Source organism: Gasterosteus aculeatus, chromosome 1 (assembly GCF_964276395.1).
Source record: "Gasterosteus aculeatus chromosome 1, fGasAcu3.hap1.1, whole genome shotgun sequence".
NCBI lineage: Eukaryota > Metazoa > Chordata > Actinopteri > Perciformes > Gasterosteidae > Gasterosteus > Gasterosteus aculeatus.
Window position 1 is genome coordinate 4,000,943 of NC_135688.1, and position 72,089 is coordinate 4,073,031.

At 45.1% G+C, this 72,089-nt stretch overlaps 1 protein-coding gene and 1 long non-coding RNA gene across 7 annotated transcripts in view; both read left to right on the top strand.

The window, feature by feature from the left end:
- The first annotated feature begins 4,488 nt into the window (after positions 1-4,488).
- LOC144411445 (uncharacterized) lies at positions 4,489-23,335 on the top strand. The gene is made up of 3 exons (XR_013468607.1): positions 4,489-4,879; positions 15,666-15,829; positions 22,730-23,335. It is a non-coding gene; the product is annotated as an uncharacterized LOC144411445 (long non-coding RNA).
- A 21,199-nt stretch (positions 23,336-44,534) lies between these two features.
- The window catches only part of LOC120815825 (galactosylgalactosylxylosylprotein 3-beta-glucuronosyltransferase 1), a 55,264-nt gene continuing 27,709 nt past the window's right edge, over positions 44,535-72,089 (top strand). For 2 of the 6 annotated variants that reach the window (XM_040170837.2, XM_040170872.2), the window contains exons 1-2: positions 44,565-45,257; positions 70,468-70,740. The gene's annotated coding sequence lies outside the window, so the exon portion shown is untranslated. Of the gene's footprint in view, positions 45,258-70,467; positions 70,741-72,089 lie in introns of all 6 variants that reach the window. The other 4 variants (XM_078108276.1, XM_040170847.2, XM_078108279.1 and 1 more) reach the window with 4 other exon arrangements.

Consider the following 72,089-nt stretch of genomic DNA (forward strand, 5'->3'; position numbering starts at 1 on the left):
GGCTTTCACTGCAAACACACACACACACACACACACACACAGCCATCTGGATGTTCCTCGAAAGGTGTGGATGACTTGTCTCTTTGCAAATTTCACCACGTGTACGTAATCAGTCATCAACATGTCATTCATGCGTGTTGCCACCTCTGTGAGGCACTTTAAAAAGTACACTTCAAAGACATTTCTGACACATCCGCAACTATTTACAGGCGAACGACTTTAAAAGCATGTTCAGCCATCAAACAAAAATGATTAATTCTGTTTGTCACGTGAGGCTGAGCATTCACAGCAATGTGTGCATCGTGCCAACAACGGTGAAGGTGATGGCCAGTCGTTATAAATACTTGCTCGATGGCGTCTTTGTTCGTTGTGTGCGATGGTTCTTTCGGGGAGACCGATTGTGGAGGTAAAAAGGGCCTTGCACACTTTGAGACTCGTTCCGTCTCGGAGCTTCTGTCGGTGGGACAATGATGAATTGCTTCTCTGATGACTTGGAGGAGCGGCGAGCCGCTGACATAACTTTGAGTCGCAGAGCGGATCCACAGCCTTTGCACTTATTTCTCTGCCACGCGTTCCTTTGAGTGTCTCCTCGGGTCTGTTTTGCTCAGCAGGAGGGTTTCAGGTGTGGTCAGTTCCATCCGGAAGAGTTGGAGCTGCTTCACCTCTTCACCGACGGTCTCATGTGTAACTGAATAAAATAACTAGTTTATATTGTAAATCACTTATCAATAGGGGATGAGCCCTGAATCATGGGAATAATAATAATATGGGAATAATAATAATAATAATAATTATTATTATTAATTATTATTATTATTAGTCAGAAAGTCACATTTTCTTTTGACTGCGACTCACTCTTGATATTTTATATCAGCATGTGGACAAAAAAACAGAGATGGCCAGCATCACCAGGACATGATTTAAGCAACAATATGTAAACAAAGAAAAATACATTTAGCTTGCATCAATTTCTTTAGATTATATGGAAATGCAACAATTACATTAAATCAATCTGTATAAAGAATAGTTATTTAATTCTTAACTTTTTTTGAATGTTCTTTTCTTCTGCCATATGTGTTAAGGGTTATTGGTTTTATATGAAGCACTTTGAATTGCCTTGTTGTTGAAATGTGTTTAACTGAAGTCCTGTCTCTCACACATCTGTGGACATTAATTGCTTAAAACCCGAGTTGGTGAAACTTTAAATCTCCTCAGCCTCTTTGTGTTTTTAAAATATTCTCTGGAATGTATTATTGCTTCGACTTGTGCGATTAGAAACACGCAACCTCTCCTCGACCACAGCGTTTTTGCCAAAATCGACTCAACTCCGAGATTTATTTATTACGCCACACAAATAAGAAGTATGATGAAATCATTTTGAAATACAAGTTTTTAATAAATCTGACCGGGACAAATCTCCCGGGAGCATTTGCGTTTCCCGCCGCCGTCATCGGAAGAAATGGACCTAAAACAGCATCACCGACGGACACGTGTCAGGCGAGATTATTGTGTGAGGCGCAGTTTGTCTTATAGCTTTGTGAGTACTCTGACTCCCCACAGAGGTGAAGAACAAAGACGTCTCGGCTCAGAATGCGAGCGACTGTGTATCGATTCAGTTCGGCCGAACTGTGAGTGACTAACGACGCTGCGCCGCACCGGCATGATTTGAATATTTAAACACAAACTATTACCGCGACAAAACACGAGCCCCTTGTTACCAGCGTGCATTTGTTCCCATTTCTGTCGTATTGTCTGCTGCTGCTGCAGGCGGAGACCGAGGGTCGTCTGCAGCCCTTTTATTAGCCGCGTTATCTCTTGTAAGCAGCAGCGATCGTGAGCTCTGACAGCGACATTTTAAAGTTCGCCAACCTCAACTTGTAGCTTTCATGCAGCCGGTGGCAGAAACATCACTTCTGCTCACGTTAAATCCATCCCATTGTTTGCCGACGGATGTTTTTTGTCTATCACAGATAGAACCATCACGTTGATGAGCTTTAAACTAATTGCCGACGATGACACATGTAGGGCGTTTGTAATATCCCCCCCGACAGTCTCATTTTGTAAATCAAGATTGTATTTTAGAATTTGACAGTTTGACGTAAGCGGTCGGTTGTGCGATGTTGAAAACCGTAATTACATCGTGCAGAGGCAATGGCACAATGCTCCTTCAATTACTAATAAATAATTAAAGTCAAAGGAGCGATTTGCTCGTCCATCATGCGATCACAAAGACTTTCTTAAGAAAATGAATTACTGTGAATTAAAAAAAAACAGAAACAAAACCAGCAACTAGTAAACATTTCTGATAAGCTTTAATTGTTGTGGACGTATATTTGTAATAATTTACCCGTTATTCCTGGAAGCTGGTCATTCTTTACTTTGTGTCGTTTAACATTGGCGGGAAAAGCAAATTCATGTGCAATTGGCGGGAAATCTTCTTTGAGGTTTGCGCCAAACATGATACAACTAGTGCCTGCTTTCCGTTAACAGAACGAAGCATCAAAATGTTAGATTTGCGATGAAAAAATGAAGAATGTCAACCAGAGAAAATAATAAATTAAGAAAAAAAAAGCTTCAGCTGGAGCGCGTTGAGGCCCAGAGAGGCGAGCAAGCTCTGCTCCTTTCGCTGTAATAACCAGCTGTTGTTGATTAAACCGCGGCGCCCGGAGGAGCGGGCGGGCAGATGCTCCGGCGGCACCGAGAGTGATGAACCAGCATCTGCATCCACGCAAATGGATGCGCTGACAGGCGTCCTCACGCGCGCACACTCGGCGCCCTCAGCCGGGGGCAGCGATTGTCCACCAGATCAAACGAAGGGGGACAATCAGCGCGGAGGCTGATCAAGAGGACGTTTGTAGTCCGAGTGATCTCGAGGGGCTTGTTTTTTATTGCGAGCTGCTCAACGGGCCTGAGTGGAACATATGCATTTTGGAGTATTTAAATTTAGCTTCTAAACACGACCGTAAAACCGAAAGCTGAAATTAGCCGAGTAAAAAATGTTGATCCGTGAAATCTTGAATCAGGGTTTGAATGACAACAACATTCGTCACATTCTGAATGTAAGACTTCCTGCATTGGCAGATTAGCACAGGCTTTTCAGTACAATTGCACCAAAACATTCAAACTTGCTTGAATAACATCTATTAATGTTTTTGTCTGGGCCAGCAGTTATTGGTTTGGACTTTGGGTTTGCTCGCTGACTCTGTGCAATGACCCTGTAAATAGTCCCTTTGATAAAATATGATCTTTTTGCACTCAGCATACAGATTGCACGATTGCAGCCACAAATAAAACCAGCGGGTAACTTCAGAGTCGGCAAAGTAAGACCCCCTGTGCAACAATGATGTAACAGCGCAACGGTCTTATTGAAGCATTCAGTTGTGTAGCAGTCAATCACCACCAGCGACGTGCGGTGATGTGAGTAAGAGGGTATAGGCCCTGAGTAATGGAAGCCAGAAGGGAGGCGAGAAAGGGAATATTTGTGGAGGCACACGGAGGGCGGCGAAGCCCCGAGTTGAGTCGGGGTGAAGCGTTTGGCTCCTTTTCAAGGTTGCACCATGTCTGTCTGAGGGGAACGGGACACGGGGACAATCAGTGGGATGTGAGGACCATCATTATTTAGCGGAGGACTGGAAATAAAGTCAAGGTCAGACATTTCATTCGTCAAATGTTTTTTTTTGCAATGTAATGCTTTCCCTTGATTTGCATTTTGAAGGAAGGGCACGACTTCCATTCATTCATGTTGGCTTGCATGCCTTATGATTTCTTCCTGCATGTCATTTCAAATTGGCCTGCTGTGGTTCTGGATTTCACCGAAATTGTCCACAAAAGGCCGAGCCTGCCTTTGTGCCCTTGGTCTGAACCCTTTATCCTTTCACTCTGACAGGAGTATCAGATGCTGCCATCTAAGCGTCTTTAAGCCCTCCCAGGGAACATCCCCAAATTACTTTTCACCTTTCATCTATTTATTCACACACACTTACCCTGGCAGTATTTTGACACTGGCTGGATGAGTATAAAGAATCTGTCTCCTCTGCAGTAACTATGGAAACTTGCATCCTATAGTTAGTCTTTATTTGCAAAGTAGGTGTATTTTCTTAACCTCTCACATCAAATCTTTTGGAAAATGTTTGATATATCTCCCAAAGCTAAATCAAATAAAGGCCATCCGATATCGGATTGGAGATGTTATTGCTTTCACCGTCATCATCCCACCCCATTTGGTGGTCATTTTCAGGGAGGGCACATTCCGTCCGTTAAAAAATACCTCTGCCAAATTCGGGACAGTTTCACCTGGACGAGCAGCCACGGCAGAAAGTTGAGCCGTCGGTGCTTCTGTGGGTACGAAGCAGCAGATTCTATTCGCGGCCTTGGCACAGGAGCCGCGGCTTAATGGGGGGGGGGCGGTGAGGAGGAAACACGGAGCTGGCTGAAAGGTGGAACAGCTTGGTTTCACACTTGGCCGTTATCCATTGACTCCGTTTACCTAATCAGCGCGCCGGTTAATGAGCACAGACGACATTGTGGTCCCTCAACACAACATTAATTCAAATCCTCTTTCGCTCGGCTTTAATGGGGAAACCGTAACAGGACGTGTCAGCAAACCGAGGGATTGAGCGAGGAGGCGACCTGGGAGGAGGAGGAGGAGGCGAATCGGTCCAAAGGGTGACAGAGCAGTCTGAGAAAAGGACGCGACAGCAAGAGCAAGACGGTCAAAGGAGTGGCAGAATGCCGGGGAGGAGAGGACTGGGACGGGATCGGACGGGACGGCGGAGGACAGGAGTCATCGTTATGGTAACGGCGCTGACTCACTGTGATGCGCTTTCAGTGAGACATGGAATGTCACGGTGCACCCCGGGGAGAGGGTCGTCACTCCAAGGTTAGAAAACACACACACACACACACACACACACACACACACACACACACACACACACACACACACACACACACACACACACACACAGAGTTTGTCATTCGTCTGCTAAAACTTAAGGTTAAGCTTCGGGTCGTCACCCGCGCGGGAGGCGCTCGTGTTCCTTTTCTGTGGTGTTTAACTTTCAGTCATTTGAGGAGAACTTCTTAGTTACTATTTAAAAAAATAAATTATTTTAAGAATGGTTGATTGATTTTACAGAGAGGGGAAGGCCTCATTCCTTGCAGGTTGTGTTAGCTGTAGCTACCTGTGCAATCCAGTTGAGTTTCTATGATGCTTGTTTTCATGCGTTTTGGCCTTTTTTAAATGGGAAATGTAACTTTTACTTAGATTTTTACTTCAATTGTGTTTTTGCATTCTCATCTTGACAAACATTATACTTAGATAAGATAAATATATATAAATATATAGATAAAGGACGCACACACGGGGCCTAAATATGTTACTACACAGCGGTTTATCACAAAGAGCCACGACCCCCTATGAAATTCTCCTTGTTCTTTAACGTAAGTAACGTTGAGACAATCTTTTAAATATGATTTCCATTTCCATTCAATTTCCTTTTTCTATTTTGTAGAATGATTATTTTTTTTACCTTGACTTCCAAACCCATCGGTGTGCTGTATAGACGATGTTTCCAACATCTCAGTTGAACCATCACCGCTCTCCTAATGAGCTGCTAATGCATGTGAGTGTGGAGTGCCAGCTGTCGAGCCCCTTTAGCCTAATAAATCATAATTATAGCTCATACTGTAAATTACTGCATCATATAAACTGATGATAAGTATCAATAGAAGGCCTTAGGGACTTTTATACCCAACTTTTTCAATTTACATACCGGATTCCCCCTTTTCTCTTTTGTGAATGCACTGAATGCTAGAGAACTGAAATACAGCCTCCATCCTTTGTCCGCGAGATATCAAGTAAGACCAGGTGGCTATTTTAATGCACATGACCTCTTCAAATAGAAGTTTCTGTTAATCACGTTTCAAGAATCTATTAGGCCGTGTTCTGCATGGCAGTAATTGCCTGAAGAAGTCCCAGAGGAAAGGTGGGGGCCACATCAGCACAACCCCCATGCATTAGACACCGTTGCTATAGACACCAGCGCTGTGGTTTCACTCGAAGAAACGAGAAACATGACAAAAACATAAATGAGGCGGCAGCCGGCTCGATGGAGGAGGCCAGCGAGCTGAATGTGTCCTTTTCCTGTTGCATGTTGTCCGTTAGGAGCTGTTGATATGATGTTAGTATTTAGTTATTTTATTAAAAAGCAACCATTATTTTAGACGTTTGCTTCTTCAAGTACGATTGTTTCCGTTTTAGTTAACTTTTATTATTACACCGTGTTAGTGTGTTTGCTTATTATTTGGGTAACCCTGAACAAGAAATACAAGGGACGCCTTTCAGAGTGAACCAGAGAGGGCAGTGAAACACCTCTTTTCAGCCCGGTTCTGTCCCGCGCGTTTGATCCCTGCTCTGCAAATAGATAAAAACAAGCACGAGGGATCGCCTGCACTTCCGGTGCGGCCGCCGCATTGATGGTCATTACAGCTGTCTGGCGGGTCTGGTGCCTGTCAACCTTTTCAGAAATAAACTCCCATTAAACCCTTCTGTTCGAGCCATTTCGGGATATTTAGAGGGGTTTAGCTCTGCTGGGGCTGTCATTCGCAAACGGAGCCCTCTGAGAGCGCTAAGCCGCCGGGGAGGGGGAGCATCTGCATGGACGCGGGGGCCAAACGGGGGGTGGCGGCTGCTTTTTTGGCGTAAGTGTTGCAGGTATTTAATAGGGGGTCGCGTCCTCGCCTTATTGTTTCCGACCCCGAGGGCCCATCTAGAGTCCGTGGTGGTGCGGGATCACCGAGGGGGTGTCACATTGATGCTAACACCGGCGGGGAGGCTGCCTCTTTGGGTTTTCATTCACTGTCGGTATCTCTTTGCGGCAGGGCCGAGCGCATTTGTCTTTGGAGACATGAAATGCGGGCGCCCGGTTGGCCGTTTAAGGAGACGTGAGCGGCTGCGGCCGAGCCCCTGCAAACCTCTGATAAACCTTTAATGGCCTCTGCGTTGCCGTGTCGGCAATCGGCGGGGAGCTGGCATTCGCATTAAGGGTCATTTTGTGTGTTCACTGTGGCCGATAACCCCTCGCGCTGCCTGAGCGGTGGACGCCTTTCAGACAAAATCCTCCCCCGCCTGCTTTTTCTCTCCCGCTGTCAGCTCGCCTCTTTCACCTCTGACTACGATTAACACTTCAAGGCTATAAATGACACAACGTAATAACCAGGGGAAGAGATAGAGATCAAAGGTCGGGAGACAAATGGGGTCGCAAACAAAGACGACGGGAAAAACAGAAAGGCCACGTCTGGGCTTTTGGAGTCAAGCATCGGTTCCATAATGGTACAATAATAATGCAAGTTGTGCTACAGTTAATATTACACATTAAATGAAAAGAATAGTGTTTATTGACAATATTGACACTGTACGAGACACGTTATGCTTCTTTATGAAAGTCATTTGATTCAGGCACCTTTTGTCCTCGGGCGGCCTGATGGGAAGATATTCAAATCAGAAATAGAGAAATCGATCTCAGTCCGATGTAAACAGCTGCTGAGAAAAAAACACAAATCTGAAAAAACAGAAAAGAACAACAAATCCGTGAATAATTCATAATAACGAAGGGATTATTTTCATTATCTGGTTATTATTGGAAAATGAACCCCAACCGGGTGAGCGAGCCGCCGAAGTGAAGGATCAAAAAATAGATACATAGATAAATAAATAAAAGCGATGAATTGTCATAGTGATTTGGACGTTGTTTGCCATGGCAACGGTCGCGGCTCCGGAGCTTTCGGGTCAGCCATAACACAATTAACACTTCAGCTAATCTAATTAAAGCTTCTGTGCTTTTCTGGCTGAACTGCGACAATGGCCCGATTCCAATCTCCCCCCTGAACCCTCGACCCTCGAACCCTGAACCCTCAGTGACTGAACCGACGTTGCCTGGCAAACCCGAGCGAGAGAGTATGCGAGGGCGCTACACGGTGTCGATATGATTGGGCAGCACTTTGCTGCCACATGTCACGTCACCATGGCAACGACAAAAATATGATGAACAATTGAAGGTATTTATTTCGTACTTTTTACTCGGCAGCGCACCGCAGTCCCTGAGTCCGTAAGGGAGCGGATGTGGATTGGGATCAGGACTGGGATCAAGACTGGGATTGGGGGATCAGGATTGGGACTCGGATTGGGACAATGTTGTCCTGAGAGACACCATCTTGCCAAAGTATTTGTTTTTTCCTGCTGTTCTTCAAAATAAAAGTTCTCCACAGAAATGACACCATTTGTAATTTTGTGAGTCACGGCATAATCAAGTCATGTGTGATGGTTGTTTTGGGAATTGCATCCTCATATCGCACACGAAATGACGGTGCTGCATACCAATCAAATGCACTTCGGTGAGTGGGTTAAGGTGAGCGTTCCCCAGTAAGCCGATTCCTTAAATGTAATCGGGGCAGAAACCACATTTCCCGTCTTGATCTCTCCAGGAGAAAGACAGTTTTATTGGCAATAATTCCGTTAAATCGGGTTTTTTATTGGCCCGCCACTTGTGAGGGGACACATGGGAAATCAAAGGGCTCAATAGAGAAATTGTAACACTCACCATCGTATTTAAAAAGTATTAACTGGTTTTATCAAATTGGATCACTTAGCAAGCATTTATGTAGGTTCAATAACATTTATTGGATTGTAATTATAACTGCAACGGCACGTCAAACTGCAAAACAGCAGGTGTGGCAGGAAGGGCCTCAAATGGAAGAGAAGATCCTACATGTAATATAAAGCTAAAGTCCCTCCTTCATCGTCTGTGTTTGTCTTCAATGACGCCAAAGCTAAATGCCCCCAAACTCTTCATTTGTGCTTCTGACAAACACATCCTTGATGTGTCCTCCTCGCTCGATCCTCCTCTAAAAGCCAAATGAAAAATAAAGCAAAAACAGCTCGTCAGCGGGACACCATCTAAATTGCCCTCCGATCCAATCTCTTTCGTTATTTTTGCGGCAATTTCCCGGCGATCCTTCCCACGCAGAGTAATAGAATCTGTGCTGTCAGTCAGGCCATGTGACACTCGAGGGAGCGCCGCAGCACCGGTGATTGACTCTGAACAAACGGCGCCCTGACAAACGGCGCATGCTTTCAGGTGGAGCTGGAGACGCAGACACAGACCTAATCTCATCATCAACCGGTCCCTCGGCTTGTCCCTGATAAAATTAGTGCGGAGACTTCGGATGTAATGTGTTGATGGGCTGATTTGTCACTTTAATGAGGTCGGACGCAGGAAAATTGTGCACAGCTTTTTGTTGCAGACGAGCTCCCTCGTCAACACTTTGGCCTGTTTCTCGTTGTGTCTCTTTTAAAATAATAATGAATGCATGAGACTGACAGGTGTTGATGTTTAAATAAGATGCACCGATATCAATATTATACTGACTTACTTAGCTCATTTTTTTACGAATTTGAAGGTGTAGGATTCATTATTATCATTTTTTTTTACAATAAATAACAATTCAGTCACGATCACTTACTAATTTGATTTATATCAGGTAAAGACCTCTTTTTGTCTGCCTTTTAAACACCTGTGACTGATACTCACAGAAGCAACAAACCCTTCCATCTCCCAACAACACCATCCCGTAATGGACTTTTAATGGAAGTAAAGGTTTTACGGAGTAATTCATTTACTCTAAGAGTTGCTTTAGATTGCAAGAAAACAAACTAGTTCAACTTGGACCCGATCAGAGTCGGGTTCCTACAAAACCTGTTGTCTGGATATTGAGTTAAGTATCTGCAGAAATATCAACAAGTATAGTAAACAAGTCTTCAACTCTAATCTATGATAGAAACTAGAAAATATAATGAGGTAAATATCTTCCTTTTGCGTCAATCTGAACTGATCTTTTAAATAAGAATAATAGTTAGAAATGATCTCATTTTCATCATAGAAATCAGGCACACTTCAGATACTGTAATGAAACTAAATTAGATTTTGCTTTCAACAAGTACAGGGAACACAGTATTAGGCACATGTGCGTGAGGGTACACAAACACGCGCACACACGCACACACACACACACACACACACACACACACACACACACACACATGTTGTTAGATTAATAAGCAGAAGATCAAGCTGTGTAACTTGTGATCATTTTTCTAATTGTTTTGGATCTTAACAATTCACAGCAATGTGAGCTGTTAAACAAACTAATCATAGCGTGTCACCCTCGGTTAATTCCAACATTTTACAACACAACTAATGTTACAAAATTGAAAGACACATTTTGTGATTTTTACTCGATCCAAATTCACTTTCCAGTGTTTGCAGGCCTGCGATGATGGCTGGTCCTCATTAGAGCGATGCTGGTGTCCACCCTGACTGTTAATCCATGTGGCGAGGCGGATGCTGCAGAGATGATTACGCTCCCAGGTGGCAACGTAACACAGAGAGTTGAGCCTAAATGGGTTGAAGTGGTCACCTGCTTTAGCTTCAGTAGCCACATTTGGCCACATGATCATTTCAACAGAGATTAAACCCGTGTGATGCGCTCGACTGTTGTATCCATTAGAATGCAGATGTGTTGCATCACTAGAAAGAAGTTGTTTAGAGAGGGCAGATTTTTTTATTTGTGCAAATTAAGCAAAAAGTAGAGAAAGGGAATATACTTCCACTGATCAGAGCATTAACTAAATCCGCCGCGTGAAGAGACTGCACTGCTGTTTGATAAATGTGAAGGAGCGGGAAGGGAAGGGGGGGCAGTGTGCTCAGAAACCCAGCTGAACATTCTAGGGGTTTAATTCAGGGCTGTGCACCCATCTGGTTAATAGGGAAAAAGGGTTTTATTTTCGAGCGGGCTGCTTCGTTTTCACCAAACACAAAAATGGAAACAAGACGCCTCATCGGAGGTTCTGTTTTATGGAGGAGATCTACCCTCCGCGTGTATGTGTACATATATACAAAATATCCGTGTACAAAATATGGTATACTAAGGTTAGCATAACACCTGTGGGACCTGGCCTTCAGAAGTATCCACCAGCCGTTACATATGCAAATGTATTCATACCTTTTTGTTGAAAGAATAATCAATGGTTGTTACTGAGTGCCTCCGGCTGAATATGTTCGAAAAACAATATTCTGATGGCAAAATTGGAGGTTGCATCAATATTATAAAAATATATAAGAACTAATTGCATACGGCAGAATCTGTAGCTCCTGCAGGTGAATCATCCGTCAAGGTACTAATTTACCTGTTCAACATTCTGTATTCATGAAACACAGCAGCAGGGGCTCACTATTGGGAAAGAGGGCGGACTTTTGGAAAAGTGAATGATGATGAAATATCATCTTTAAGTTTGAACTGAAATAATATTAAAACCGAAAAGTAATTAACACATTTGTAGGTAGATTAAATAACAAATTCTGTTCCCAGTGAGACGTCCTGTATGAACATTTTGAATATTCATACCCAAAAGTCATCAATACAGGAGATAATATTTTACATTTAATTCTCATCAAATGCAGCCGCCTGCATGACCCAAAAAGCTCATTATTCCATTGACACTTTTAATTTGCAGCTGGAGATCAAACCGATTACCATCAATTTATTTCCTGTCAGCTCTAACACTGAACCTCAAAAATGTCTCAGAGTGAAGTGTAAGCTAATAACAAATCCTTTAATGAAGAGCAGAACCATGAATTATTTTATTTGCTAGGCGACTGATTCATATGTTACAAAAGGAAAAAGCATGTTTTGTTAATACTTTCGTTAAGAATAAATACTCCCAGTAGCAGAGCTTTCCTATTAGAATAAGTTGGGGTTAAACGCTAAGAACGAACGACGATGTCAGCTTTCTTGTTCTTTTTTCACTTTATTTAGCGCGTTAGCTACGAGGAGCTGGCTCAGCGGTCGCCATGTTGAGACCCGTTAAGAGGCAATAAATACAATTTTCATTTATTAAATCATTAATAATAAGAGCTTCTTTACCATTGATGTTTCCTAGAGATGCAGTGAGAACATTTAATATACTGATAATGCCTCTTATAAGAAATAAAAAAAATCCTATTAGCAACACTACACCTACAACACATGCAAAAAACTTTGATCGCTTAACCAGGAGAAATGTTTTTCTCTATGAGCCAATGCTAATCTAAACAAATCTATTTTTCGCTCTGCGCCTTCATACAAGCAGAACATTTCATACAACAGCGTCGCAGCACGGCAACACTCTAATTTAAAACTAATTTCCGTGCCTTCGCTGAAGGTGAGTGTTGCTTAAGGACCGGAGAGTATTCCTCCTCTAACATTATTAATACAAGTTTACCAGCAGGCAGCTTCTTTTTTAAAGGAAATTGCTGCTTTGAAGTAGAGCTCGTTGATATTGATTAGATTGGATATTGACTGGCTCTCAAAATTTCCCGCGGCCCTTGGTATGAAAACTCGATTACCACACGGGCCCTCATCATCTGCTCTGATTAGATGTGCTCCTTCCACTCGCTCGGCCTCTCGCTCGCTCTCTTCGTGTCCGGCCCTCCTCTCTGTCAGGCCAATTGATTTCTTTGTCTCCACATCCTGCGGACCCCTCCGTGTCCCGCCGAGCGGAAAGCAATGTATTAAGTGCTTGTTTGGATCAATCGAATGTGCAGTGATAGCAGATTTACAAACTGCTGACTGGCCGGCAAAACTCATTAATTGTAAATACACTGTTTTCCGTCCCGGGGCGTCATCATGTTCATGTCACATGTGAAGGTGTATTCACACGAAAACGACTGTTTTGTGAGCAAATTTCTTGCTTCGCAAACAAAAATCAAGTTTATAAGTAAAAAAATATAAATATAATGTTAACATTAGATCATCTAGACTCTACTTTGCTGATCTGTTCTTTTAATTGACTGAAGGATTACGTGCTCTGTATAAAGGTCAGTGACCAACCTGTAAACGCTGTATTTTATGCTGAATATTCAGGGTTTTATTATTTGTCATTTTTTGTTCAAAGAAAAAACGTTTTCCTCGTAAAGTGACCTTTCCACGGAGATTTGCTCCTGATGACATCAGGGAAGCTCCAACATAAATCATTTCAGATTGTGCTTTAGAGCTTCAGCCCGCTGTGGTAGCATATATATATATATATATATATATATATATATATATATATATATATATATGTAAATAATGAAAATATGTAAATAGTGCAAAAAAAGACAAATCTATTAAGTTCCCGAAACTGTTTTTTAAACAACACATGCAGAAAATCTGCAGCGCTTGATATTGCAGGACTTTTTTATTATGATTTCCAAAATACACCCTGAATATAGACTTTGAACAGATGTGGCAGTCCATCAGCTGGAAGCCCGTTACTTGTATTATATATTTAGACTAACTCACGGTGGCCTTTGAGTGTCTGCTCTGCGTTTTCAGTCAGCAAGTTTGGCTTAAGCTCAATTAAAAGCTCAGCTCAGACGCACAAGGAAATTGCACATTTTCTTTACCATGGCAACCGAGGTGCTGCTACCCGGTAGACCGTCCATTGTGTAGCTTGTCCTGTATAAATAACATATAAGAATAAAAAGCAGCACCATATGGGACACGTGGGCCGACGCAGTTGTCATCCTCTCTTGGCGTCATCCCGCCTGAAACGGACATCGTGCCTAGTTATCTCTTCAAAATAAATCACCCAGTAACGTTAAGCTGAAGGTTTTGGGAAGTTCTATTGTTCACAGCTTATTTATTGCTGCCACGCCTTTGAAGCGCTCCCACATGTCGTTTTATACAATAATGGGGAAAGATTTACCACTCACATTTTCTTTTGTGATTTCTTAAACAAAGGAGATTATTTAAGACAAAAGCAGGCTCCTCTTTGTTAAGCTGCGGTCGTCAATTTTTGTCAGATTTTGTTAATTGTTGCTGACATTTTAAGATGACTTTGTCCATCGTACTCTGAATGGCACCATGCTGAATGGACATCATGCTGTATTGAAGAAGAGTTTAAACCGAGACCTTGAACTCAAGTCAACAATGTTTACTGAGAAGTAGGATCATAGACTTCCATGCAAACTGAAAAATGGGAATTAATAATGCAATTTTACCAATTCAACAATAGTTTTGTTTGTTTTGAAAACTATTCTGCAAGTCACTGGAGAGTAAAACCTACTTTCCCTGTCGGAAAAATATAATCCTACAAGGTGACCAAACCCACCAAAAATGTAAATGTTTCTTCAAATATTTGCAACTTGCCTGCTGCTCCTGTTGCATCAATGGTGAAGAGAAGCAGCAGCAGATACATGGAGGTGAGATTTTATTGGAACTAAATTAACTAACGCCACATTAATACCACTAATCAACACCGACACCAATTTACGTGAACTGTCTCTTCCTTTCCACGTTTGGCTATACATATTTTTAGTAGCCTATTACATCTAAAAATGACACTAAATGAGGTTAATGTTTTATGTGTCACGATGGATTTTTATGCCCTTGAGGCAGTTTTAATGTTGACCATCAGTTCTGATTTTTCTAAAGGAAAATACAGATGACGTGTCGGTCGAGGCTGAAAACAAAATAAGGCTTTTGTGTTGAAATGTTGAATGCAGGAAAAGGGTCAAATAGTTGTTATGTATTATTTATATGGTTTGTTTTTTAGTGTATTTGATGGCAATCTCTTTACAATCTAATGCAATAAATAGCCTTTCCGCCCCCGGGAAGCTTCTATTGTTTGCTCTAAATGTTTTTGTCCTAAGTTATCAGACCATGGTTGCGTTACTGTTGTGTTGGACACCATGAAGAGCTCATACTCTCAATATTTAGTGTCTGGATGCAGCTAAACTGACTCATCTGCTGCTCGAGACGCACACAGGATTTGTTGCAAAATACCAAACCAGCTCACCGCTACCGAAACTATTCCAGCAGCTATAAAAGCCAGAAAATGATCAACAGAGGAGGTATGTGTCACGTCAGGCCTGTGCAGAGCGACTCCATCGATATGACATTTGCAGCCATTCTCATCTTGTCCACAACATGCAGCGACTTTAGGAGGTCACTGAAGCGATGTGGCCTCTCTTATCACCGCCGATACTGGCTGACCGTTACTCTCTGATGCTCTCTGGGAAAACAGTCTGCAGCCTTCCTCCGAACGGAGCGGAAAAAATTACAGGCGAAGCAAGTCGGAGAGAGTATAAATTGAATGGAAGTGCGCTCTGATTGAATGTGCCCGTCCCAATTATGTCGTACCTCTCAGGCATTCGTGTTCTCATTATATCACCTTCCCATCACAGCGTGTTTTTTTTTTCATCAAGGCAAGCGAGTCGAGTGCTGCGGTGAACCCTTGAATTTCATTATGGGGGCTCACCAAGTTTCCAGCCTGTTGTGTAATTTGCAAATGGAAATGTGGAAGTCAGGTACAGGAGAGTTTCTGCTCTTTAACAAGCGTTTTGTGTTACACTGCACAGCAGGGGCCACTAGTTCTCTCAGGCATTGTTTCTGCCTATAGACAACCGAAATACTCACGTCCTACATTATCTAACATGGTGGGATCTCCTTAGCAACATGGTTTACAAAAATCATCACTAACCAGAGGTTATTAAATATAATTTAATTCTCTCTTTGCTTTGTTTTCGTATATTTTTTCGCCTTTTTAAGCCATGATTTTGACACTTTGCCGGTATCTTGCTCAGGGACACTGCGACATGGGACACCTTCTCTACTCCATGCGCCACCGTCGCCATCTGAGGCAGGACAGGACGACGAGGCGGTCCATTGTCATTGGAAGTGTCCAAACACATTCGATGACACCTGCCTTTTATTTTGAAAATACCTTCTGCAGATCCTGAAATGAAAGGTGAGGCTGTGAGTTTTAGCTTAAAGACAATCAAAGAAACTCCCTCCTTTGTTTTTGCACTGAAAAGTGTTTTTAATTGATGTCATTATGTAACAGGGTCATTTATTTAATGCTGAATAATTTGCAGTCGTCACGTTGCCATGACGGCTGGTTGACCACAGTCTCAACCTGTCAGCACTGCTGTTGTTATTTGTGGGATTTATTTTACAGTCGCAGTATTTCAAAGGAAAAGCCTTAAATATTTGAATTCCTTGAACATCTCATGCATTATGATTTTAAGTTTTATTATGAATTGCATATTTTGCTGGCTCGAAAACTTGTTCTTTTCCCCAACACAATTTTTTTCATTTTTTCTTCCAGTGGGAGCATCATCAGCATTTATTTAGAGTCGGGTTACTCTCCGACGTTCACTCTCCTTTTTGTTCTGTTCCTCTTTGAATTGTTGGGGAAAGAATCTCTTCTTCTCTCCCCAGCTGGTCGCTAACTTGCTTCCTGTTGTCTGTGGACAGACTTTGTCACAATGATGGCTTCACTGTTTCCGATGCAGAGACATCCTTTAGTTTCCCTGCGTGAGTGTTTGTCAGCGATAGCTCCTCGAAATGTGTTTATCTAAGACAATTTTGCAACAACATCTGTGCTTTAACATGTAGTTAAAGTATCTGGCTTCTGGCTAAATGATCACTAGGACTTTTATAAATGTTTGTTTACAATGCAAAACACAATTAGACTGAATGTAGTTTCTAGGGATTCATCACTGAAACGACCAAAATATCAGGCTGAAAAAATCCTTTCAATTAGTATTTATGAAACAAATACAAATTATTACCATTGTTACGAATTCCAACGCTGTGACGTTTCGCTCCGCTGTCAAAAAAAGGCCACAGAAGACCAGCCGGCTTCACACGTAAAGCAGATCACAATGATCCTTCTGATTGTGTCTTGCGATTGCAAATGCGTGAAATGACCATAACGGGGATTGAATTAGACTTGGCGTTTTGGGACATTTTGGGGTTCCAATGGAACGGAAAACTGTCGGAAAACCGAACGGCGGCCCTCGAAAACTTTGCATTAAATCTGATTGGACACCGGAAATTGTTGGATGAAGATAAAAGACAAAGAAATTATATAATAAAAGATGAGATTCTGGTGATATTTATAGAATGTATATGGAAGGCGTTGGACGGGAATAAATGGGTCAACAAAACATTTTGTCTGTGTTCCCTTTATCTAACAGAAAAGGTAATGCTGGTTTCTTTTAACGGAATATTATAACCACAGAGGAACTAAAAAAAAGCTCTTGTTTCAACCCCAAACCTTCCCGATAGCTTTTTGATGTTAGCAAAATCAACTATTTTTTAACAGTGATGTAAAACTGTTCGGGAACTAGTGATGTTGCTCCCTGAATCCACTTCAGTCTAAAAGGGAAAAGCCATTTATTTTGTTAATTTTGAGGAGTTGTTCCATGAGAATACCTTTTTAAAAGGGCTCCAGGTATCCGGATTGATATTCACAGAAGCACTTCGAATAACAGGACTCAACCTTACAGTCCAATGTCCAAGGGAACCTTTGTCCACATTAGATATACAATTGTTGTCAATAAAAACAACCTCAGGGTTTCTGGGATGTTCTTACAGTGACAACATTTAAGGCCAGAAAGAAAAATATCTGTAATAAATCACTTGTATTTTTTCATTTACCAGCAATTTGAAGAATGTCACCTCGTAACCCTCTGAACAGAAATTGCGTTTGTTTTTTGACAAAAAATGACAAAAAGGAAAGAGCAATAATGTGTAATGGCTGGAACGTTTGTTTGGGTTTCAATTTATTTTCAATTTCTTTGTTTCATGTTTATAGTCAAACCAAATCAGCATCCTTTTTGTTATCTGGGCTTAAACACCCCACTGATTGTAATCGTGCTTTAGGTAGAGCTCAAATGACTGACATTTTCATTTCCTAGACACACTTGATGAGATTTGTTTAGCGTCTGTTAATAAAGTCACAGTTATATATTAATTCAATTAAAGATATAACTGGCAGTTGTTATGGAATAAAAAAAAGGCAGTTTGTCCTTTTTGGTTCAGGTTTATATCCTGCTACATTAAAATAAATGCATGGTGACGAAGTGAGCTGCTGCAATTGTCCAAAACAAAGCCTGCAGGGCTGCGCGTGAGCCGTCGTTCCCTCGCAGTGGTTCTGCTGCATCTTTTACCAAGCGAGGACGCCAACGGAGCCTTATCTCAAATTGCTTATTGACTCACGTTGCATCAGTTCTAACCATTTCAGGCGAAGCTCACCGATCTGAAGGGACGACGTCTCATTTAGCTCAAATAGTAGCTTTCCTCCCACAAGAGGACATTAGTGTGGATGTTAAGTCTCTCATAGCCAAACAAGTGTGGGGGGAAGGGAATGTTAATTAATGGAGTGAGTAAGCCACCTCGGTCCCCCGTTAATTCCAATAAGACAAAGCAGTCAAGGGAGAAGAGTAACACAGCTGGTGTCACGGACGCGTCGAGGAGGGAGTTTCAGCCTCGCGCCCTGAGGGACGCCGCTGTTTACCCAACACAGCGAGGGGTTACATGCAATCACCTCGCAGTGGCATTTTTATCTGTGATATGACACTCAATGTCAGTAAGTACGTAATAAATCCTTGTTGTTTTCATACCTGTAACGGTATTTTAAACTCGCTGATTTCATAGAAGTCAATCTGGGTTTTTGTCAACGTGTCCCAGATGACAATGCGTACACAAGTTGTGTTATTGCTGTGCGAGCACGACTTCCCCCTTAACGGAAATACCAGCATGAACCACCAGATTACATACGTTATTTCTTAATATTTAGAATTCAATAAAAGTGTGTTTACTACATCAGCTACACCTTCATTTTGGATGAAAATAAAAGGAAAGTAAGGTTTAGTTGATTAGGGTTCAGTTAAGAGGCTGAAACAAACGTGCAGAATATGACTTTCTAGTCTTAAATCTCTTTGTGCTCAGTTCATAGCAGCTAAAAGGGAAAACTCATTCTTTTCATTAATTTATTTTCTTATCGTTCCACCACCCGCTTTCGGTCCCGGGCACTCAATCACCCACAAGGCTTGACCGAGCTGCCGAGGTCCTTGGAAGGGCAACAATAGATTTAAAAGTCACCGCTAAAGGGCTGGAATTCATTAGAATACCTGTCGTTCTGTCGGTCTGCGTTCATGGACGCATTCCTCAGTTTGAGGTCGTAGTTTAGTCCTCGCGGGCCTGTTGCTGCTCGTTAGTCCTGAAGATCAGCATCTACTTTCATTAAGAGACCTCGTAAGACACAACCACTCAGTGTGCAGTCTTAAATATGCAGCAAATAGCGGCTGACGTATTATAAATCATTTCCACCCAAGCAGTCCGGAATGCAGGACTCTGTGATATGATGATGCAGAACGGCACGAGAACTGACGGTGAGAAGTCACGCGTTGCTTTATTACGGGGGTCCCGGAAGCCTTAAGCTATCTACAAAATACTATTTCAGAGCTGGAGCTCATTATTTGCACTTATTTGCATTATTATTTGTCTCTCACAGATATGATGTGTTTTTGAAAAGAGAATGTGAACATATAAAGCCCATGATCCTCTTGTGCCACTAGTCGCCCTGCAAACAAAAGCCATTTGGGGTTGTCGTGGCGCAGGGGGTAGAGCGGGTGCGCTGGGAACTGCAAGTTTGGTGGTTCGAGTCCCAGCTGCCCCATGTCTCAAGTTGAAGTGTCCCTGAGCAAGACTCCTAACCCCTAATTGCTCCCTAGGCAAAATGTAAAAAGCCATGGGTTTAACGTGTAATGTAAGTCGCTTTGGATAAAAGCTTCTGCTAAATGACCTGTAATGTCATTTGATTGTTTTATTAGGAGGATGGAAAGCAGTGAAGTGTGTATTGATGGTCAATCGCCTTATAAGTATTCGTTCCTGTTTTCACTATGCGTAAGGAAGGGTTAAGAAATACAGCATCAGTCAGTCAGAGAAACTATGGCACACACTCACTTCTCTGTGTTGCAAATGAACCGATAACTTTCCTTTTAGCCGCGTTCAGCGGTGCATAGTGAAACCGTCTCCTCAACCCGGAACAGTTCAGTGGACTGAACATACAGCTTGTAGAGCCGGTGCACAAGAGCTGCACATGAAATATGAATCAAGAAAGGACACATCTACATGTGTTTTGTTTTTAAAAAATAAATAAAAAAAACCTTCCTACTTTGATGGATTTGAGACCTCATAAATAAATGGGGAGCCTTCTGCACTTAACTTCTTCCACGCAAATTGTGTCTTAATAAATGAAAGTAATCTCGTTCAGATGGAGTGGAAAGCTTGAGAGATTCCAGCACAGCGCTAAATATTTCATTCAGGTCTCCAGCGTTAGCATGCAGCAACTAATGATGAACCGGGCCGCCTCGCAGCCTCTCACAAGGCCGCCCCACCCCCGCCAAAATAAGAGAGCCAATTCGCTCGCTGTGGGCCTGCGGGGACTGACGGGAGAGCAACACTATGCGGCCCGATAGCACAGCCGGCCTCTGATGTTCTGCTCCCTGCTTTTATTATTTAAAAATGACATATGATGTGCATTCAGACACAGTAGAAGTATTCTCTAAAAAGCTTGCAGCTTGGAAAAAATGAAAAATAAATACCTGTGGACGGGTGAATTAAAGCTCTTGAGTTTCTTATTCTGTCTTTTCTCAAGGTTGAAGATACATACACAATGTGTAAAGGGTGTAAAGGAGAACAATCTACAATTTACAACCAGCCTTTGTCATGTTGACCGGCCTCGGGCCTTCGTTTCAACCAGAAGTGATGCGACCATTCTCGTCCCGAGAAGCGTCTTGTGTGACTGTTTTGTCTCGAGGCTCCCGAGCGTCCTCTTGCTTGTGAGTTTTTACATTCTTTTTTTTTTGTCCCACTTTAATCTGCCTGCAACCCTCAGGACTACAAACGATAATCGGTGTCTCGCGGTCCTTGTAAGAAGAACAATCCTCCTTCGAATTCCGCAGTCCTTCCTCAGAATTCCACGCGCGCTCTCTCTCCGACACCCACGCGATAAGAGACCTGGTGCCGCCGGGCCCGAACCCTTTCGCCTGCGTGCCGCGGTTGAGACCTGGGCGGCGGGGACGGGTCAAGCCGCATTCAACCGCATTTCCATTTTGTATGGGACAGATTGCGATCGCGGGAGACGGGAAGGCGCAAACCCTTTTTGTGGCGGACTTAGCATTTAAATGGGAAAAAGATTTAATCAGCGACAGCTAAAGAGTTGGGTGTAGCCGGCCGATAGGCTCCGCTGCACAGCATGCATAAGAGGTAAAATGACTTGCTGAAGTTATGCTGTTAGACAATTAAAAGGGAATCCTTGTGAAGTGCATCGATGCTGAAACGGACATCTGAGAGGTGGTCACAAATTGTTGCAAGTTGCCAATTTGCAGACTTCAAAACCAAAGTCACTCTTAAAAGCCCAGCGCCTTAAAAGTGAAGTGTGATGTTTAAGAAGGGTGAGAACAGACGAAGAGCCCACAGAGCAAATTTGTTTGACAATGTTTTACACGTTTCAATATTTCAACGTTTTTAATTCTGCATCAAGTTCACACAGCGACACCAAAGCGATACCAAAGTCAAATTCCTTGGCCCATTTCAGCTTCGTAGGGATACAACCATCCAACTCTTTCAGTGCTGACAGCGACACACGGCCTGGTTACATGGATTGGAATAACTGGCTTAGTCGGACTGAAATCGAATGATCCGTTTCATGTAAACACCTTTGTCCGACTACGTGCGGTCCGACTACGATCCGACTAACACCCCTGGATAACTCCATCCGATCCAGTTGATAGTTCGACTATTGCGGCATGTAACGGTGAATCGGATGAGGAACTGGACTTTGCGTCTTTGCGCATGCTCGAGATCCCGACGGCGTCTTCTCTCCGTTATCAAATTAGCTGATAGCGCCATTCGCATCCGCTGTGCTCCTATTAACATCATGCAAAGATAGTAGAGGGATGTAGCTTCACCTTGCTCTCCGTTCGCCATCTTTCTCGTGATGTTGTTGTTGGTTGTTGTTGGTAGTGGTGAAGAGGTCAAGCGGAAATGGCTGTATCACAACTAGTTGTAATGAAAACAGCGCCACCTATTGTATCGGATGTGACATGCTTTCAGCCAATGATTCGATTCATTCACTGCCATGTATATTGGGATAATAGCACTTGCCTCGAAAGATAGCATAGTCCGACTAAGCAAGGATTCGAATTGTACCATCATGTAAACACACTGACAGACACCAGTGTTTGACCCCAAAAAGCCGTATGACATGCTGCATAAGTATTGGTATCTGTGCAGCTCAAGCTTGTGCAGACATTTAGACTGATACGGGTCGCTCCAATGAGTCGTATGCATCCTAGTTGGGAGGATAACTAGGAGCATCCTTCAGCTACTTCAGCCAGAATTTACCAATACCAGCTTAGACCAAATAATGTAGAGTGGCATGGCAATTCATTGTGAAATCAGATTTGTCAGATTGGTCCAGTTTACCGATTTAAATTGATTGTATTGAAACACAATTTCTACTTGAACGAAAAATAAAGGGGCAGCAAAGTTGACGTGCCCTTCCACGTTCCGCTTCTCAAGAACGCCATTCCGACAATGAGTTTCTGCGTTTCTGTTTGCCTGAAAGTGGAAATGCAGCAAGCCTCAAATATTTTCACCTTTTGTTGCTTCGGGGAGGCGTTTGAAGTTGCTCCTCTTTCCGCAACCGTAGACAGGGATCAGTGGAAAAATTCATTGGTGCTTTAAAACAGCAGTAGGCAGGTCAGTGTGGCTCCCTTTGATGTGCAGATATTTCACCTGCTCTCTCTCTCTCTCTCTTTGTGTGTGTGTGTGTGTGTGTGTGTGCTTACAGGGACCAGTGGCTGTCACCAGAGGCTCGGTCTGAGACACTGTTGCCGTGGTAACAACTTTTCCGATTTGATGACAGGCATGAAAGGCATGTTAAGAGATTGAATGTTTCTGCAAGGGCGCACACACACACACACGTAACTTCCCCCCTGGAGAGATTGGTGTGTGTGTTTGTGGTAGTCTCTTTTTATTACTTCATCTTTGTAAGGTTCTAGAATGATGTTATTTAGTAGACGTTCGTTTAGAGTCCACTTGAGATTACGAGCGGAATGACGCTCACCATTAATCTGTATTGTGAAGCTGTATTGTAATAAACATATACCATCATTTCACAGCATGCAATGTATGTGTCATCAATCTCTGTGATCATGTGCATCACTTGTCATCTACGCTGAAATCAGATCAATGAATTTTGACATGCCGTTGATAATTATTCACTCTGAGAGCTGAGCATTTGCATTTCAGAGTGCTTTTGTGTGGCTCACCATACTGAACTGATTGCATTTTCATAACAATGGAAGGATGAAAATAGAAAGAATGAGACAATAAATGATGTCTTGCAAGCGTGGATTCATGTAATAAATCTGCAGCTTGCAGGATTTTTACTCTCTGCTGTGTCACGCCAACTTTTTACATCCGTTTTCTAAATGTCTAAATAAAGACAAAAAGACAAAAGACAATAAAAAGGTATACTAAATATAAAAGTAAACAGCTCAGTTGTTCTACTGTGTTCGGCTCATGTTTATACTCTTGGATCTTCACATTTCAAGAGTCCAACTCATCTTCATTTCTAGTGACGTTGAAGTTGAGCACTTCATTGAAGGAGTGAATGAATTAAGAAGCTCTTCAGCCATATCTTAACTCACACTTAAGGAGGCAAAAAGGTTGTTTTTTAAAAAGTAATAAAATATAAAAGTTAGCATCAGAAGCTTAGGTGAGCTGCATGACTGGCATGGGAATTAAAATCCCTCAGCAAATGAATATATACAAGCAGATGTATAAATATTCAGATGCAAATTTTAGAAATCTGCCATCTGTAGAGCGCCAACTTTGTTTCAAACCCGCAGCTTAGGCCCCAGCATGATTATCTCCCAGTTATTCATGGGATGAAGCTGCATCGCACCACTGCAGCTTCATTACAGGCTACGACACGTGTTCTCCCGTCCTAACACACACACACACACACACACACACACACACACACACACGCACAAAGTGAGCAGATGGACGAGAACTGAACTCAATGTGCCAAACATTGATGCAAGGAATTTATTTCAATTGTAGATAACATTTACGAAACAATCAATCATTTACTGACAAAAAAATAATTGAAAATGATGAATCACAAGCCAGTAAAAACCTCCTGTGATTCTTTTTGATTTGTTGATGTATATTTCCTCCTGATTGCATCCATTGGGTTGAGTTTTGTTGATCAGACAGTATCTGCACCTATCACCATAGTTACAACACTTCTGTTATGTGAGCCACTATTTTAATTTGTCTGGGAGAATTTTCCAATAATTGTTCTGAAGGGGTATCAATGCTTGCCAATATTTGCCTTTACGCAAAACAATTACATTTCCAAACAGTGAGTAAGTGGGATGAGAAAAGTGGGATGGATCAGTGAGGCACATGCAGCCCTCCATCCATCACACACAAGGACAGAGTCTCCTCTTGGGCTTCATTCCCCGTGTTACAGCAACCAATGGGACAAAGGCATTATATGAATACAATGTAAATTTGCACCACATGAAAGAAACACCTTATCTCAACATAGCATACAGGGTTTGCTATAGAGTAGTAATATTTTACACGCTACATTTTGGTGTGTGCACTAATACACCAACCTAAAGTTGTAGGTTTGGGAACAGAGAGCCATTTATCAACGTGTGACCTCAGAGCGTCTGGACACAAAGATAAATGGAGCCCATCTGATGTTGGATTTACACGTTTATAACGTTTAGTTGAGTCGTATCTCACTCGGTATATTTAGAGCACGTCCGTTGTGTTGCTGTTATAAGTCACGATTGTTTGCTTTTCTTTTTTTTTTGCGTATTATGCCTAATATGGTTTCAGCAAATGTGGCATCTAATTAACTGTCAGGCCCCCCGCCAGAGAGAAATGATGGATAATGTGGAGTGGTTGCATTAATAAACGCAGCCGAGCGGAGTAAAGCGCAGACTTGGGAATAGGAGCGCCCGGGCTCTGGGGTGCCATCGCATTTGCAGAGGGGCTTTGCAGATGGCAGCGCATGCGCGTTTTCAAGTTTAAATCGAAGTCGTCCGTTGCGCGAAAGGTTGCCCGATCGCTGAAGGAGGGGGGGGGGGGGGGGGATGTAGGGGGGGGGGCGCTGATTGGGGAAGGGTTTAACAGCGGCGTGCAGTCACTGTCATGCTGCAGAGTCATCTGTGATTTACAGTGTAATTGGTGTATAATTTGCCAGCTGGTACATGTTTCATTTGATGAATTGTGTTTCCGACAAAAGAAATGAGGGCAGGGTGAAACCTTGCTTCGTCATCGATACATTTGCATCTCTCTGTCTCGGTGTTTGGCTGAAATAAAAGAGCTGAAGTAGGTATAAAAACGTGAAACGGACGAGCAGGTATTTGAGTTTCATATTACACCCGTTACAAGATCCCTGCTTCTCTGGTTTCAACAGAATCTCTGTGCTTGTAAGGAGTCCCCGCCGGCCCCCTGATAACAGCTAAGTAATAAATCAACTTTAAATGTGCTCATCCATCTGTGTGTGGCGCGAAACAATGACAAGAGAACAGGATGAGTGTGAGACAGAGGTGTTGAATCACAAAACAGTTGCAAAAAATATATATTGCACATTTTGAAAGGCATTAATCTTGATTAATGAATGTTGTTGTTACAAATGTTGTTTTTACTGAACGTTTGTTTTTCTTCTAAAAACTAAATCTTACAAGCAATGAGTAATCACTTTAGAAAAAGTGTATTTTAGACACTGTTGTTTAATTGGTAATGTTATTTTAAACACTTAACTACACACATTTGATCATCCTGGAGGCAGAATTCAACTCTTCCAGCTAGCTTAGCCTAGTAGCTAGCTTAGCATAGCGGTGCTTTGGGTGGTCTGTTTGCCACTCACCCCCCTTTGGTTTGACACGTGGAGGAATTCCTCTCTGTCGCTCCTCAGTCTGTTTCACGTCCAATGCAAACAACTCTCTCCATCTTGAGCTTCTGTCTTGCTTTCTCCCATGTAACTGACTGCAGCTAGCGGCCGTTTCGTTTCCGCGGTCAACTTCCGGTTTACTTCCGGATATAAACCGGAAGTAAACAACTCCACGTTAACTACGTTAAAATGTTTTGTTGCATTAATTTTGGCCACGTTAATCGCATGGATTAATGTGTTTATTTTGACAGCCCTGATATTCTTTTAGCCGGAGGCAAAGTTTACAGTCACAAACAGAAAAAAAAGAAACTCTTTATCAACAAGCTAACCACTTGTGAAGTAAGCAGCGAGGGGAAGCGGGGCCGCTGAAGTGTGCGTGTGTCCCTTTCTGAGGAGCGACGGGCGCCACTCGGTCTGATAAGAATTCAATCCTGTCACGGACGCTGGCCGTCATTCAGCTCTCCTCCTGCCGCGTGGATCCGTCACGGATCCACGTGACGGATCGACGTCTGTCTGCACCCGCCGTCTCATGTCTCCCCTCCTCGCATCTCTGCGTGATGTCGCTGCCACCGTCCTCCTCTGATTCGCTGTCAGATCCGTCCGTCGCCTCCACAACGAGACTTTCTGGGTATGTTCAGCTCAGGGAATCCTTTCAAAAAGGTTTTGTGTGTTCAGCGACAATCAGTTGTGTTGAATCATGATCGATACTCCATACTCCATTCTCCATATTTGAATGAAAGCAGCACCATGTCAGTCCTGTAGTCGGAAAAATGTGTTTTTTTATTAGAGGAGATTTAACAGTGAATCTCTAAGACGGAGGAGATTTGATGAATTTCGCGACGGGTAAATGCACTTGTCTTGAAGTGAAATGAAAAAAGGCTAACAAGTTATCATACTGTTAATGTGTGCACTAAGTATGACAAAGATGCTGTAAAGGAAGATGTCTCATAGCGCACTGTATTGAGAGGCAGGATGGATAGAACAAGTCATGGTACAATGCTTCAGCATTAAAAGTCATGTCATCAGTCCTGTGGGTAATGACTAGTGAATTCCATTTCCATGATAGAGCTGTAAATGCGTTCTCCTTTTAATCTTTGGAGCTTCCTTCCCATAAGTCACGTCGCATCTGGGAACTTTTCTGTTGGTGAGTTACGTGCTCATGAATGATCTTCAGCTTTGACTTAAATGTTCTCTACATCGCATGGCGACAATATGAACGTATACACACACAGGAGCTGACCCCTATGTGCACACGCTAACTAAAACATACATACATACAAGTACAGCACAAAAAATAAGAGCAGAAGGCTTTTTAAAAACACAAAGGTTGGCTCAATACTAATAAGTTGTTGATGTTATCGGAAATTCAGCATTGTGTATTTTCACACAGCACTACAATTTCAAAACCAAATTGCAAAAGAGTGTTCAATGTTATAATAACCAAACCGTGGGCCTGTTAAACCCTGAAAGAAGTCTGCTAATTATTTGTGCCTTAAAGTAGACATTGAATTGGCAATTATCTGAACATCGGTCTACTTGTGGAACCAATGCGTTACTCATATCCATAGATACAGCAATAGGAATATTTTATCAACCCATCTGTTGCTCTGAGTGTCTGTTTTTGGCAAAAACTTAACTTTTTAATTCATTATTTAATTAATTATTTGCATCCATGTTAAACAAAACAAATAGAACTCATTTCAAAAGCAGAGCCCACCAGGAAGGAGAGGGATGATACTCTCAGCAGCTTAAACACAATCAAATCATACTGATAAGATGAGTGATGTGTGTAAAAATGACCGGAATGTGTCAATATGACACGTGCAGAGGTTTTTAGTGTGTTAGTATGTGGAACCTTACAGCATAGCTTATGGTCGCGTCGTGGCCGACATTAAAGAAGCGATGACACGTCGGCGCCGTGCCGGCTAAAGAGTCACCACCATTGTCACAACGAGTCAGCATAAGCAGGACCCAAACGCAGACTCACACAAAAATAATACAGGCTTTATTTTATTCATGCCTGAGGGGGAAGGGTGGGGGGGGGGGATCAGGACACAAGATAGAACAAAATACCTACAGACTACACAGAAAAGACGTTCAATGTGAAAACATTCAATGACGCGACCAGGGACAACAGACACACATGTGGTTGAACACAGGAGGAAACAATTAAGGACACGGCAGACAATCAGACAATCACCCACAGGAGAAAACACCCGGTCAGGAAGTAAAGTTAACCCAGGGACACAAGAGGCAGGAAACTACAAAATAAAACAGGAAACAAATATAAGATTAGAATCTGAAAATTAAGAATCTGCAACTCAAAAATATAATAGAGTGAATATCCAAAAATATATATTAGTGATTGGAAAAAAATATTTTATTCCAAAAAAATATAGAGCTGAGTCAAAACTATATTCATCCCGAAAATATTTTTCGGACACTTATTTTTATTTTGAATACATTGTTGTATTTTTCAAAGTTCAACAACAAAACGTTTAACTTCCAGGTTCACATTTGTTTTTCAAATGAACAAAACTTTTATGGCTCCATAATTGAACCTGAGCTTCTTTAGCGTTTGTGTTGTTGGACGCCATCCGGTAGCCAAGGGGTAAGGACGCCGAGGTCAGGCAGGACCTCATCCCAGCAAAAGAGATTCTTTCTAAATGAATAAATAAATAAATAAAATATTTGACCATTTTCCGCAGAGGGTTACGAAGCAAAAGAGAACATGAATCACGAGAGACAGTTTGAGAGTAGACTCAGTTACGGCGAGCTGGCAGGAGTTGATGTTACACCTGCGAGCGCAGAGAGGTCAAACTAACCGAAGCAGATGATAGAGTAGCAACAGTAACAGGATAGCAAGGAGGTCTAGATGGAGCACAGTGAAGTGCACTGGGATTTCAACAGATCCCGGACTGCAGAGCATAATAGATGGGGGCCACGGTGCTTCAGCACAACCTGCGCCAGTTTCGGTTACACCGGGAAATGAGAAATGATGTCAATTTTGACGGGTCAACTCAGACCAGGAAATCGGAACATGTGGGCAACTCGGACCGTATTTTATTTTTGTGCATTACAACGCGAAGTTGCTTATAGATGATGTAGAACATTTTGCATGACTGAGATCATGCATGAAGGCAGACCAATTCCCATCAGATGCAAGGAGGGAGATGCCTTTGGTTTGTAGCCGAAGCCGATATTCTAAAAGAATTCCCTGAATAATGCTGAGATGATCGATTGCTTCTCAGGGAGGATTCATTTTAAACGATAGTTCATCTAAATTTAAACGTATAGGACAATAATCTGGGGTGGGAAGGAAGGAAAAGTGGAGAAAGTAGGTAGTAAGTGCTGGATTTAAAGGCCAAAAGAAGTCTTTACGAGCCATAATTTAAGGTGTAAGCTTTAATGACAACACTGAAAGGCCAGATCGAATAAAAGTGCTCGATGTGTTTGGAAGAGGAGCCCGCTCAGTTTATAATGTGTATAAACGCCTGATTACCCCAAAATGGAAACCAAAATGGGCCTCCACAGAACCATTTACAGACGGCGAGTGGATCAGAGAAAACCTCCTCAGTGTTTGTTCCATCGCTCCAGTCATCGCACGCAGTGACCAAGGAGACCTTTTCCCCCCTGAGGAGGATCGAGGTCGGAATCCGTCAGCGTCTCCAAAGAGCGAAGACTTTCTATCGAGAGAACAACCTTTGAGAGGTTTAACAGCTTTGGTTAATTTAAAACGAACGCCCGTAATCAGCTGATAGTATAATCATGGAGAGAGAGAGAGAGCCTGAGAGATTACGAATGAGAAGGAGTGTAAAGATAATCTTCCTGCAGCTTCATTTATTTATTTTTTTCCAAAATCCATTTTTGCCTCCGTTTTTTTAATATTAGTGTTAGAGCCGCTGTGACGCCTTAATCGTCAGCACTGTATTATCAACTGCGCGGTTGAACCGTAGTAACCCGTCACATGACGCCTGGTCGGCCGCTGTTCACCCCCCTGCGCCCAGATGTTGAGCCATATGGGTGTTATCACCAAAGCAGGGATAAAAGCTGAGGATTTCACAGCATTAAACTTGTTTATCTCAGCTTCGCTGCATGGAGATTACGCTTCCCAGAAGTAACCCAACAGCTGTCTGATGTTGCCAGAGAAATAGAAAACATTTCGCCACCTCTTCAGAGGAGAGCGTGCGCGTTGTACCACCGGCGCGGAGATAACAGCGGCTCCGCTTCACAGGTCAGAAGGTTCGGCGCGGTCAGAAATAGCTGCTAGAACTTTGTGTGCGATGGCAAGTTAGCGCTGCTTTTAATATCCGCTTCAAAGAAAAGCAGAGGAAACTTTTATCCCTCCTTAGATCAACAGATTCGCAACGTCCCTCCACAAACCACATGCAGTTCAGTTAATCGTTTTCTTGGAAATTTTTTGTTTTCACTGTTTACAGATTGCAAATTACAGCCTGACACAAACAAGAGTAAAGTAGTGTTATTTTAATCTTTGCAGTTTACGCAGTCCCATTGTTTTAGGGGCAGTGATATTGTGACAACACCCCAAAATGGAAAGCGCTATTCAATCAAGCGGCTGGAGGCTCATTCTGCTGTGCTGGTGCAAAAATAAAACACCAACTTGCAACTGTGCAAAAAACGAGGTAACGCCATTAAATATTCATCCCGTTCCCTTCAGATCCGCTGTCTTTCAGCGGAAACAATGTTTGTGAGCCCAAAATAAACCAAAATATGTCCTTCACAACAGCACAGGGCTCTGACATTCACAGCATTTGGATGCCACAGCATATTATATTAGAGAAAGTGTAAAAAGGCATTTCTATGTTCTTACAGCTGCCAAGTAGCGAAAAGCTACAGTATATTCTTATGCTGACGTCAGCCAAGGTGAATTGTATAAAGGCGTGATGGCTGAGCTAACTATCAGTCCCAAAGCCCACTGTTAACGTTTATTTGCGTTAATATTCCTATTCCTAGAGCTGATATTGGAGTTGTAGCTCGCGCCAGGCGTGCGTGATATTTATGTCACTCAAAGCCGAGGCAACACATGCACAGCGCGCTGAGTGTTCTGTCTGAAGGCGACTGTTGTTCCAGCGACGTGTCATGATGTGAGTCCTCCTTATGCCAACCACAGCTGTGTTGTGAGGGAAGTGTCCGGTCTGCAGCAGCAGCCATCTGGGATCCTCAGCGTGCTCACACAGAAGCGAACACCTGAAGCAAAGCTTGACGACAAATCTCTGTCACGGTTTTCTCATCATCAAACCAAAGTAAACGACAACAAAAAAGAAAACTTTAAGAAGGAAGATGACAGCGCTTCTCCTTCCATTGGTTGCGAGCGGGGAAGGGAAGCAGAGATCCTGGACGAGCGGCTCCTCGGTTGGTGGGAATGATGTAGACGCCTCTCAGCTCCTGTGTAATGTTCTCCTGTTTTTATGGAGTACGGCACATTCTTTTCACAATCACATCAGTGTTATAGACATAGAATACATTTATTATAACAACATGCTCTGCTTAAGTAGACAAAATGCCCTCAAGTCTCTTTTCTTTTATGGAATACGGATGAGCTGTTCGGGAAGAGGAGGGCGCGGCGCTGTACTCCATTAGCGCTATCTCCGAGTCTTTTTGTTGGATGTGTGTGAATCTCATTTCCACTGAGGGGCATATCTGATGAGGTGCCGAAATTAAACATCTTGAACTGTGGGCTCTTTTGAATGGGATGCTCTGAGAGCTCAACGACAAAATCAAATCTTTGCCGGCTCTTTGCTGCTTTCAGCTGTGCAGCCATGGCGCGAGCCCCTTTAGAACCACGCAGATGAGACCGCACGGGCTCATATAATCAGATAAACATCCTCTATTGAATACCGAGTGCCTAAACACAATTCTGCAGGAAATTATAGTGCTGATGAGCAGGAGATAGGTTGTTATAAATGGAGGTGTGAGAGCCTGTCGGGGATCTGCAGTCTTATTGTCTTTGAGAAATACGCTCAATGTGCCACATCCCCTCGTTGAGGAATCATGAAGAACTGTTTTGCCCTCTAATTAGCCAAATATTCTGACCCAGACACCATCAACTGGATTTGTAAAGAGAAAACAATAAGCTTCAAAGCATCGTGTCTCCGAGGACTACGTTATCTACGAAGGCAGAATCCCACCGCAGGAGACCCGCAATCAGCTCGCCTTCCTCCCCGGACGGATCACAACCCAACTGGGCCGGCTGCTGAAATCCAATCTCCAAAAGTCCTCGCGAGCGCAGCGGGGAGCAGGAAAACAGATTAAAGCCTAAAATCAGCTCCCGCTTATCGCGTCACTGGATGTAGTTTCAAATTAAGGATACACAGTTTTTAATAAACCGCATTCATCTCAAGGTTTTAACTTTTTCGAATTCTAGCAAGAGGCCACATCAAGAGTAACAAAGTCTACTTTTAATCCCGGTTTTTAACCTTGAAAGTGGGGATCTGTTCTTGTCCCATCGATCTGGTCAGAGATGCAGATCACATTTTAAAGGGGGGGTGGCGTTTGGATAAGGGCTGCCTGCAGGGCCGATAAGTGTGACTGTCGGCTGACATTGGCTGCTCGGACGGGAGCAGAACTCATCAGGGTAATGAACGGGGGGGGGGGGGGGGGTGAGCGCTGCTTTGGACGGAGGGGAGCGGGCAGGACACGCTGAGCTCTGTGAAGGTCGAGGAAAGGGACATATGAGAGACAGGTGAGCCGAGCGTTGGACGCTGGAGACGTGAAGCATCAAACTGAATGAAAGTTATGATTGAAAGATGATGAACACCGCGAAACCCAATTCCTATTTAAGGGAATATCTTTTGAAGAATGCTTTTATATTTTCACTTTACTTTTCCAATGCGTTTCAATAACTGTACAAATGGAACTATTTATTTTTGTCTTCTCAGTGATAACTTTCATATTTCAATTATTTATTAACTCAAGTACATAAAATATTAAACTTGTAACATAAAATTGCGGATAAGACTGAAAGTTTTAAAAACAAGAGCAGTATCATCCCACTTTTGCAGTCTAGGAAGTGAACATTCATATTTCTTAAACATTTTAATCTGGTGTTTTAAAAGAAGCACAATACCTCATATTTAATATGTTGAAAACAGACAAGGCACACAAAGCTGAGGCAAAGGGCTCCTGGCACCTTTAATAGGCTGTCCTTCAAATGGCTTGCATGGGAAATTGAATTCCACCGGGGTAAAGTGACGGTGAAAGGCACACACTGCAGGTGGGGGGGTAGAATGCAGCAGAGACCAAAGGACAAATGTGGGTCAATGAAAGCACCTCATTGGTTGATGAAAACGCTATTCATTTCGATCGGTCTTTTTCAGAGGTGCTCCAATTGCAAGTTGTAACAGAAGTACAAAGAGCCCTGATCATCAATCTCTCACTTCTTCCTAGGAATTCGTTCTCATTTCTTCTTTGCATGGCGACTGGCGCATTCGCACTCATATGATGATAGCGGCAGGAAACAATCGCCCATAAACAATTCATAGAGCGAGTCGGGGCTTAAAGGTAAAGGTCTGAGTAAAGAAGAGCCGCCTGCGTAAACAACCGTAGCGTCCGTCTTTAAAAATACATAAGACAAGAGAGGAGCGTTTTCATGGAGAGCAGAACCGTGACCTCTCTGCAGAGAGACGGCACGCGTGATCTACGGTCTACAAGTCTTATGCTCCCTTTGTGTCCTCAGCCAGTAATGGCCCCCGTGCTCTGCAGGCTTCTCCAAGCCCTGCAGTATTTACTTCACAATACAGCTATTCAGTTTGCAGGCCGGCAGGTTGTGATCGCTGTTTTTTAAAAGGCTGGATGGTACATTTCAATTTATTGCACCATTTGCCTGAATACATGATAACGGTTTACTAAGTACCTTTGTAAAATAAATTCTATAGCGTACATGCCGGCAAAGGGAAGCCAAGTCCTGTTTAGAATATGGTTTTTTAATGAGGATCGAATGATTCAAGGATGGCCTTGTGTTATTAAACGAATGCATATGGGGGACAGCAGGAGGAGATCAGAATGATACCAGACAAAAGAACACTTCAGAACATTAGACCTTACAGGATGTAGACTCCATCCAACCAAAACATTACATTTGGCTCTTTTTCTTTCTTTTATATAAAATCCATGTATCCATCATCCAGCAATAAACAAACAATAAGAGCACTGCGCTCAAAAGGTCAGTTTACTCTAACAGAAGGACGACATGTTGTGGCGTTTTTCTTTCCTTTTGAATACATCATCCCGTCTAGTCGTCTCTCAAAGTGTCTAAATTAAGAAGCAACTTGTCGTTTTTCCTTACGAAGCGCTCGGTCACGTCGGCTGCACACCTGTGGGTGTTAGTTCCACACGTGTGGGGATCAGCTGTTGAAGGATGGAATGGCAGAAGAGCTTCATCGCCGCTGACCTGCAGTGCGTCCGCTCAGCGGAGAAATCAAGCCGCCAAATCAGCCCCAACACTGAATGCAGCGATGAGCTCGTGTACCTGGTTAAAAATGAATGTTGCCAAATGGTCACTGGGAAATGCACAAAACTCATTGCATCCAGCAGTGACTGGCGGGTACCTAAGAAAACAAGAAATGAAACAAAAATATGACCATGTTAAACTGGTGCGACCAAAGACCACGAGGCCCGGAAGAAACACAACACACAATTTATCCAGCATTCATTGCAATACCGATTCTGCCTTTACACAAAAAAATGAGAACTTTGTAATTTTGTTGTCGCTAACAAAGGAGACTTCAGGTGTCTGTGAGAAAGCTTCCGCGCCTCCCAGCTTCAAGTCGAGGACGCGCTTACGACTCGATTGGCGGCAGACAATGAAGCAGAGGAATCGACCCAATCAATGTCGCTCTGAGATGGTTTACCGAGGCAGCTCGGGGGGGGGTTGGTTGTATTTATGTCGCCCCTGCAGGCCCTCGTCTTTGCTGCACACCTCTCCACCTCCACGTCAGCCTCACAATATCCCCACTGTAGTTTTTTGGGCCTTTATATTACAAGAATTTGATGAGCTCGGCCCGGTGGAACAATTGCTTTGCTACCTTCATATTATTCTTGAGGCACAGCAGAGCAAGACTCGTTCTTTTTCCTCATTTTCTACTCGGTTTGACAATTTTAAGTGGTGGTTGCTTCTTTCAAAAGTTTTTGAAGGTTTAAAACCGAGAAACACCAATGTTGTAGTTTGTGCATCCGATGTGCAAATGTCACCTGCAGTAGAGCTTCTGGGTCTTACACAAAAATACAGTACAGCACAACCACCAATCAGCGTTTGTACCACTGTGCTGTATTATTAAAATCAAATGTAAGAGGCTTTTGTCTGCATTTCGGCCTCAGAGGGAATTCTGCAGTGTCTAAGCGTTCATCTTAGTTGCCGCTGACATCAAACTGCCGAAAGAGAAAAAATGGACGATTGATTGGCGCCGTCGAACCTTAAATAAGGCGTGAGTCATCTAAAAGGGGCAATGGAGGTAATATTTTAAAAAGGGGCTTGTCATCAGAGGATTACGGATTGAGAACTTGTCATCAGAGGATTACGGATTTAGAAGGAAAAAGAGCACATCCTCCGTCATGCCATCCTGCCACCAGTGGTTTCACCGCGCCGACCCCCCCGGGCGGCTTCATCCATTTTCAACCGCTTTTACCCGGGGTTGTGTCGTGGGGTCAACAACTCCAGCTGGGGACCCCAAACATCCTTTTCCCGGGGCCACATCTACCAGCCCTGACTGGGGGGATCTCAAGGCTCAGGACATATAATCTCTACACCGAGACCTGGATCTCCCCCGGGGCCAAAAAAACACACGGCTTGTCGACTTTAATGCAACGCCGCAAACGAGAGGCAGAGAATTGTAGGAAAGCGGCATGCACGATCACATGACTTGGAATAAAGGCCAAAGAGGAGGGGAAGGAAGAATGCACGTGTTCACGAGTGGGTGATGTGTGTCTTTGGGAAAAAAAGAAAATTAAAAATGGAACACTGGCTCTTTTCTTTATCACTTTATGTGTAACTTGGCCTGATGTCAATAAGGTATCGTATTTAATGTACCAACGCATCATTTATTTAAGCACTGAAACAGGAATATCTCCATCAACAATTGATCTGCACATCAATAAAGTGGATTGAATTGCCTGTTTAACCTTGTCATCCTCGCCATCAGTAAACCTACAGAAGAAGAAGCTCAGCCACACACATTCACATCTTCATGTCTGGGCGACGCCTTCATTAAACCACAATCTTCCAGTGCCGATCGGGGTCAAATGCCGCCGAGCAGATGTTTTTGCCCCACATATCATATCAACGCAGCAGTTTCTATACTCATTATGGTGTTTGGGTAATTCCTGCTCCTCTTCATTTCTAAAACCTCAGAGATGAAAACACGTCTTACTTCTGAGGTCACTAACAAATATGAGTGTGCGGATCCCAAGTGATTCGGGGGACAGTGCAGGGATTGCTTTTGGTATTTGGATGGGAATATATCCCATACTGAGTCCTTTCATCACACACTGGCGTCACACATAATTCCTCATCCGTCCACAGTGTGTTTCCACCCCGCATTTATTAAAGTGTGCTGAGCTTTGATCTCTCGATGAAACAAAATATGCACACTGAATTAACTGTAACTGTAACTTTTGTTGTTGCATCTGTTTGTGTGTGTGTGAAAGGCTGGAGGTAGTTTGTCTGTTTGAAGCCGGTGCTTCATTGATGACCTCATCGGATTTAAGATAGACAAAGATTTTCTCACAGCGCGTTCGACTGCACTTATGGACCTCGGCCATAAATTTGAAACAAACTTACCTTGCAATCAGATCGTGGCCTCGGAAAGCAAAACTGCAAACTCCAATCAAAGGCAGAGGCTGGATTTTGTTTTTATGCTGCTGTTGCTCTCAGCAAAAGTGAATTTAATTAAGATCCGTATACAGTTAAACAAGTGTACCTTGTATAGAATTTCAAAATAGTTATTTGCCAACTATTTGCTATTTGCAAAATAGTTATGCAACTATTAACTGAAATTAAATTAAATTTAGACACATAATTACTCTAGAATTATCACGTGATCCAACAGGAAAAACCTCTCAGTGTCACGGAGGGGGGACAGAAGTCAGACAGAGGATAAACGTGGCCTTTAGGCAGGGTGGCTCCAGGTAGCAGGTCGATGGCGCAGTCCCCTGGCCGGTGAGGTGGTCGTTTGGTCGCCAACTGCTTGCTGAACACATCCTGGAACGCCCTGTACTCTGCAGGAACCTCCACCTGGTGCTGGATCTCCGGACTCGTCAAGGGACGTGGAACCAACGGGAAACTCTGATCTTCCCTCCCCAGCGAAGGACCTCCCCGGATTTCCAGTCGATGGCCAGTTGGTGTTGGACCATTCAAGGGCGTCCCAGGATGAGCTCGGCAGTAGAATCCTCCAGTACCATGAAGGAGATCTCCTCCGAGTGCAGGAGCGTCAGTGTGAGGGTGAAATCTGAGGAAATTTGGAGGAATCTGAATGGAGCTTACCGCCGGGCGTGGAGGTCGAATTGGGCAGGAGATGGTGAGATGTCTGTTACCCCCACAGTGTAGGCAGAGGCGCAGTTGAATTCTACGCTGCCGCTCCGACAAAGAAAGAGGAGTGGAGTCAATCTGTCGGTTTCATACCTCATATTCTCATACAGTGGCTATAACGATCACCCTGGCCAATCACAGTCCCGCAATCAGTCCCATCCTTTTCGATCACAGATGTCCAACTCAGGGTCAATCAACTCCAGTCCTTTTACATTTAACCATTGCACACCCGCCTTACATTTACAATGGTTACCACACCCCGTACGTGACCGAAGGAATTAAGGACTGGCGGACAGCCTAAACCAGTTGAATGAATCCCGAGCTGGATCCTCTACGGGCTCCTCTGAATTCTGCACATCGTTCGGTCTGGTCTTCTGTCACGGAGGGGGGACAGCAGTCAGCCAGGTGGTAAGTACAATAGTGTTTATTGAAAGGATTGCGGAACCAGACGGTGATATGGTGAGTAGGCAGACAGTTGTTAATCAGCATGGAACTTTAACTGAAGGGTAGTCAGAGTCTCAGGTGACGGATGCGCAAGGAGATTGCCTTGGAGCAGACGGAAGGGGTCCAGGTACGTAGCAGATAGGTCTCATGAGAGTCGGTAGTGTCATGTAGAGACCAGACCAGACCCTGAGTGTGTGAAGAGGAGTCGGATATAAAGGGAGGTGAACTGATGATGTGCAGGTGATGGTGATTAGAACTCAGGGGACTGTGGACGAGTGAGTGAAGCTGGTGGGATCCTGACTGACACTCAGCTCTCAAACAAGAGAATAAAATAAATAAATTAAATTAAATTAAATCTAAGCCTGGCTCTGCTGACAAACTCAGATGGAAAAGGGACGCCTTTGTATTTCATCTATCTGGAAGTTGTTATGCTGTGAAAAACTTCTAAAGAAGTTTTCTCAAAACAGTGATGTGTGTTAGATTTTTTGAAATATGGAGTCGGTGTCTCTGAGTACATCCTCGAGTACCTGCGGCAAAATGTCGTTGCATCTTGAGCAACCTTTTCCCCGTTTACAGCTCCACTTCCACACTGCCAGCCTAGAATGATCATTTGGACTCTAACCAGCTTCCAATGCATATTCTGCTAACACTGTATCGACCATATGGTGCCTGATCACCAGTGAGCGTGTCCTAGATCCTCAGAACAGACGTCACACCTTTCACCGTCTTCCAGCTCTCGCCCATCAAAACGCATTTGTCTTAGAAAAATGAAAACGAACTGCAGCCTCAGAAATAAATCCGTGGATGAGCAGAGCGGCGAGTAAACACCTCTTTGTGCAGTGATGCGCGAGTGTGTAGCGCTTGGATCCGAGACAAGCCTCACGCGTTTGTCCGCCGGTCCTCACCAATGCGTTAATGCAGTGTAAAAAACAGAGTGGACCACGTTCAGCCAAAATATGGCTTTTTATTTATTGTAGTGCACTAAGAAAGCACGCTCCTTCAGAAAGCACTATTGCAAAATGGTTTGCAGAACCGTTTGGGCTTAAGCGGCGTCGACCCGCTACCGTTCACACAGGTAACTATTCCAGGGAGCCCTGATTCACACACAGATAGACTGCGCCAAGAAGGGGTGGATTGATCATTTTGATAACTTGTATTCCACATCAGGTTTAACTTGTATGACCAATGGCAAATGGCAGTTCATCGTAAAAAAAAGAATTGCAAATACATTCTTTACGAAGGGCGTGAGGTTGCGCGCGTAGTGAATGATTCACAGGTGGCGGTACACCAAAGGTGATGTTGAAGCAGAGCACAGAAACCTGTCAGTGAAATGAGAAGTCAGCTGTCAATGTCAGATGTCAGTGGGTTGGAAATGTGCTACCTCCCGGTACAGTTCCTCGCCGCGTGTTGTGATTTCCGCTCACAGAACATGCAGTCACCCGAAAAATCGAAGTCCACTCTTACCTGCTAATGGATTGAACGCTGGGGAATCAGAAAGGCAGGCTTTTTATTCCAAGAAAAATCTCTTGTTTTCTCTCTGGGTCACATACAGTACCTGCAGCAACGCAGGGTTTTAGCATGTGTGCGTTGTTGTTGACCTCGTCCCGAAGCGACTGTATGCACAAATCTTCTTCTTCAAAACCTGGAGCGATAAGAAATGACTCAGGGATGCGTTTAATACCTTACCAATAACACATTATCAATTTCCTTTGCCAAAAAAAGCAGCTTTATTCAACATTGAATTTAGGAGATTAACCTAAAGTTACAACAAAAAAACCCACATATGATGGTTGAAACAAAATGCCAAAAAACTACAACTAGAGAGAAAACCCTGTTGCCCCCTGGAAAAGAGAGATGTTGCCTAATTGCTTAACTTAACCCTGCAGCCTGTACCCAGAATTACCACAGTCCACAAGTCCGCTAATTAATCCAGACTTTAGTCATTAAAATGTGTCCACAGCGGAAATTGTCATCAGCTATCGTTTGCTTTCTTTTCCTCTCCTGATGCAATGTTATCCAATTGAAAATTGTTGTACAAACGACGGGACTCAATCTCTAACCGTCCTTTTCAAAGACACGGACGCTCATGTTCTAAAACCTTAATTTGTAGAAAATAAGAAAAAAAGGAAATTTGCCATCTCGGCGAGTTTTGTGAGAAACTGAACTACATGTTCACTTTCCTTCAGAGGAGCATCACACACTCTAAATGATTCATACGGTCGGATTTATCAAAGTTAATATAAAACTAATGACCCGCTTGGAAACCTTTCAGATGAGCGAGACAAGTAAAGAAATTGGGTCATAAAATCCAGTCACTAGAAATATCTGACACATCAGCTCCACTTTTTTACATGCAGCTATATTCTATATTTTATTAGAATAATGAAAAGGGGTTAGGGTTATTTTGGCTAATGGCTTTAAACATCTGAAACATTATGTTTTGAAGCCTAGCGGATTCGTTCACACGGTGGCTTCTGTCCGTGTGTTTGGAGCTCAGCCCTCTTACAGATGCTCCGGTGTCACTCTGTGATTTCTAGGCGTCTGAGGATTTGCCCTTGAACAGCGTGCGTCAGACAGCTGTTTGTTGATCCGTCTGAGTCGCTCCTACGTGCCAAGGAGGCTGTCCAGCTGATGGCCTGATTCAACGTAAATACAATCCCGCCTCCCTGCTGTCACCGAAAGGCAGCTGCTCGGCGGGCCCGATTCTGGCCTCCCGCCACGACCCCTCCGAGCTTTAGAAATAACCGTGAACTACACTTCTCCCTGGAATGGGACAAGCGAAGGGCGATTCGGGTCATTTTCACTATTATTTTATCGGTGGTTGAAAGGTTGTGACTTGTTTTACAGTAAAGATCAGGAGCAACCAGTGTGGCTCATCCGGCTTCCATCGCGGGACCTGATCAACAAATAGATGGTGACATAATCCCTCGTGTCGTATCCGGTGAGATGTGAACTTCTGGCGTCTTCAATCAATGCTCGTGCTGGAGGATGTGCTTTGGCCTCTTTTATGGGTTTATGAGTTTTTTGAGGTAGAAACCTTCACCCCAAATCCCCCCAAAAAGATCAGGACATAGCTGCTAACGTAGCTTAGCAGAAACCCTGATAAAATTGCCCAGAGGAGCCGCTCCCACACAGACAAGTGTTGTTTCCCAAACCAACATAGTTCATCTGGGAGCAGCACGTTGTTTTATCACCATTTGTGTGACGTCATTTCACATAGTTCTGTGAGATCGCATCGGTTTGGCAGAGCAGGACAGCGAGAGCAAAGAGACGTCCAGTGCTCGACATTTTCGGATAATACAATCAATATAAAAAGATGTCTTTGGTTCTTCTCACTCTCTTGCCTTTGCACTCTGGTTCCACGCTCCATACTTTTTAAGGGGAATGTGTGTCAGCACACAGCAGTATCATGTGCGCACCCGGAGCGAATGCTGCCAAGTGCCTCATAACCACACACCCATATGACATCATTTCCTACACAACGCTGAAGTAAATATGACGACAACCTTCCAGCTGCACACAAATGCGGCACACCCCTCTGGACAAACACTGTGAGGAAGAGTCGCGGATTCCCGTCTCCGGGTAAAACCACAACCTTGAACATGTGACTTTTAATACTCTGCAACAAAGAGGCATGAGCTATTTCTGTTCATATTTCAGTCAGATGATGAGACTGACTCATTTCCACGGCCGCGCCCTAATTCCGACTCCTGGAAGGCCGCTCGTTTGTTATCAGGAAACGGGGGCCGCTGCACCTCTCCAATCTGTCCGTCTCCCCTGGACGTCTTCAGGCAGTTCACCTGGAAACACACTCACCTCCAAGTGATGATACAGCCCAAGGCCGTGGACGCGGCGAAGCTATAACCCAGGCTGTTGGCGGGCCCGCCTCCTGCCCGCCTCTCCGTCCAATGCTCTTCGTAGCCCTCACACACGAGCTCGTTTCGCTCATCCCCACCAGGGAGAGTTTATTGCCGAGGTGTCTGCGTTGGGGAACACATATGAGTCAGGCATTTTGGAAAAACAGGAGAAGCCGCCACGGTCTGCGTGACTTCGCTGTTGTTTCGGCGGGGTTTTTTTTGCACTCTCCGGTGCGCTGCTCAGAGAAACGGCATAACTGTGTCTGACACAGACCTGACACTGGCCTTTTCCTCTCTCACGGCGTCGCTCCTCTTCCCCGGTAAGTGTGCGCCTCCGGGCCACCCTGCCACACATGGGGAAAAGCAATTGTGCTACAGACCGAATACAGAGAGGTTAATGTTTGGTCCAAAGGGAATGATGGTTCCTGTAATTGTTAAAAGGTGTTTTTGCTGCATCTACTTTTCTAAAGAATAATTTCAGGGCCCAATCCTGAAATAATTGGTTGTAGCCTAAGTCTATTTCAGTGGTACGGTCAGTGGTATGAACTGATGAAAGATTGAATCCACAGTGGTTTGGATTGGACGACATCCACCAAAGAAATGCAGTAGTGTACCAGGGACCCAGAGTGGGTCCAGAAAAACGGGAATCTCAGGATGAAACTCCTCACCTCAAAGTCAGTCAGAACATTAGATATCAATGGACCCCGAGTGAGGCCAGCGGGGCCGGCCCACCGGGCCTGGCTCCAGCGCGGCTGGCATGTCCGGGCCCTGTCCATCTGTCATCCTGTGTGTGTGTGTGTGTCCTGCCCTACTCAGCTCCTGTCTATATCATATGCTGAACTCCGATGCCGTTCTGTTTCCTTCTTATTGGGCCCGAAACGAAGCGGCAGATGGCGTGTGGGATAAGAAAAAAAAAAAATCATCAAATTCAAATGGCCTCCAAAAAGGGAAATTGGCACCACCCAGAGCCACGGTGGAGCTGTGAATGATTTAAGACAAGCATGGCACACTTTAAACACACACACACACACATAAAGACCTCGTTGGTTCATGCTCGAAAGGCGCAAACAGCGTCGTGTCCCGAGAAAGGAGTGACGGCCGCAGATAAATCAGTAAACGATCTCTTGATATATTGAACACATATGCCCTTGACTCATTGTCTCATTGTATACTGTGCAGTAAGTCAGAACAGACGTGTGTGTGTGTGTGTGTGTTGTTGTTGCATTCTGTGTGCAAACTGAATAGTCAAGTCCAGTTTATTTATAGGCCTCCACACAAGCATGTTTCAAAGGATTCATATATCAAACGCACCCGAGCCCACGTTCACACTGATGGGTCATTTGGAGCCTGCGATGCACCTGACCTGCTTTTTGAGAGCGTGAAACCTCCACCCAGCTGACAATGTAATTTACGCACATCTTTTGCTAATTGGAAACTGTTGTTAAGGAACGCTTTGTTTTTAAACTAAGTAACAGGGCTGTTATTCCTCTATTGTTTCTCTCTGATAGACACAGATAAAATGTACAGTAAAAGACATCAAACTACTTTATTATGGGTCGTTGGATTTGGTCGACAAACGTCTCGCTCATTTCCTCTGTTTTCGTTGTTGTCTTTTGTCACAATTGTGGCTGTGGGGGGGGAGGGGGCTGAAGTCCCCTTCATACGGACCCCTCTGAACCCTCAAACAGAAGCTTTTCTTGTCCACGCCTCATCCTTTTCGGGGTAAATTGTCCTGCTGGACGGCCGTGTCACACTCTCGTGGCTTTGGATTTCGGCTTCTCACGTCGTGAGAGCCGACGGCCGGACCGAAGCTGAAAATACCGCCTGACACTCTGCAGGCGAATGTTGCACGCAGGCGCAAGATCATCTGAGGGCTTTTCTCCAGGCGATCCAGGCCCACGGAAACACCAACACATTAGTGTCTGCGCTCTCAACAGCAGCTTAGTGATTCCATTTCCCTCCTGACTGCTGACTGTCGGGGCAAAATGAAAAGTAGCCTCTGAGGTTTCATAAATAAAATGTAATTAGAAACATTACGTCTGTGAGCTAGATAGTTCTGTTTCATGCTGGTGACACAGTAAAGCACGTCTTTGTCCGCGGGCGGCTCTCCCGAGGCCTTATTTGGCCGCTTCGTAATGTCGAGGACTGTGGTTCTCTCTCGAGCGGGTTTCGCGGTCCTCCACTCGAGTCTCCGGCCTGGCCCGAGCTCCTCGGAAAAAACCAGGTGCGGCGTCCGGGGCTCGGAGGAGGAGAGCTGGCCGAGGTGACGGGTTTTTGATCCAGACGCTCTCTCACCTTCACAGCAGACAGGCTCTCTCTTCAGTGACGCCTGGAATTAAATGGTGCACTTTTTTGGGGGTGGAATTCGCATTGACTCCCTCCCTGCCAATGATTGAAATTAACATTCAGAGACTGCTTGGGCCTTAATATCCTCCAGGATGCCTGCACTTTCTGCGTGTGTGCCATATTGTGCAAGTCGGTCATGCATGAGGCAATTGGCTGTGACACAATTGCAGCTCCTATAGAAAGACAATACATGCATATGCTCCAGCGGGGGTCTTTAATTGTCTTCATCTGGGATGGAAGGTCTGTAGTTGAGGTGACGTGTGCGTCTGTAAAATCAAAAACGCACCTAACCAGGGTTTGTGCTATTTGTACACTTACTTATGCATAGTTACATGTTATTACACAGTAATAAGATGTGGTCTTTGACATCTTCTTCTCGAACACCTCTTCTCCACCTCCCGCCTCCCTCTCTTCCCTCTCCCCTTGAGCGACTCCCCCTTTTCTTTTGTCCCCCCCCCATCGGTGCTGCAGCCCATCCTGCTCCGAGCATTAATGGAACAAGCCACTAGAAAGCCCATCTCTAGGAGGGAGGAGGCGAGGGTGGTCTCAATCTCTCGCTAAGAGGCTACTTTGGTCCCCCAGCGTAAGCGCATTCACAGATGTCTCCGCACGCGTAGAGCCGTGTCACGCGTCACGGACGGCGGAGCGCGCCGCTTCCGAGGGAGCCAACGAGAAACGGCGAGGCGCGGAGAGAGGCACGGAGAAGACCACAAGAGGGGGACGAGAGAGGCGCGACCAGACCGGAGAGAAGGGGAAGAGCAAGAGAAAGAAGAGGCACTGAGCGCCAAAAACACACAGCTCGCTCTGACGTCTCCACCTCCATGCGCCCAATCCGGATTGTGTGAGCGCAAAAAGAGGAGAGAGAGAGAGAGACAGAGAGAGAGAGGGGAGGGGGGTGGTGGGGCAGGAGGAAAATAAACCCTGGAGCGTGTGCCCCCTCTTTGCCTGACGTTCGTTTCCCTTTTTTTTCCCCCCGTCTCCATCAACCCAGGCATGAAGGTGGGTGTCAGCTGGCACGGCAGAATAAAAGAAAGGGATGCTTTGACCGCTACCTCTCTTTCGACCGGGGACAATAAGGACGAGGAACCGGGGCGGGGGGGACAACGCACAGAAGGGGACAGAAAACGGGATTTCCAGAACGAATGGGAGTCCTTCTGCCGCATGCGCTCGGAATAGCAGCCGCCGCACGCCGAAGTAACTGAACGAGGTAAATAACGACCACCACTTTATCTTTTCCCTTTCTTATTCCCGCGCGCGCCCCGACGCGCACCCCGGGGCGCACTCGGAAGCGCGCACGTGAGCTTGGATGGGGATTTGACAATTTCCATGCTGATGAGGTCTGGAACGGCGGCAGAGAGATCGCCGTCTTTGTCCCCGGGTCGCTGCGTGCAGAAGCCCGGCGGAAGCGAGGGGGGAGAGGGGGGGGGTCTATGGATGTTGCATGGCACAGAAAGGCAGTGTGTGTGTGTGTGGGGGGGGGGGGGGGGGAGTCAGTGTCGCCCCGATGAAAAGGATTGATGATAATCCTCATGATGAGCATTGCTGCTGCTGCGCGGGGGCCAATTAGGATTTTGATTCCGTGAGTTTGGCTGATATTGTTGATTGAACTCATGCAGTAAAATGTGAATTTCATCCCCTATCGTACAGATTAATAATCCCCTGGAATAAAATATATACAGCGTGAAGACTCCCCTAAGAAAGGAGGAGAAAGTTGGGCTCACACGCGGTGCGTGTTTCCGAAAGGAAAACTCGACTAAACACTTTCCTCGTGACCCCGGGGAGCCGCGCGCCGCCTTCAGAATAACAACTTGTCCAGAAGAGCGAACAAAAAAAACAAAAAACGGGCATTGGCTCGAGAAAAGGAAAGCTTGAGTTAAGTGGGCTGTACGGGCTCATTTCTGACAGCGACACTGTCTGCGAAGACCGAGTGGTTGTTCTCCAGAACATCGAGCGTGCACCGGCGACTGTAAACAAAAGGAAATAGCAGGACGTTCTGTCCCAGTCTGCCAACAGCAGTCGTGCAGATGTGCAGAGGTGCGTTTCTAACCGCAGGGCTCAGTGCTAGATTCTACATTATTCGGGTCAGAAGGTCTTCCACAGTGCGCCACAAGGTCCGGGCTCCTCGCCCGTGTCCTTACTCGTGTGTCGGGAAACATCACCCGACTCTCCACGGAGTCTCTGACTCCGATCCAGTCACAGCGCGCCGACACCCACCATGACATCAGGCATATTGGGCACGTGTGCTGGCTCTCAAGATCCTATTTTCGCAACCATCCCACCGAGCAGCATCCAAGAAGACCTAAGAGCTGTCGTTGTCTGGCGTTCCGTGGGTAATCACGTGGTGCTGTGGGGAATCGAACCCAGCCACGCAGCACACCCAGGATGAATTGCTGCATGCTTTATTTATTTTTTCCTGAACTTGTTCTCATCCTTTAATTCCGCGTTCCCGCGCGCCAGGTTGGAAGCAGCAACACCTGGAGCGCGCTCACGTGGCCGTGCGTGTGCACAGCTGCTCCCCGAGCGGGTGTTTGCATGCTCGTGCAGCTTCTGCGCTCCCTGAGCGTGCACATATATTTAGTTTCTGCTGCAGTCTGGCAATGTCAGCAAATAACAGCCAGACGTTATTTACGGAAGCGGACGGCTCGTCGTTTGGTTCTGTGCCGGATGTGGCTGCAGGTCCGCCATGATTCATGACGCATCCATGATTTATTATCAAGTAGAATACATTTGAATACGGCATATTTGCGGTATAACACACAAAAAAACACATTTTATTCATGCCGTATCTAAGGGTTACAAATATTGTAATTCAGAAAGGGAAATTACTTTGTAAAAAAGAAAAAACATGTTCTCCAATCCATTTGGAAAACCCTTATTGAACTTAACGGTGGAAAAAGGTCAAACTCAAATGTTAATTAGAGATCTGAATGGAGGTGGAAGAACCGACAAATGTTCTTAAATGAAGCTTGGCACTAAATGTGAAGCAGTGAAGACAAAGCTATAGCCGCATGTCCACACGTTGACATTTCCACACTTTAATGGATTGTCAGTATTATTCAGTAAAAAAAAAACAACAACAACTGATTAATGTTTTAAATGACAACTGGCACCAAATATGACAATTTTCCTCACAGAGAATACAAAGCACACAATACAACAATATGGGCTACGATTGACCAGCAGCATTTCACACATCGTTTCACAGTGTAATAATGTCCATGACGCCCGAGACGGAGGCATTAGACTTCAGCACAAATGTTTTGGAAGCGATCGACAAGGCTTGCTGAGGTTCTGGAACAGAGGGGCAGCGGGTGGATGCATATAGCACGCCTGCCCACACGCAGACCTCATGGAGGCAGGTTTTTGAACCCCACCACTCGGCGAAATTCACTCCATGTTTGATGTGTGTGCCCTGGGTTTCTCTTTGAAGGTAGCTCAGTCACGGCGGTGTCCAGCCGTAGGCAATAAAGAGGGCGAAGCAGCTGAAATGAGAACAAAACATGACTTTTATCACATGCAATATGCTCTATATAGCAACAACCCAAAGTGCAAATGCGATGTAGTTTGTGTTCACCCATACAGCTGCATCTGCTCTCACATCTTGCTTGTAAATATTGAGTTGGCATTGGGAAAGCAAACTGAAACAGATGCAGCGATTACTGTGGGAACTAATAAACCTTTACGATCATGAATATTAATCACTGAGTTTCCCAGAGTGACGCCGCAAACAAACAATATTTCACACACTTCCTGCTGTACAATATGAAGTTTTTTTTATCTGCTTTTTTTTACCTTGAAATTACAGTGCCATCAGCAATATTAACCACCATTCAATGGCAGATTGTCTGAGTCCAACCAGAAGGACCAGAGTGCCGCTTGATCCAAGTTAGTGACTGAACAATAAACGAAGAGCTGCTGGTCTCAGGTTTGAAAAAGTCTGCACACTTTGTTCTTTTTGGACGTCGTCACTTGTAAGATGAGAGCATTGATGTAAACACGGGTGATGTGGCACCCGAGGGTTCGGGTTAGTTGCAGTGGAAAGCTGTACTTTAAAATATAGCTATCATTCTTTTTTTCCCCCGATAATTTTGTGTCAACACTTTTTAATTAAACAATACATTTTTCATACACATTATTTTGTTAACTTATCGTGTGTTGAGCGTGTTTATCGCGATATAAGGGTATTACATATTTCCTCATATTTGCCGCCTCCAAAAGAAAAACAATTTCCAAAAGAAAATTAGTAACAAACATTTTGCCTCATTAAGATTCTCCTGAAAAAAAAAACAGCAAAAGCAAAAGTACTATGAAGTTCTTCCACCACTGCTTCCGTGCATGGCCTGTATGTTAATGTCATCCGTTTTCACCTCTTATTTGGTTTTGTTCAGACGGCTCGTAACAACGGTGCTTGCTCAATAACATATATTTGTTCAGTCCACATGTTATGAAAACGTGTAATGGAATGCTTCCACTTTGGCTCTCGATCGGCCACCGAACCCGGGGCCTTCGAACGCACGCCCTTTTTTTTTATAATGAACAGCGTGGAAGCAAAGTCACAGCAAAATGAAACCACGATCTGTCTGGGCCGTGCAGCAGTGCTGTCCCACCTCCGTGGATTACCCTCCCCGGGGGCACTTAAAAGCCTGTGCGGCTGCCCATTAAGGCAGCCACTACCCCGGCTCATTAATGTCCTGCAGAGGAATTAGAATCAACTGAGCTCCACAGACGCACGCTGGCAGGGGCCCCGTGCCGTCCCTCCTCCCAGGGGCTGCAGTGGTTCGAACGGCTCGCGGTGACCTGAATAATTACAAATTCAATTCCCCCCAATTGCTGTAGCAGTTGAATTGATCGCGACTTCAGCGATTTCGGTGGAAGGTTGCCAAAGATAATCACATCGTGGGACATCGCCACTCACTTAATCGGGCTTGAAAGCCGAGGATTATGGGAGGAGGGGCGGGACGCCGCCCTGGACGCTGCAACACCAGTCACAATAAAGTGCATTCAAATCAAAGGAATGTGGTGCTTGAGGAGGGATTTTAACATTTTTTGTTGTTTGCTATCACTTCCCCAGATTGGAACTCTGATTGTTGTGCCGTTGTTTGTCTTTTGTACGTTTATGTTTGACAAAGTGTTGTTGCTGTTTGTAAAGAACTGTGTTCCTGAAACATTTAGATAATACAATTCATTCAATGGAAAACTGGGTTATTAAAAAAGAACAGGCCGTCCTTTCGATATGACGCTATAGAACAGAAGCCCTTTGGTCCTGAAAGGGGGCTGTTTCAGTTCGGTTCAGTCAGCGGACTCTATGCATCCACTCGTCATAACGTCATCGTCCTCGGCCAGCAAATGTTGGTGAGAACAACTAACAGTGTGAATACAACTGTAACATGTTAGTAAGTGCTTATCCATCTTGGCGTGACGGTCCGTAAAATGAGCGGCGTGATTTCCGTTTCACGTGGATTTGCTGCTCAGGCTTGTGATGCTGTTCGTTGGTTGAGTCAGTGATGCTCCGCCAAGCAAACACGTTTCCCCTTTCTCTTAATGAAAATGTTCTCTTTTCTTTTTTTTTGTGGAAATAATCTCATTACGTGCGTTTGTGGTTCGCCGTGGTCCCTGGGGGCTGTGCCGCTGTGAGAGGAAAAAGAAGGAGAAGAAGAAGGAGGAGGTATTAGGGACAGCTGGCAGTGTGGTATCAGTTGTGTTCACATTCATCAGGCCTGCTGGAGATTAGAAGACACAGCCGGGATGCTACTGGAGGCGTGTGTGGTACGTGCAGTCACATCGTACCGTACACGCACACACACACACACACACACACACACACACACACACACACACAGGGTCTATGCCAACGCTCAAACACTAGCAAGCGAAACCTCTGACCCAGCCCTCCAGCCTCACTTCCCCCCCCACTGTCAAACCCTCTCCGCTCACAGTGACAAAGAACAAGAGAGGAACACACTTGTTTTTCTCCCACTATATGAGAAAGTGTTACTTAACAAGAGAGATCAAAGAGGAAGAGCCCCCACTTTGTCCTCCACGAGTGTGAAGCTAGAGTTCACCACACGTGGGTCTTATTGTAACTCCTGTCTACACACATCTCTTATTCCCAACATCGAGTTGATTATCGATGTATCAGAGTTCCCGGAGCAGTCGTCTATTCATCGGAAATGAATGATTTTGGCAGCGAGTCCATTTTCTTCTTTTTTTAAGTTCGATTAACATCCCGTTATTTCCGGCGGGACAGCTGCTGAATCCCTCACGGATTAGGCGACGGCAAACACGCGGCACCACAAAAAGTCCTGCTTTTTAGGCGCAAACAAGCTTTCTCAATTACCCTCTTGAGAAAATCCTCGCGGCTTTGTCGCAAATCCCTCAGCTTTAACGAGGCCTAAGTGACACCCACCACCTCTGGGGAATGGATCACCTCGCGTGTGCGGACACGCCGGGAGATCAGACAGCGTCGTTCAGGAGTTTGTCCTGTTACACGAAGTGATACACAAACAATGAACACATTTATAGATCAACGTCTCTCCAGCACCTAATCATTTTGATCCCTTTCAGGTCCAGAATTTCTTTTTGACTTTCTACTCATTCTAATGTGAATCTACTTCACCCAAACACCACGTTTGATCAGCAGACATTTGATTGATCAACACGCTGCAGCAGCAGGGCGAACGTGTGCTCGGAAGAAGAAGAAACATCCTTCTCCGAGTCATCACTTGTCACCTCTTCATCTCCTGTAAGCCTCCACACGCTGTGTTCAGGTTGTGTCGTGCTGATGGTACACGGGCCTAAAAGACCAACTCCTCGTTCAGACGTCTTTAGATTTTTCACAGTTCAGCAGCACGGGCGCTAGCGTTTGCCGCGTGGAGTGTTACAGTACGCAAATGTAAATGCGATGTACAAAGGGCGCCTTTGCTCCATAATAAGCACGGTGCTTGACGCGTGTTGGGCTTCTGCTGATGATGCTGCCGAGGCGTAAGAACTCGTGAACGGATTCGTCTCTGTCGTATCCCAATGATGTAAACGGTTCTGTTGTTACCGACCCAGAGGACCTCCGTCCATTCGCACACGGATCGTGTCCCCCTGGTGGGAAGGCTCCGCTGACGGCTTGTTATTTCGAAGTTGAGATTGATGATTTTGAAACGGGGGGCACTTCTAACCCGGAACGTTGTTGACACTTCTTCTTACCTTGACCTGCGGTTACATTGCATAGTCGGTTATATGGTTGTATGGTCACATATAAAGGTTTATTTCATCAATCTCAGGGGAAATTCCAGGCACAGGCACACGTGTGTCGGATGTCTTTGGCGTTTGCATCCTTATCCACTTTGTGACATGATTTTAAGTTGTAACGAATTTACAGAGGGCCTTTTGGATGTAAAGCAATTTGTAGTAGCTAAGTGATCCAAACTCGACTGCACACCTTCCACCCCCGCAGCTCCGTCTACCACTGTTGTGTAAGCTTCCGCTCTGGACCTCTGCAAAAAGCTGAGGAGTGCAAAATGAGAAGAAAATACCAGGGCTGCTGCATTGTGGCTTCCATTTTCTGAATGCTTTTCTAGGTCTGAGAACAATCTGATTTACTAATCTACCCCATAAACACGCTATTTAAACCGTTTCTTTATTTTCATTTTTTTTCCCTTTATCCTCGGAGGTTGAATGTGCTGATCTCGTTCCCTGCCGTGGTGCGATCATCCCTGTTACGCGGTATGAAATAGGATTGGCGCAGACGGAGAGCCGTCTGGTTTTGCCATTCGGAGCAACCGGAGGAAATGTCGGCGGCCGTTGTGACTGTTTTGACTGACTGAGATGGATAAACACTCATTTGCACAGGGGAATTACTCCAGATTAAATATTGATTGTTGTTTTTCCCTCTGTGGTATATTTACATTTCCAGACCAACAGTAGACAGCTGAAAAGCTCAAGTTGAAGTAAATACAGAAGGAAGCGTGTCACTGCGGAGGGAGGAATTCATTTTAATTTCACTGGACTGTTATTTTAAGTTTATTTGCCCCAACATTGAACTGGAAATGAGTGGAATAAACAACTATTGAGTTGCGTGGTGGGGGGGGGGGGGGGGGGGAGTCAGCGTCCCTGCAGCTCTGAGCTGCAAACCGTGTCACGCGTCACGCCGAGAAGCCGGGCCGACAGGCCTCAGCTAGCTGCCGGTTGTTCTTGTTCTTGTCACTGCTCGCGGGACGTTTCTTGTGCAGTTGGTGCCAATCAACTCTCACTCTCCGCGTTGCATCTCTCTTTTTTTTTTTTTTTTTTAAGGCTGGCACACAGTTAGTAAAGGCAAAATGTCCCTTTGTCACGCATGAATGTGAAGTTGTTACATAATGTACCATTAGAATGTGGGTTTAAGCCGGGATTCCAATCGTCTTGGACTATTTTTATGACATATTTACTTTCCGCATCTCCAGCACACGAGGAGGAGAATAATCACACTAATCCCCCCCCAAAAAAATCCCAAAGTTCTAATGAACCAGGTGACGTACAGAGCACATGTATCGCCTTTCTGCTTCGGACTTTAATTAAGAGCTATGAGCAGCATGTTGGATGACCTGCATTAAGTTGTTCAGCTTCTTGCCTTTAAGAATTAATAACCATGAAAAAGCTGTGAAACGGCGTCACAAAAAGAGCTTAAACTGTGCACGCGCATTATGCATAATCTTTTTATAAGTGATGTCTCTGCGTACTGAAATAAATTGTCAGGTTAAAGCGAGGTGGACTTTTAATGATTCAAGGATTATGTTATGTATACGTTTGGGTTTCACAGCTTGGGGGGGGGGGGGTGCCACCCTCATTCCTTCAATGCCCCCCAGTCCCCGAGGCAACCGCTCCTCAGCCTGTCTGCACCACCTGAATACGGATTTGATGGCTCTGGCTGTTATTATTTGGGGAATATGGCGGAATCATTAGAGCAGAAATCAAGCAATGACTGCAGTTCGTATGAATTGGGGTTTAGTTCCCTCTTGTTCATACTAAGGAAAATCCTTGAAATGCCCAATATGTATAAATGGAGTCCGGGATCCGCTCTTAAAAGCTGCATGAACATTCAACTGGCATCCAAACACAGTGACATAATTACCAGCTATTGTCATGAATGGCTGCGTCTAGTTGAGCTTTTAGCAGATCAACACACCTCGGCACCGAGGGCCCGATTACGGCGCCTCCACTCAAAACTCCGTCTGAGACGATTTCAATGAGAATGAATCAATATTGTAGTTGTTTTGTTCCCACGAGAGACTCAAGTGTTTGTCTTGTCTGCTTCATCTTTAACACGCGAGTACAGAGCTGGGAGCGGAGGAATAGCGAGGCATTCGTCCCGAATTACCGCCGCAAACCGCCGCTCGGAGTAATGCGCGATAATTGTTTGTGAGGCCCGGCGCGTGCGTACGTCTTCTCATATACAGTAATGATGTTTGAATCAACTCTAGTAATCAGCCAAATTTGACTAGTGTACTTATTTGGACATTATAATATAATAAAACCACTGGAAACATCACACTTTATTTTTCGAGGTCATTATTGATATTACTACCAGTATTAATACATCATTTCAATGTTGGGATGTCAAATAAATCACAAAATGTCATTATCTACCATTACAGTACATGTGCATGCACATATCTCATGTCTTTCGTCCTTTGCCTGCATTGATAGCGCAGCGTGTAACCGAGATGCACGCGGCTCAGTGCGGCGGCGTCGCTGAAGGAAACTGCGCGCAGAGCAGCGTCCACGCCGAGGATGGGAGTCGGCTTTTCATGCGCTGTGGGTCGGAGGCCCCGAAAAAAAAATGCCCTCGTGTGATTGATCACGCGCTACGAGCTAATGAGATAAACAGAGCGCCAATCGAATTTTCAGTCGCGGCGGAATCACGCCGGAGGGGTCAACGCAGCCGCGTGCGATGGCCGCGTGGACGCGTTCGCGTTCAAAGAGGCGGCGGGAAAAAAAAAAAGAGGCCCGAGCTGCGCTTTGGGCTGAGAACGGAGCCGTGTCCTCTTCCGCTGCGTGGAGCCGCTTCCCCTCACCGCCGCAATCAGGGTCAGTGCTGCTCAAGTCGCACGCCGGCAACGAGATCTGACAAGTTGAGTACTTAACGCTTGGCAATCATCGCCACCGAAACCTTCTTCCAGTCACGGCCTGTGCAGCAGGCGGTGCATTAACACACGGGCATCTATGAAAGGAACCTGTGACTGCAGAGGAAAGTAGAGCAGGAGGACGGATGACCATCGGCACCACACGGGCCGGATGGTTTAGTGACAGACACACTGGTAGTTCAATTTCATTGCGCCTCGGTCCACCAATTAAAACCTTCGTGCTTTCACCAAAACGGCTCTTGGAGGATAAGCGAGATGCGTGAGCTGCACGCACGGTGAGCGTGTCAGAAACACAGGAACGCTGAGCTCGACGCGCGTGAAGCTCGTCTCATCTCGAAGCAGCCCGATATGCTCGTTCCGTGACGCGTAGTTTAGCATTCGCCGCAGTAATCGTCTGCGTTTTGATGCCGTCTCATGGACACAACCAGAAAGAACACTCAGAGGGAGGCGCGTTTAATTGATTGCTTTATGATTGTGTCACCCAGACCTCGTCTGCACACAGAGAGGCACTCTGTGGGGGGGGGTGAGTCATCGGGGGAGGGCAGAATCTGCAAGCAGCGACTTTGTTTTTCACGTGGAGGACAAAGGGACGTCTCGGCGTGTCTCTGTTGTTTTATGTGCCGCTAAAGACCGAGAGGAGGTGTCCGACTGCATTAATATTCATGCGTTCGCTCCGGGTGTTTGATGGTGAGTCTTTGGGCAGGAAGGCCACAGGGGAGCGTCTTGCTTGTCGCAATGCTTCAACAGACGGACATTAAAAAGAGACAAGAGGGTCTCATTTTTTCGTGTGATTCCAGATTTGTCCGATGAGAGGTTTCCCTTTTGTTCAAAGGATTTAGAGTCTGTGTGCATGAGTCCATGTGTTGTTTGTGCCCAGTGGTCTTATGCTTTTTATATGCTTCTTACAGACTTTTTAAAATGACCTTCAAGGGCTCTTATTTCTGAGTATTGTGAGGAATGTTGAACTGGTTTTGAAACAGTGTCAATGTATTGCAGATTCCTCCATATGAGCTACTTGATGATGATCTGACCATCAACCAGAGGATCTCCGTATTGCTACTCTCAGTTCTCCTCATTGGTGCTAGTTCATCCACAATTAGACACAGTTATTTGGATTCACCAGAAAATTCCTTGGGCTCAGACCAGCTGGGACCAGCTGAAGGAAGCGACGACCCCGGACGGGTCAGGCAGACTGTCACGCAACTGCAGGAAATTAGGGGTTTTCCAATGGGAATTTTGTGCTCAGAAGCACTGCTGCTTTTGTCCACAGGGACAATCAAAATGATTAAGAAATGTACATTCCTCCTAGCGGCTTTAATACGCATGTTGTTAATTAAAGTGACATTTGTTCAAATTTGCTCTGCTTAATAGCAAAAACACTTATTTCGGCACTGAATTGAAAAAACGGTGCACACGTGATTACGGTTGATTAAAGCAAAATCACTTCCACTCTTCTACGTTGTCGCCTAATGAAAATAGAACTGAGGAGTGAGTCTGTAATTTGTAATGTTCGCAGTGCTGAGTAAAAAAACAAAACAAAACAAAAACTCGGTAACTAACAAGCAAATCCCTTTCAAAGAAAACAAAAGCTGTCAAACCTACGGATCATTGGCTCTCCGCTCACTGCGACACCGACAGCGTCGGTGATAATCACCCGCGATTGATAGGTATACTGACGCAATGTGGTTTCTAACATGCTGAATTCAAATGCAGGGGGCGAAAACAAGCTTTCACACCACATGCAAAACGGGGAGAAGAGACGAAGATCGATATGGCTCCAGCCGAGGCATATTGCAAATGAAAAGCATGCACGCCACGATAATGGATATGGATTTCTGGGTGTGTGGCTCATGCAGGTCTGAACTCTCTATATATAGAGCTGCAAAAATTGATTGATGGGTGCACGAGACAGGGAGTGTATTTCTACATATGGTGACTTCCTTTACAAGGTATTCAATCACTGTGCAGAGGACAGAGAAAATAGCCACTTTGAATAGTCTGGATGTACCTTTTTGAGTGGAATTCATATGCAGGAAACAGGATGTGTTTTAAAGACTACTGACAGTGCTGCCTTCTGTAATTAGTAGTCAAAGGCTTAGGTAAAGAACTTCAAAACTAGTGTTTATACGACGGGTGCGACGGAGTGAGAAAGCCAATCGGTGTGCGGGGAAAAAACACGCCGGGAATAAAGAGCCAAAGAGCAGCATTAGAATATTTACCGTGCCGAGGGAAGCGGGACTGGAGCCTTCAGATGTCTCACATCGTTTGTAATCAGTAAGACTTCCGCTCTGCATCAGGCTGCCGGGTGGGCTTTTGTGTGTGTTAGCCTTTCATAGAGTGTGTGTGTGTGTGTGTGTGTGTGTGTGTGTGAGGGTCACTGATATATTTGTTCTCGTGGATTTCTGTAGCCGTCTGCTGTTACCGAGCTATAATAACTATCTATAACAATCTCAAATCTCGTCAGATAAAGCAGGGCGCAACTATGACTAATGCATTGTTTTGTCATATTTTCCAGTTGATCTCTCACGGTGTCTGTGCTTTTTGTCATTGATTTATTGCACTGCCAAAGGCTTCCAGTATGAATTAATTCAAAGTCTGTAATAACGTTTACTGCGTGTCCTTTCGGTTTTACTCCCCATAAGGACACTGATACATTAAACTGTGAGGATTCATACTTCCCACACCTAATTTTTATATGGGGTTTTGTTATATTGTTGGTCTGGATAATTAGTTTGGTCCAATATCTGTGTGACCAGACAATGAAAGTGTTGGTAATATAATTTCAGCTCCAACCAGCTGGGTGACCAAGGTCGTCTTCAATAAAGTGATATAAGAGGTTGCTCAATTTATTTTAAGTACACTTTCACATTCCATCACTTTACCCATTTACAAATTGGATTTAAAAACACTCTTTGTATTTTTTTACTGAATATTGAAGTATGAAAGAATATAACTGCTGACGTTTCAGTGATGTCTTTTCATTCCGTGTTATTTTAATCCTTTGATTATTCTGCAGACGATCGTCGCCAAAGAAATAATTGTTGCAAATGTCTTCGTGATTTCACTGTAAAAATGTACACAATCTCTACGTGCATCTGCTGGAACCAGCACACAGTGCATGGCCTGATTTCAGCTGAAATGTACGAGTAATGAGGTCGCAGCTGCTTATACGAACTGCATTTCAATTATTCATGTAATTAAAGTCAACTTCTCCATCAAGCCTTTTGTTTTTGGCCGGTCCTCACTGCTGTGTAAAAAGAGATTAGCGAAGCTGCACCCGGCGATAGTGCTGCGCTACGTCAGACAAAGGGCCAAATCTAAGACGGTTTAAGCCATTTAACCAAAGAGGAAAGGCCTATGAAGTGTGCCAGGTGCACTTCACACAAATCTGATAAGTGCGCCCTGAGGAGTTCTGCACGAGCCGATCTCACAGCAGCATGGCAAATGCCCAGGACTGCACGCGTTGACATTTTCTCACAGAAGAAGTCATTCAAATTCAAATACAGTATTGATCATTTATTCAGTACAACGTCATAGAAGACGACCTCACTGCCACAATCCCATTTACGCGGTTCCCCGTTGGTACATTATATATAAGTATTGTTGAAATCTCATTGAACCGTCGTATCAAAATCATAAAACAAGTTGCGTGTTGCTCAGAGATACAAACACTGAATTGTTGAGTTCCATGTGCTCAAGGTAACACCTCAAGGTTAAGACAAGCTGTGCAATATATCTGTTGTTTTTGTGTGAAAGGAGGCCGCCGACCTACAGCCTCATTTGGCTTTCCAAAGAAACCAGCAGACCGAACCCTCCATTCTGCCCCGAAGGCGCCGGGGTGGATTCGCGGTGGAGCGCGGCTCTCACCTCCACCCCCGCAGGTGTTTTCTCCCATGGTATCCCCTCCAGAGAGAGACGCCACTGGGCCGTGGTGTAATTGTGCCGGCGTCAGGGAGAGCGAGCCGAAGCAGAGGACGGTCAGTCAGGACGAACGGACGAGAGGCAACACGCCCAGAGTCTATTACGGTTAATTCGAGTGGAGAGGGGAAAGAGGGATGAGGGCGCGACCGCGAGGGGAGAGGGAGAGACAGATCGAGATGAGGGCGGAGGGAGGGAGGTATAAACTGTCGTAACAGTAGCCTTATCTCCAGATGAACCTTTGCAGGTTTGTGAGATGTTAATTCAATGTCACGCTCAGGGTCCATTCTGCTGTGGTCTGGGAGATAGAGAGGAGATGAAATCTCTCTATTCGGGAAAAGAAAAAAGGGTTGTTTAAGGATTCATGGCTAATTGTGGATGCATGAAATGCTTCTGCGTTTCAAAGGTAATCCTCTGTTTTAGAATAAAAAAACTATTAATTCTTTGGCAGCTTTTTTAATGAGCTGATGGCCAAACTGTGCATAGATTTAGATGCAATAATCCAAGTTACGTTTAGAGTACATTCATTTCTCAGATGTGTGAGGCACGAGCGAGACGAAGGGAAAGGAGATCAGAGCCTCGTTTGTTCTCCACTTGCTCCTAAGAGAATAAACTTGTGATGTTTTAGGATTTATGGATAAACTGCAGCGAGCAACACGTCCAGGGCGACTTTACTTTAACATGCACCTTAAAAAAAGCTTCCTGTTATGAACATTTGTTTCAATCTAGTCCTGATTCCTGAAGATAAATGATTTACTGTTATAGTATTTATTACTCATAATTCATTCATTAATACAGTTAAGATGTTATTCAATTTGAATTTTTATTTTTTAAATGTCAGTCAGTTGTTGACGACAAACAACTGCTGATGGACTTTAATGTATACGGGACTAAATCACAGAGAAAATTAGACATTAATTTGGTGTTCAGCGCCTCTGCCTGAAGAAACCCCCTCAAACTGGCCCTCGATGAGTTTTAATTGAATACGCTTGGCCTGCAGAATGTGTTGATCTAAAGACCAAGAGACAGTCTTTAAATACCAACGCCCAATTGGGATGTGCTGGTCTCCAAAAGGTCACCAGCACAATTCTTCCTGTTTGCATTTCATGATTATGTGACATTAACCTTCGACAATTTGACATATATCCCCATGCGATAAGTCACTAGTGACATCGCTTTCGTATAGCCTGTAGAGGAGAACCCACCTGAACCGCATCACGTCTCACCGATCGGGGGCCTTGGTGTCCAGTAAGAGAGGTTTGTCTTTAATGCGGCTCATCCACAGGAGCTGATGGATGGCAGTGTGAGGACAGAAGCCCTCGCTGCATCCATCACAACCAGACAAGCGTCCTCCTGACTGGTGGCCCAGGTGACAAATGACAACTGGGAGGGTAAGCTATTTGGACAAAGTCCAAGCTTGGACAAAAAGGACAGACGCCACTTATGTTTGATCCGTATTTGCTAGCCTGGCTGCTTATTATGTCGAGAGTTCGTGCAAAAACCCTGAACTTTTTTTGTTTCAAGCAATGACTTGCATGAAAATCCCTATTTGCACTTCAAGCGGGATTCAATAAGGCCCCAAATTGGTACTTAGCAGTGTGCAGTGCGAATGAGACAGATGCGGCTGAAGGGGGCCGGCGGTACTCGTGTCGACGTAAATCACATTTTGCATTCGGAGCCGCGAGGAGGCGGCGGGGAGGAGTGATTCTATTGGGAGCGGCGGATGAACTGGCGGCGGCTCCGGTGCATATTGCCAGAGGTCTGGGGAAGTGGGAGGAGAGGGGCGCCGTCGGGAGAAAACGTCCAGCCACGGATGACATGCATTTCTTAATTCTACACCGTGTGTAAATATGTGTTTCGTATTGTCAGATGTTTCTGTCTGTGGACTATAAGGCTTCTCGTCAGTCACCTTTCAGTCACATTGTCTCATGTCTCCTACATTAGTACGTTTAAAGTGACGGTTTCCTTCGCTGAGGCCTTTCATAGAATATTCAACGCGCGGGTTGTGTTGCTTTGTAATCCTTCCTACAGAAATACTGTGTGAAAGCATTTACATTGTACACTCGTTGGCAGATCATTTCTCATCCGTGTCTTTTATTTTGAAACCCTGTAAACTCCCGGGATCATTTGTTCAGTGGCTTTCATTGACCCAGGCTGCCGATGGGGGTCTCAAAGCTGCATGAATCAGCGTTTGGCATTGTGTGTTTTCTAGTCTAGCGGGGATAAAAACATGAAATCCAGCTAACCACCTACCGATACACTTAACTCTGCTCACCTGCGAGTTGCTGGCGTTCTGAGGCAGAAACATCATTATCGCCTGAGAGCCAATGGTGACAAAAATGTCAAGCCTGCTGGGCAGTTTATGAGAACTCATACATTTAAAACCTAAATAATGAGATGAAACAGAAGCTAAGAGGCTCCACGGAGCTGCTGGTTCACTGTTCTTGGTTATTTTTGGCTGCATGAGCAACTCTTTCACTTAACACGCTTTTCTTTGGTACTAAAAACCATTTAAAGTTTAAATTTAAATTTGAGGGGTAATTCATGACAGTCACACAAGAGAGGTGACCTCTGCACACACACACACACACACACACACACACACAGACACACATGCGCGCTTTGTGTTCGCTTGATTATGAACTGACTTTGACTGTGACTTTCATTTCGGAGCTTAAACCATCCATGACCTAAATGCAAAAGAATCCATAAAAACCCCTAAACCTCCCAGGAGCATTTTTTATCACCAGTGGCGTCGGTTTGGAGGATTGATTTGTTTTTTTTACCCTCCACAGTCATTTTATGTCTGGCAAATATTGTTTGCTGTGATGTTTTCGCATGTTATTGATTTTCGCTGAATGCTCTGGGTGGTAAATTATCACTGTGGAATATTGCTTTAGATGCAAGTTTTTTTTTACCGAGGGGCTCTTTAATTACACTTTATGCTTAGTGCTCAAAGCAGTGGAGCTTCACTGTTTGCATTTGAGAAACGTGTTTAGTTTAATCGAATGTATTGCTTTGTTTGAAAAGATTATTGAAAGACGTTTCTATTATTGACAACGCACTTCATTTTGTTTACAGTATAAAATCTCTCCGCCGACAATCATATTGTTCAATTTCTAAATAAACCAAAAGTTATCGAGCGTCAACATGTAGCCCGTTAAATACAAACACAGAAAATACTCATTTACAAAGCATAGCACTTTTGTTATTCCCGACTATCCACACTTTCAATTAAAAACTAAGAAAAGAGAAAGTTAGCCAAGAGAAGCTAATCTTTCTCAATTCATTAAATGTATTTAAAGTTTACAGTTTAGTTTTATTTAAACTAAAAATATTTTCTCTTTGAAAGTACAAAGAAAAATGATCATTATGCTTTATTTTCTTAATTTCAAACAATTGGACCAGACTTTTAATTAGCTTTCTTGGCCAGTGTGAGAGCTCCACCTCGCATACACAAGGACTGTTAACTTGCAAAAAAACAGCTGCTCAGCCAGCATTCTCTTTTTTTGTTGCCTTTGCCTCCAATTTTCACCATTCAGTCAGAAGACAATTTGCAGAGAGATCAGAACTAATAACCACATTCTCCTGCAGCCGCGGCTCATTTGTTGTTTTTTCAAAACGTTCAAAGCAAAGTAATTTAGAGCTTCGACTTTTTCTCACATCATCCGCAGTGTGAATCTGATAGAACAGAAGTTCTGCTCCAAGACATTTTAAGTACAAGTGCTTCGCTGTCTTAAGTGTGTGTGTGTGTGTGTGTGTGTGTGTGTGTGTGTGAGCGAGGGCCCTCCCTGCCCCCCCGATAAGCGTTTCCGTTGTGTGCTGCAGGCGCTGTAATGTGGGAAACGCAGGCCGCGCGCCTCGGTCGCCCCTTTGCGATCAGATAGGAGCGTAAGCTTCAGACCCCCGCCGCCCCTCCAAACTCGACCTCAGCCACTCAGACCTTCTGTGGAGAAAATTCTCAGGTCTCACACCCGCCGCTGGCGAGCGAGCGAGCGGCCTCCTATCGGCCTCCTCGTGAAGCCGCTGTTTTTCCTCCTGCGCCTCGAGCGAGCGTGTTAGGCGCGGCTGCGTGTCCGCGGGGAGGCTCAGTGAACACGCCGTCCCAGTGTGACAGGTCGCCTCCCAAAGAGAGTTTCCTCCCACGACGTTAACCGCTGAGGACATACCTGTGCGTTAACGCACAGACGCACACTGCGCCCGCGTGCATCCGTGCACAGGCGCATGTGCCACCCAAAATAGCCGTTCAGAGGAAAGCGAACGATGGGGGAAAAGGTGCACTGCAGGTAATTGGATTCAGCGAGATAATCAAAATTATAATCACTTCTGCCATATTCAGTGAAATATGCAGATCAGAGGATTTATCTTTATTAACATCAGCAGTTTGCAGATTATATACGTCTGAAATTCATCCAACACGCTCAGTTTTTTTTTTCCCCCTAAATCCCAGTCAGCAATTAGACTAAACTTCTACCTCTGGTGTATGCAATGTGATCGGCCATGTCGGCATTTCCCTCCATTCATCAGAGAGTCTGTCTCACTAAATGCTGGCAATTAGAATGAGGATCTTGTTAATGACAGGAGCTTCCTGCGGACCAAGCTAACATATTGCAGCAATTAAGTGGAGAAGTAATAAAACAATAAACCTATACAGTCTCCTTCTTATGTGGCCTCTTCAGGAGACCACGGGAAAGACTCTTTAGGCCCAAGCGACGGTGTCCCTCGCGGCTTTGATCCCTTTGAGCCGTAATGGCTCCCTCTGCAGAGATGCAGCAACTGACCAAAAACCTTGATCTTAAAACCAAGAGCAAAGGTCTGGACCGGTTGCCAAATGGATTAAGAAACCCTTCGATGCTCAGAGAGTGCGGCTCTTTGAAAGATCATATAGAGTAGAAGCCTCATTGTGAAATGATCCATTTGAGAGGTTTGTAGAATATTTATTTTAAGACTTTCAGCAAATAGAGCCCGAAGGGAGCATAAAATGTGCTGTACTCGTTGCATTTTGTAAAGTCCTAACGAATCAGCTATCGCATGAATGTGCTCGTCCCCGTGCTTCCAAACATCCATCGGCGTGGGATTCAACCACGTTCTTTCCGCTCAGTGTGTCAAGTCAAGATGAACTGGGACTCTCTTTTTCGCCCCGTGGCACCAAGCATCATGTTGTAGAAGAACGCAGAGGTCAACTTCCGCTGGTCCCATGTGATGCCGCTGCCCCGAAAGAGCACAGAGTGAACCACGCAGTCCTCCGTCAGGCCCGCCGACGGCAAGGGGTGGGGGGACGCCTCGTCGTTTGTCTCTCTTGTGATCGGAGCTGTCAGCGGGGATCCGTCTCGGGAGGAATACGCTGTCCGCTTATGCATTTCATGTCAGAAGTGGTCCTGGTGACAGATGGGTGGACGGGTATTTCAGAGTGTATTTTAAACTAGGAATAGAAGCAGCGCTGCATGGTGGCGCTCACGAGGAAGCCGTTAGCCACGTCTTTATCCAAACGAGGCCGGCTGTCCAGGCTGAGCTGATTGAACAAGGACATTCATGTTATTTTTAATGCCTCCCCTCTCACTGAGATTACTTAAGCCCCCCGTTTTTTTACGGGTTAGGGCAGCGAGCCGAGCCCCGGTAATTATGCAGACGAGGAGTAAAAGCCCTGTGATTGCGTTCTACGGCAGAAGGTATATTACCTTTTTAGGGTGTCGAGCAGAGCACCTTGGGGAGCTGCTCATAATTGAAGCTGGCACGGGTTTCAATTGTAGGAGCGTGTTAGGGGGACTTTTCTTATGGTTTGCTCGAATGCACCGGTGACCACGGTCGTGTTCAGACCGCCGGCGTGCGGCTGAAGCGTGGAGGTGACATTCGATTAGGTGATTAGAGGTTGGCTCTGAGGCAACGCGGTGAGACGGGAGGATGTCGGGCTTGTGGAGGAGTGAAGAAAAACAAGGGGGAGCCTGTTTGTCCGAACCGAGCTCTGTTTTTTAGTTAAACAAGAGCAAATTGTTTTGTGAAGTTCTTGTTTTGTTTTAATTTTATGGAAATGTCCATTTTTTTCTACAACTCATAACATTTGTTTTAAACTTGAGGAAACTAATTGCAGTCCGGGAAAAAAAAAAACATTTTCAATTTCAATCGACTTACTTTCGGGGACATTCTAAAGATATATGTGGTAATTAATTCATATCGTTAGTTGACGCGCTGCATTTGTTTTATGAGCCACATTTGAAGTGGCTCATAAAACATAAAGTGTGTCATGTTTAATCTACAGCTGTTATTTCATTATGTGAGGTAAATATGTAATAAACATTGTTTGTCTTTTACTGCTCCGTCTAGACATCTTGTATCGTAAATCCTAAAAAAAAAAAAATACAAACATCAATTGGTTAATAAAAAGAGCTCCGTTTCGTCTCATTTTCAGAATGCACCGCTTTAATACGCTGATGTTACTCCTCACACAGCGGCGCCACCCTTTCTCCGTCTCGCTCTTACCCGCTCACGTTTTCAAACGACGTACGATATACATCTCCATAAAATCTCACTCAAGTGTTTTATTCAAGAGTGCGGCTGCAGGAGCAACGAATTCGCAACCGGCTGCCCTCCTTTTTATCTGCGTCATTAACAACGAAGAGAACAGTCGCGACGCTCACGATGCTCACTTAAGCACGGAGGTCAGCGGAGGTCTCCTCAACAATAATTGCAGAGAGAACAACGCCGTTAAAAGACGGTGACCAAGCGAGTTGAAGTGATGAACATTTCAGACGGCGGAGGCTCGTTGTCAGACTGTCGGGATAATGACTGCTCATAAACATTCATCGCTGATGGAGGTTTTCTTCTTGAATTCACAGTAAACGTTGGGCGCCGGGCAGGAAAATAGTACGAATTCTCCACTGTTGAATGTGGAAAATGATCGTGTGAAGAGTGAGTAACGGCTAACCTGATTCTGCGCGCTGCAGAATGGAACGTTATTCCCGGACGATCATGGAAACAAACGAAAGCTGTACGGTGGGCCGGTTAAACAAAAAACTAATCTACTGAACTCCTGGCATTAAGCGAAGGTGGTGCAAGGACATTCCCTCCACCCGGATGGATCAATGGATCTCCTGCAGAAGTGGAAAACGGCCGCCATCGTTTGAGCGACAGCTGCAGAAATAAAAGGCATCAAGGGAAAGGTCGAGGTCGCTTCTTCACTTTGGAAGCGAGTGCTCTATTTGCGGAACGCTACTAGAAACCAACGCCGGCCTCGCTTTGGCCAATCGAGGGCAAACGCAGCGTAACGATTCACGCGGGTTCAGTGAGAAGGTGCTGATGGTCTCCTGTTGTTAAAAGCAGCAGACCTTACTTTTAAAAACAAAACAGAAATAAAGGACTTGCCCTGTTGTTGCGCTGTTCGTACTGGAACGCGTATTTCAGAGTAGTGTTGCGTTTCAGCCGGACGCAACACGGAGCCGTTATCTATTTATACCCCGGAGACCAGCTGAGATTGTGGCTGCTTCACCAAGCAGCACCTTCAGGCCGCTGATGATATTCCTGTGCAGCTCTGCAGCTCCGGCTGAGGCTGGGAATTCTTCACAGGGATCAGTGTACCCCCGAAATGGTGTGGGTGGTGCTGTGTGTGTGTGTGTGTATTTATATATATATATGTGTGTGTCTGTGTGTGTGTGGCAGGGCGAAGCGAGGTAATACTATAGGTGATTGCCTGTAAAGCCACAACCTTCTCTTGTCTCCGTCTCTGTCAGAGGTTTTCCCCGAGGGGGATCAGCGGGTAGCACTGAAACCAGGCTGCTCAAAGATATTTGCCAAATTTAAACAAAGCGATTGAATATCTAAGTCCGTATTATAAAAAGGAAGCAGCCAGTTATCTTAGAGGGTATATTTTTGCTTTGAAAGGCGGTGTGGTGGTGTAGACAGCTGGGCAGGCTTCATAGCTCTGGCTCTGAGGCGCAACATGGAGGCATTTTGACTCAGTCGGCCCCACGTGATTGATTGCCGCTTCAATATGACTGATCACGGGGGCTGAGGCCCTGCAAGAAAAGAACTAATATTGTCAAAGACGTTGGTAGCCACTGGAGAAATGTGCTATTATATTGTGTGCATTCATGTGTATCATCAGTGGAACAACCCTCTTTGGACCGGCTGATTTAGCGTCTGAATCCACAGCGGACTTTGTGGGGAGGAAGATTTAAGGCTGTGAAACAGAAATATGTAGGACACAATGGAGTCAATTTGATTCGGTGCATGTCCTCATCGGCAGAGCGGATGAAGCCACAGCGACTGGTCTTTTTGTCTTTTTGTCTTTTGCGATTGTTGTACTTGCCAGCCGGTCTCCCTTAAAAACAAAAAGGTAACGTGGCGTCCGATTGTGGTTAGCAGAAAAAACCACTGCGAGGCAAACAAACGGTTCTCCCGGATTAACCTGTGCTTTAGCTTTCCCTCACACCGCCGCCGGGCCCTGGCTGCCGTGCGTCGCCATGGCAACCACCGGTCGAGCCGAGCCCGGCACAGTCCGGGTCTTGAGAGAAGCGGACGAAAACAATGAGGACGCTCCGAAGCCCCCCCTTGATGAGAAGACGTCCCCCGGCCTGCGCATGCAAATGACCCTGCTGGTGGGAAGTCTCCGTCCGCATCCATCATCCGCCGCTCCGGCTTTCAATTCCACCGCGTCACCGCACTCAGTGCGCGATTACGCTGTGTACCCCTTAAGAATAAGCCAGGGCGTTGGCAGATTATCGCTGGGAAATCGCTCAAATAATTCACCTTGGAGATAATTACGCCGCGTCGTCGCCATTAGGCCTCTGACGTTCCCTTTATTCTTTAATGTGAGCGCGGTGGCAGGCCGACATTAGACGGAACGAGCTTTCTACCCCGCCGATAACCGACTCAACGGCTTATCATGAATTTAACTGCGCGGCCGGGAGTTCTCGGGACTCGAGGGCGACCTGACCGCTTGATATTTGTTCCTGTAAAATGACATTCAGGGCCCTGCGGCTTGGCCTCCGGTGAGCTGGGGGGGGGGGACGGGCAGGGCTATCAACCTGGCTGCCCACCTCCACCATCCGTGGGATCGATCGAACCGCCGCCTGCTAGCTGGTGAAACCCGACCGCCACAGCTCCTCCGATTACTGCTGATCGGCCGCCATCTTTCGATGAGGATCGGCGTCAGAGCGCCGGAAAGAGAGAGAGAGAGAGAGAGAGAGAGAGAGAGAGACGGAGAATGTGGTGAACGAGCGTGGCGTGGCCCATCTGGTGAAACCTTCCAGGTCGAACTTTTGGCAGGACTTGGACCCGCGGCGTGCATTATTCATATTGACCACTTAGGCGAGAATGAAGAAGCATTTACTCCCCAACTGACAGGCCTGAATTAATCATAAAGCCTCAAACGCAAGAGGAATTCTCTTCCATGCCAAACCTGGCAATTTACCTCTAAATGACAGATGTCTTCAGAATATCTTTCTTTTTTTTTTTTTTTAATCTCTGGCATTATCCGACGCACCATCAGAGATTCAGCGGAAGAGGAAAGGCTTTGTTTTCTTTTGTCATCAGGGCACTTTGCACTCCACGATATTATTCCTCAACGGCGATCGCTCATACTGTAAAAGGAGAAGATTACTATCAGCGGTGCCATTATTATGTCTGGAGAATTTTCACAGTGCAAAGCGGCAAAGGTCTGAACCTGCAAGGATGCAAAGACACACACACAGAGCTGAAACTCTACTGAGTTATCCCTCCCTGTAGTGCTGTGGTTGCCTTTCCTTGCCTCAGGAAAGCCTGCGTGTGCACTGAGCTGTATATTGATGCTGATCCATATACCTTAACAGTGTGGGCCTGTGTTTTATTCGGATGGCCTGCACACGTCCCCCGGTGGGTCCGTCGGGTGGAAGCGCAATTAGAAAGAATTGTCCCTGCGGGGCTCTCGCAGCTTCCACCCTGAGTTACATTAGAACATATATCAAAAACCGTGCAACTCTCGGTACATATAGAAATATAAATCCCAAGAGTGTCACGTTTTCACACTTTTTGTTTGGATTCCTTTTTTGTAATTTCACACCGCAAGACAACCTCTGCATGCAGAGGCATAGATTGCTTTTCGACTTTCGGGACATCGGCCCGTCTCTATCCTGATTTGTTGCATTAGCAGGTTTGAAGTCAATCAATACCGACACCACCCCGTCTGCTCTCCCCCGCCGCCGCCCTCCATCCACTCCTCCACTCGTCACCGCCGGATGCGCTGAGTGATGGTGGACGCGCGCGGTCGGGCCGCGGTGTGAGTCCGCCTGGAAGAGAGGAAGTGAATTTGGTCCGCCGGCTGCCACTCAAGGGAACACTGGTTGGGAGAGACTTAAGTCAGTTAATTGTTTTTGATGTTTATTTAAGCAGAACAAATCTGCCCTTCTAGGGTCTAAATTAAGTTTGTGGATCGAGATTTCTGCTTTCAGCCCCCCTCGTGAATAGAGGGGGCCACTCCCAGTTGTGGCTCATGAATACTGATGTTATTATACAAAACCGCCTGAGGCAGATAGGCAGGTGTGGAGGTTTTATTTTTTCTTCGAATGCATCAGTCTGGATTTCAACATTTAAATGGCTCAATATCCATCCTCATTCAAAAGGCCTATCTTGAAAACTATCAGCATCCGTCGCCCCGATCCGTATCACACCTCCTATCAGCAGCCGATTTATATTCAGCTCGGTAACCATAGCTACGCGTGGCACAAAAGACACATTTTGGGCTGGTGCCTGTTTTTTTTCCTTGAGCTATTAACCCCCTATGAGCAAGGGGCACAGCTTGAGCTGCTCGGCCTTCTGTGGTTGCTCTACATTCTAAGCTCACAATTATTGCTTTTTGAACTTTTTCCATCACAGTGCCTCTGTGCTGAAATGACCTTGTGGGGAACGAGGTGTCCTTTGACTTTTTAGAAAGTCAGTGCTACATATTGTGTTGTCTTGTGTGTGTTACATTTCACACTATTTGACTATTGATTCTACTTCATGTTGATTTTCGGATATTTTCTTTCATTTTATTTAACCTGACATGAGGGGTGATGCGTGTAGTGAGGGAGGAGGAGGAGGAGGAGGTCAGGGAGGAGGAGGGTTCAACCGGTCTTTCAATCTCCATCACATCAAAACACACATGGTGTGAAAGGGGGGTGTAAATCTCTGTGTCTGATGGTATGTGTGCAGAATTATACCCAAAGCACACCGGAGCCCAGTTCATACACTGTTTCACAGTTTGGATAGTTTAAGATGAGCAACATTTCAACATTTCTGGCAACATCAGCGAAATACTAATCAGAATCAGAAGCCATTTATTGCCACATATGTTACACATAGAGGAAGTTGACTTGGTGCAATGTAAGAAGAAAATAGAATCAAATAAGATAAAGTGAAATAAAATAAGATTAAAAAAAAAAAATCACGCCAATGTGCATTGCATTTAAGTGAAGGTGTTAACTTGTGTGTTATGAGGACTCATTCATTTCCAGTGCTTCAGACACTATCACGCACCGCGTCTGGTCCTCTGCACCGCGTCTTGTCCTCTGCACCGCGTCTTGTCCTCTGCACCGCGTCTGGTCCTCTGCACCGCGTCTTGTCCTCTGCACCGCGTCTTGTCCTCTGCACCGCGTCTTGTCAGACGATGCGGCCGATCCTCGTCCCGTTTCGTCCTCGTGTGGCATCAGCCGGTTCGCCCTCTGCAGCCACAGCGTCTGCCCACAGGCGAACGCGACCGAAACCGCGGTAGACGAGGAGGACGGAGGAAGTCTCATCAATAATGTAGAGCGGCAGCTGGGGGGAGAAGAATTGTGGTGGAGTGAGTGAGAAGTGCATCTGGCTTTTCTCTTATTTCTTCCAAATGGCCATTTTGAGATGACACTCCCCACAGGGCACGTGTAAGAGGAAGGAGGCTATTAATAGCTGGCAGGCGGAATACATTTTCATATGTGTCTATTGAAGAGCAGCTGGCCTTCCTGTCAAGTTTTTTGATTTTCCGTTCTCTCATTGTCTCCCAGGGTGCGGGTAAAAAAACCCATCAAATTAATAACCATTATTTAAAATATCCACATATACAGTACATCTGTAACACGCAAATGTGAGATACCGAGGGTGTAGTCGGCACACCTCAAGGAGCCAAAACCCAGAACCTCATCCACTTTTCTGTCCGCCGAGGCTGCTATTAACTCAACCTCCCCGGCGTCCTGGGAGGAACCCACACAGCTTCACTCCCCTTGACAGCCGTCGCCGAGGCACCGGGAACGAGCCGGTCGCTGTCAAAGCGTGGCAGCGTCTCCTCCCCGCCGCCATGCCGCTCATTCCCTTTCTTCAATGCCCCTCATTGTATTGGGAAGAGGAAGCCCATTCTTACTCCCATCTCTCTCTCTCTCTCTCTCTCTCGTGCTCTTGTTTCTCCAGCGGCCCGGCCTTGAGGGAGGACGTGAAACTGTCGTGAGAGTTTCGGAGGTCGCGGCTCCTCCCCAAGCCCCCCCCCACCCACCCCACTCACCCCCTCCGCCTCGGACCACCGCCGACTGCGCGCATCTCCGCTCTCCAGGGGGGGAGGGGTGGGGGCTCCAATTAAGGCGGGCTCGAGGACAAAGGGCTGCGACAGTACCCGAAGACACAAGGAGGGAAGGAAAACAGCGGAGGAGGGGCCTGCGCTCGCTGCAGACGGGCGGAGGACCGCTTGTGAGTAACCTAATGCTGTCGTTGTTGTTGGGCCGCACATTCCCGTCCAACTGGCTTTTCCCAGTACAGCACCAAGGGGAGTTCATTCATCAGCATTCCATCCAAGGATCGTTGCAAAAATTGGATTCCTTTGTTAGGAGGAGTGTGTGTATATATCCAGTGATGCTTTTAAAATAGATCTGGACCCAGACGGTCTGGCTTTGTTCTGTTTCAATGTCACCAACGCTTGATTTGTTGGTTATATTTCTTATGTTTTCCTACGTGTCAGCTAGAGTGAGAAACCCTGTCAGCATCAAAGGATGTGGTTAAAGTTAAAAGGGGGGACGCAGGTAACACAATCTCACTCTCTGTCCCACTCCGCCAAGGACGTCTTCCAAACTTTCCGTCTCGCCGTTGCTCCAGTAGATTTTTTTACGAGAAAATCCAGCAGAGAAATTAGGTGGAAGACAGAGGCCAAATGATGTGACAGATCCACTTACTTCTGCTAAGTACAAAGCCCCTGGCTTCTTATATTATTGCAGGTTGATGTATGTGTGCGCGGCGCTCAGGAGCGTAGGGGAGAAGATTGGGAGACGAGAGGAAGGCAGGGAGGTGTGAGAGCTCAACATCCATCGCTGCCGATGACAAATACGAGGAAATAATCTTAAGGTGTGGAGGCAGCGAGTGATGAGATAGTAAGGTGTGTGTGTGTGGGTGGGTGGGTGTGTGTTTGTGTAAGACAGGCCTGGCTGTTAAATCGCTTGTAGGCTCTGTTATGTCTCCTCTCGAGCAACGAGAAGAAAATATGGTGATTTCGATTTGGCGAAGATGATTCCAAACGGTGAACTCTATAGAGGAGACGTCTCGCGTAAAGCGCGGTGCCCTCGGATCGCACCGCCGTTCGATAGCAACGTTCCACACTTTATCAATTATTAAACTTTTGTACGTTGCACCATTTTCTCACAGATAATACACAAGAATAACAATGAAATGGTCATTATGATCAGGCTGTGCCTGTGTGCAATATGCAGCGTATTCTTTACAGGCGTTCATGGTCACCCTAGAACGAATCCTCCTGTCTTCCATCTGAGACCTTTTCCTCTAACACTCTCACCAGGTTGACATTTATCATATAGTATTAGTCCATGTGACTTTTCTTCTGGCACTTCCAGTAGTTTCAAATGACTTAACCCTTGAAATATCTCAACATCAAAATGCTGGATTGGCAGAAAACCTTTTACAGACATTCATGATTCCCAGAGGATGTGCCCTACTCTTATTGGTGATCTAATGCCGTCATCATGTATTGTGTCTTTGATTTATCACTGAATAATATCACTAGTTAAATCCCTCAGCCTCAGCTGTGCTGT